The sequence below is a fragment of the Schistocerca gregaria genome, chromosome 9, assembly GCF_023897955.1.
Source record: "Schistocerca gregaria isolate iqSchGreg1 chromosome 9, iqSchGreg1.2, whole genome shotgun sequence".
Classification (NCBI taxonomy): domain Eukaryota; kingdom Metazoa; phylum Arthropoda; class Insecta; order Orthoptera; family Acrididae; genus Schistocerca; species Schistocerca gregaria.
Window position 1 is genome coordinate 15,851,706 of NC_064928.1, and position 72,089 is coordinate 15,923,794.

A 72,089-nucleotide genomic window follows, 5' to 3' on the forward strand; every position below is an offset into this window, starting at 1 on the left:
CAATTATAGTGTTTCATCAACACTCTGAAGGTCCACAGATTACAGAATGCCTTCACATGAGCTTCGGAAACTACTACTAGTCTTCCAGGGAACGATCAAAGCGTAGACAGTTTGAGACATTCCTCCCATGGAGAAAAGTACGCATCTTGCTTACTGTGTTCAATGCCGATGCAATTATTGTGTTTCATCAACACTCTGAAGGTCCACAGATTACAGAATGCCTTCACATGAGCTTCGGAATCTACTACTAGTGTTCCAGGGAACGATCAAAGCGTAGACAGTTTGAGACCTTCCTCCCATGGAGAAAAGTCAGCATGGTGCTTATTTTGTTCAATGCCGATGCAATTTTTGTGTTTCATCAAGACTCTGAAGGTCCACAGATCACAGAATGCATCCAGATGTGCTTTGGAAACTACTACTAGTCTTCCAGGGAACGATCAAAGTGTAGACAGTTTAAGACATTACTCCCATGGAGAAAAGTCCGCATGGTGCTTACTGTGTTCAATGCCGATGCAATTATTGAGTTTCATCAACACTCTGAAGGTCCACAGATTACAGAATGATTTCACATGAGCTTCGGAAACTACTACTAGTGTTCCAGGGAACGATCAAAGCGTAGACAGTTTGAGACATTCCTCCCATGGAGAAAAGTCAGCATGGTGCTTATTTTGTTCAATGCCGATGCAATTTTTGTGTGTCATCAAGACTCTGAAGGTCCACAGATTACAGAATGCATCCAGATGTGCTTTGGAAACTACTACTAGTCTTCCAGGGAACGATCAAAGTGTAGACAGTTTAAGACATTACTCCCATGGAGAAAAGTCCGCATGGTGCTTACTGTGTTCAATGCCGATGCAATTATTGGGTTTCATCAACACTCTGAAGGTCCACAGATTGCAGAATGCCTTCACATGAGCTTCGGAAACTACTACTAGTCTTCCAGGGAACGATCAAAGCGTAGACAGTTTGAGACATTCCTCCCATGGAGAAAATGGTGCTACATACAGCCATATAGACGACACAGACCCTTGCACTCCCATTATTCAGCAGACAAACACTACTCTCTATGTATCCGTTAGGGTGTCTTTCAGGTTTCGTGCATTCTGTATCGAGTCGTAGTTGGCCACAATGAAAGTGGCACGTATAACGTCGAAAATAGAATTCGGACACCGCTCTGAGTAAGACCAACGTGTTGTCCACTCTCTAGACTTCAATGAGGTTAAGCCGCGATACCTAAGACAGATCTGCACTCGATGACACCTCGATAACAGCCGGTCCCCACACTTACATCTTGCTCTCCTTACGTCAGTATACATCATATCAGTCTGTGACGCTGGCTTTGCAACATCTTGCGTGCCTTTAGGTTCGCCGCGACCAACACTTACCATGCACTGACCACTAAAAATGGAGGCGCCGTGGCTTGAACCCTGGACCTTTCACATGCGAAGCGAACGCTCTACCAACTGAGCTACGCCCCATGCACGACCAAGCTGCGCTATTCCCCATTCTTTGCGACTCAGATGCGCACGGACACGATTGTTGGTTGGTTTGTAGCGGTGAAGGGAGCAGAGTACAAGGGCGCGGACCCGTTCATATACACAAAAGTTCCAAGTAGTTTCGATGCTCTGGTATTACAAACGCAAATTCCGTCTGTTTTTAACGTCTTAAATTGAAAGAGCCGTCACAAATTGCTCCGTTTTCACTCCTTGTCGACAATCATACAGCACCTGAGGTAACAAACACATCTCGAGCCCCATTGTGCACTCCATTATTCATGCCAACTCAGTGCCTCGCTCTATACTACTGTGTACCAATCTTGTCGTCCAACTGCAAAACACTGGGCCACAACAAGTTTCCGCGTCTCCATTGCACTGCGGATACTACGAAACGCTCCCCAAACTTGGCACTAACCCACGCAGCCGACTTTTCCGACTTTCCACGACGCTCACGCTAGTGACAGCATTATTTATAGTTCGACGTCGCGCCAAAGCGAATGAGCACATTTCGCCTACGGCTTAGGCCGCCCTCCTAGTGTGGCTGCTCGGTGTCTGCAGGCAGCGAGGGTCTGCAAGCTTCCTGTGTTCGCACCTATATCACCTGTGCTTGCTTGTCAGAGACAGACTATCGCAAAACATACAACTCACTCCATGAATTGATTGCTACGGCATCTGTTATCAGCAGTCACAACTGGCAACACCAGTAGCAGACGACTGCACGCAAAGAATAGGAATGTGCAGTGGGATTTACGTGAACTCGGCGCAAGGCAGATCTTTCCGACATAGGCTTGAGAATCTTACGGGAACACTTGTACTGTTTCTAAATTAAGTGTAGGCTTGGGGGGAGGGTACTTCCTGCGCACTAATAACAGCACGCTTGTCAATTGTGGATGCTAATCAATCGCTTGTATCTTCCTAGACACATGTGCTGGCTGCGAATTATTCTCCTTGCATGGCAAGGTGCGCATGTATGTGTGTTAAAAATTATGGAGGCACTGGGTATTGATCCCAGTACCTCTCGCATACTAACCGAGCGCTCTACCTTCTGAGCTACGCCTGCCCCCCCCCTCCCCCTCCTCCCCGAAGACTAATGGTGCTACATACAGCCATATAGACGACACAGACCCTTGCACTCCCATTATTCAGCAGACAAACACTACTCTCTATGTATCCGTTAGGGTGTCTTTCAGGTTTCGTGCATTCTGTATCGAGTCGTAGTTGGCCACAATGAAAGTGGCACGTATAACGTCGAAAATAGAATTCGGACACCGCTCTGAGTAAGACCAACGTGTTGTCCACTCTCTAGACTTCAATGAGGTTAAGCCGCGATACCTAAGACAGATCTGCACTCGATGACACCTCGATAACAGCCGGTCCCCACACTTACATCTTGCTCTCCTTACGTCAGTATACATCATATCAGTCTGTGACGCTGGCTTTGCAACATCTTGCGTGCCTTTAGGTTCGCCGCGACCAAGACTTACCATGCACTGACCACAAAAAATGGAGGCGCCGTGGCTTTGAACCCTGGACCTTTCACATGCGAAGCGAACGCTCTACCAACTGAGCTACGCCCCATGCACGACCAAACTGCGCTATTCCCCATTCTTTGCGACTCAGATGCGCACGGACACGATGGTTGGTTGGTTTGTAGCGGTGAAGGGAGCAGAGTACAAAGGCGCGGACCCGTTCATATACACAAAAGTTCCAAGTAGTTTCGATGCTCTGGTATTACAAACGCAAATTCCGTCTGTTTTTAACGTCTTAAATTGAAAGAGCCGTCACGAATTGCTCCGTTTTCACTCCTTGTCGACAATCATACAGCACCTGAGGTAACAAACACATCTCGAGCCCCATTGTGCACTCCGTTATTCATGCCAACTCAGTGCCTCGCTCTTTACTACTGTGTACCAATCTTGTCGTCCAACTGCAAAACACTGGGCCACAACAAGTTTCCGCGTCTCCATTGCACTGCGGATACTACGAAACGCTCCCCAAACTTGGCACTCACCCACGCAGCCGACTTTTCCGACTTTCCACGACGCTCACGCTAGTGACAGCATTATTTATAGTTCGACGTCGCGCCAAAGCGAATGAACACATTTCGCCTACGGCTTAGGCCGCCCTCCTAGTGTGGCTGCTCGGTGTCTGCAGGCAGCGAGGGTCTGCAAGCTTCCTGTGTTCGCACCTATGTCACCTGTGCTTGCTTGTCAGAGACAGACTATCGCAAAACATACAACTCACTCCATGAATTGATTGCTACGGCATCTGTTATCAGCAGTCACAACTAGCAACACCAGTAGCAGACGACTGCACGCAAAGAATAGGAATGTGCAGTGGGATTTAAGTGAACTCGGCGCAAGGCAGATCTTTCCGACATAGGCTTGAGAATCTTACGGGAACACTTGTACTGTTTCTAAATTAAGTGTAGGCGTGGGAGGAGGGTGCTTCCTGCGCACTAATAACAGCACGCTTGTCAATTGTGGATGCTAATCAATCGCTTGTATCTTCCTAGACACATCTGCTGGCTGCGAATTATTCCACTTGCATGGCAAGGTGCGCATGTATGTGTGTTAAAAATTCTGGAGGCACTGGGTATTGATCCCAGTACCTCTCGCATACTATCCGAGCGCTCTACCATCTGAGCTACGCCCGCCCCCGAAGACTAATGGTGCTACATACAGCCATATAGACGACACAGACCCTTGCACTCCCATTATTCAGCAGACAAACACTACTCTCTATGTATCCGTTAAGGTGTCTTTCAGGTTTCGTGCACTCTGTATCGAATCGTAGTTGGCCACAATGAAAGTTGCACGTTTAACGTCGAAAATAGAATTCAGACACCGCTCTGAGTAAGACCAACGTGTTGTCCACTCTCTAGACTTCAATGAGGTTAAGCCGCGATACATAAGACAGATCTGCACTCGATGACACCTCGATAACAGCCGGTCCCCACACTTACATCTTGCTCTCCTTACGTCAGTATACATCATATCAGTCTGTGACGCTGGCTTTGCAACATCTTGCGTGCCTTTAGGTTCGCCGCGACCAACACTTACCATGCACTGACCACAAAAAATGGAGGCGCCGTGGCTTTGAACCCTGGACCTTTCACATGCGAAGCGAACGCTCTACCAACTGAGCTACGCCCCATGCACGACCAAACTGCGCTATTCCCCATTCTTTGCGACTCAGATGCGCACGGACACGATGGTTGGTTGGTTTGTAGCGGTGAAGGGAGCAGAGTACAAAGGCGCGGACCCGTTCATATACACAAAAGTTCCAAGTAGTTTCGATGCTCTGGTATTACAAACGCAAATTCCGTCTGTTTTTAACGTCTTAAATTGAAAGAGCCGTCACAAATTGCTCCGTTTTCACTCCTTGTCGACAATCATACAGCACCTGAGGTAACAAACACATCTCGAGCCCCATTGTGCACTCCATTATTCATGCCAACTCAGTGCCCCGCTCTTTACTACTGTGTACCAATCTTGTCGTCCAACTGCAAAACACTGGGCCACAACAAGTTTCCGCGTCTCCATTGCACTGCGGATACTACGAAACGCTCCCCAAACTTGGCACTCACCCACGCAGCCGACTTTTCCGACTTTCCACGACGCTCACGCTAGTGACAGCATTATTTATAGTTCGACGTCGCGCCAAAGCGAATGAACACATTTCGCCTACGGCTTAGGCCGCCCTCCTAGTGTGGCTGCTCGGTGTCTGCAGGCAGCGAGGGTCTGCAAGCTTCCTGTGTTCGCTCCTATGTCACCTGTGCTTGCTTGTCAGAGACAGACTATCGCAAAACATACAACTCACTCCATGAATTGATTGCTACGGCATCTGTTATCAGCAGTCACAACTAGCAACACCAGTAGCAGACGACTGCACGCAAAGAATAGGAATGTGCAGTGGGATTTAAGTGAACTCGGCGCAAGGCAGATCTTTCCGACATAGGCTTGAGAATCTTACGGGAACACTTGTACTGTTTCTAAATTAAGTGTAGGCTTGGGGGGAGGGTGCTTCCTGCGCACTAATAACAGCACGCTTGTCAATTGTGGATGCTAATCAATCGCTTGTATCTTCCTAGACACATCTGCTGGCTGCGAATTATTCCACTTGCATGGCAAGGTGCGCATGTATGTGTGTTAAAAATTCTGGAGGCACTGGGTATTGATCCCAGTACCTCTCGCATGCTAACCGAGCGCTCTACCATCTGAGCTACGCCCGCCCCCGAAGACTAATGGTGCTACATACAGCCATATAGACGACACAGACCCTTGCACTCCCATTATTCAGCAGACAAACACTACTCTCTATGTATCCATTAGGGTGTCTTTCAGGTTTCGTGAACTCTGTATCGAATCGTAGTTGGCCACAATGAAAGTTGCACGTTTAACGTCGAAAATAGAATTCAGACACCGCTCTGAGTAAGACCAACGTGTTGTCCACTCTCTAGACTTCAATGAGGTTAAGCCGTGATACCTAAGACAGATCTGCACTCGATGACACCTCGATAACAGCCGGTCCCCACACTTACATCTTGCTCTCCTTACGTCAGTATACATCATATCAGTCTGTGACGCTGGCTTTGCAACATCTTGCGTGCCTTTAGGTTCGCCGCGACCAACACTTACCATGCACTGACCACTAAAAATGGAGGCGCCATGGGTTGAACCCTGGACCTTTCACATGCAAAGCGAACGCTCTACCAACTGAGCTACGCCCCATGCACGACCAAACTGCGCTATTCCCCATTCTTTGCGACTCAGATGCGCACGGACACGATGGTTGGTTGGTTTGTAGCGGTGAAGGGAGCAGAGTACAAAGGCGCGGACCCGTTCATATACACAAAAGTTCCAAGTAGTTTCGATGCTCTGGTATTACAAACGCAAATTCCGTCTGTTTTTAACGTCTTAAATTGAAAGAGCCGTCACAAATTGCTCCGTTTTCACTCCTTGTCGACAATCATACAGCACCTGAGGTAACAAACACATCTCGAGCCCCATTGTGCACTCCATTATTCATGCCAACTCAGTGCCTCGCTCTTTACTACTGTGTACCAATCTTGTCGTCCAACTGCAAAACACTGGGCCACAACAAGTTTCCGCGTCTCCATTGCACTGCGGATACTACGAAACGCTATCCAAACTTGGCACTCACCCACGCAGCCGACTTTTCCGACTTTCCACGACGCTCACGCTAGTGACAGCATTATTTATATTTCGACGTCGCGCCAAAGCGAATGAGCACATTTCGCCTACGGCTTAGGCCGCCCTCCTAGTGTGGCTGCTCGGTGTCTGCAGGCAGCGAGGGTCTGCAAGCTTCCTGTGTTCGCACCTATGTCACCTGTGCTTGCTTGTCAGAGACAGGCTATCGCAAAACATACAACTCACTCCATGAATTGATTGCTACGGCATCTGTTATCAGCAGTCACAACTAGCAACACCAGTAGAAGCCGACTGCACGCAAAGAATAGGAATGTGCAGTGGGATTTACGTGAACTCGGCGCAAGGCAGATCTTTCCGACATAGGCTTGAGAATCTTACGGGAACACTTGTACTGTTTCTAAATTAAGTGTAGGCTTGGGGGGACGGTGCTTCCTGCGCACTAATAACAGCACGCTTGTCAATTGTGGATGCTAATCAATCGCTTGTATCTTCCTAGACACATCTGCTGGCTGCGAATTATTCCACTTGCATGGCAAGGTGCGCATGTATGTGTGTTAAAAAAATCTGGAGGCACTGGGTATTGATCCCAGTACCTCTCGCATACTAACCGAGCGCTCTACCAGCTGAGCTACGCCCACCCCCCGAAGACTAATGGTGCTACATACAGCCATATAGACGACACAGACCCTTGCACTCCCATTATTCAGCAGACAAACACTACTCTCTATGTATCCGTTAGGGTGTCTTTCAGGTTTCGTGCATTCTGTATCGAATCGTAGTTGGCCACAATGAAAGTGGCACGTATAACGTCGAAAATAGAATTCGGACACCGCTCTGAGTAAGACCAACGTGTTGTCCACTCTCTAGACTTCAATGAGGTTAAGCCGCGATACCTAAGACAGATCTGCACTCGATGACACCTCGATAACAGCCGGTCCCCACACTTACATCTTGCTCTCCTTACGTCAGTATACATCATATCAGTCTGTGACGCTGGCTTTGCAACATCTTGCGTGCCTTTAGGTTCGCCGCGACCAACACTTACCATGCACTGACCACAAAAAGTGGAGGCGCCGTGGCTTGAACCGTGGACCTTTCACATGCGAAGCGAACGCTCTACCAACTGAGCTACGCCCCATGCACTACCAAACTGCGCTATTCCCCATTCTTTGCGACTCAGATGCGCACGGACACGATGGTTGGTTGGTTTGTAGCGGTGAAGGGAGCAGAGTACAAAGGCGCGGACCCGTTCATATACACAAAAGTTCCAAGTAGTTTCGATGCTCTGGTATTACAAACGCAAATTCCGTCTGTTTTTAACGTCTTAAATTGAAAGAGCCGTCACAAATTGCTCCGTTTTCACTCCTTGTCGACAATCATACAGCACCTGAGGTAACAAACACATCTCGAGCCCCATTGTGCACTCCATTATTCATGCCAACTCAGTGCCTCGCTCTTTACTACTGTGTACCAATCTTGTTGTCCAACTGCAAAACACTGGGCCACAACAAGTTTCCGCGTCTCCATTGCACTGCGGATACTACGAAACGCTCCCCAAACTTGGCTCTCACCCACACAGCCGACTTTTCCGACTTTCCACGACGCTCACGCTAGTGACAGCATTATTTATAGTTCGACGTCGCGCCAAAGCGAATGAGCACATTTCGCCTACGGCTTAGGCTGCTCGGTGTCTGCAGGCAGCGAGGGTCTGCAAGCTTCCTGTGTTCGCACCTACGTCACCTGTGCTTGCTTGTCAGAGACAGGCTATCGCAAAACATACAACTCACTCCATGAATTGATTGCTACGGCATCTGTTATCAGCAGTCACAACTAGCAACACCAGTAGCAGCCGACTGCACGCAAAGAATAGGAATGTGCAGTGGGATTTACGTGAACTCGGCGCAAGGCAGATCTTTCCGACATAGGCTTGAGAATCTTACGGGAACACTTGTACTGTTTCTAAATTAAGTGTAGGCTTGGGGGGAGGGTGCTTCCTGCGCACTAATAACAGCACGCTTGTCAATTGTGGATGCTAATCAATCGCTTGTATCTTCCTAGACACATCTGCTGGCTGCGAATTATTCCACTTGCATGGCAAGGTGCGCATGTATGTGTGTTAAAAATTCTGGAGGCACTGGGTATTGATCCCAGTACCTCTCTCATACTAACCGAGCGCTCTACCATCTGAGCTACGCCCTCCCCCCGAAGGCTAATAGTGCTACATACAGCCATATAGACGACACAGACCCTTGCACTCCCATTATTCAGCAGACAAACACTACTCTCTATGTATCCGTTAGGGTGTCTTTCAGGTTTCGTGCATTCTGTATCGAATCGTAGTTGGCCACAATGAAAGTGGCACGTATAACGTCGAAAATAGAATTCGGACACCGCTCTGAGTAAGACCAACGTGTTGTCCACTCTCTAGACTTCAATGAGGTTAAGCCGCGATACCTAAGACAGATCTGCACTCGATGACACCTCGATAACAGCCGGTCCCCACACTTACATCTTGCTCTCCTTACGTCAGTATACATCATATCAGTCTGTGACGCTGGCTTTGCAACATCTTGCGTGCCTTTAGGTTCGCCGCGACCAACACTTACCATGCACTGACCACAAAAAATGGAGGCGCCGTGGCTTGAACCATGGACCTTTCACATGCGTAGCGAACGCTCTACCAACTGAGCTACGCCCCATGCACGACCAAACTGCGCTATTCCCCATTGTTTGCGACTCAGATGCGCACGGACACGATGGTTGGTTGGTTTGTAGCGGTGAAGGGAGCAGAGTACAAAGGCGCGGACCCGTTCATATACACAAAAGTTCCAAGTAGTTTCGATGCTCTGGTATTACAAACGCAAATTCCGTCTGTTTTTAACGTCTTAAATTGAAAGAGCCGTCACAAATTGCTCCGTTTTCACTCCTTGTCGACAATCATACAGCACCTGAGGTAACAAACACATCTCGAGCCCCATTGTGCACTCCATTATTCATGCCAACTCAGTGCCTCGCTCTTTACTACTGTGTACCAATCTTGTTGTCCAACTGCAAAACACTGGGCCACAACAAGTTTCCGCGTCTCCATTGCACTGCGGATACTACGAAACGCTCCCCAAACTTGGCACTCACCCACACAGCCGACTTTTCCGACTTTCCACGACGCTCACGCTAGTGACAGCATTATTTATAGTTCGACGTCGCGCCAAAGCGAATGAGCACATTTCGCCTACGGCTTAGGCTGCTCGGTGTCTGCAGGCAGCGAGGGTCTGCAAGCTTCCTGTGTTCGCACCTACGTCACCTGTGCTTGCTTGTCAGAGACAGGCTATCGCAAAACATACAACTCACTCCATGAATTGATTGCTACGGCATCTGTTATCAGCAGTCACAACTAGCAACACCAGTAGCAGCCGACTGCACGCAAAGAATAGGAATGTGCAGTGGGATTTACGTGAACTCGGCGCAAGGCAGATCTTTCCGACATAGGCTTGAGAATCTTACGGGAACACTTGTACTGTTTCTAAATTAAGTGTAGGCTTGGGGGGAGGGTGCTTCCTGCGCACTAATAACAGCACGCTTGTCAATTGTGGATGCTAATCAATCGCTTGTATCTTCCTAGACACATCTGCTGGCTGCGAATTATTCCACTTGCATGGCAAGGTGCGCATGTATGTGTGTTAAAAATTCTGGAAGCACTGGGTATTGATCCCAGTACCTCTCTCATACTAACCGAGCGCTCTACCATCTGAGCTACGCCCTCCCCCCGAAGGCTAATAGTGCTACATACAGCCATATAGACGACACAGACCCTTGCACTCCCATTATTCAGCAGACAAACACTACTCTCTTGTATCCGTTAGGGTGTCTTTCAGGTTTCGTGCATTCTGTATCGAATCGTAGTTGGCTACAATGAAAGTGGCACGTATAACGTCGAAAATAGAATTCGGACACCGCTCTGAGTAAGACCAACGTGTTGTCCACTCTCTAGACTTCAATGAGGTTAAGCCGCGATACCTAAGACAGATCTGCACTCGATGACACCTCGATAACAGCCGGTCCCCACACTTACATCTTGCTCTCCTTACGTCAGCATACATCATATCAGTCTGTGACGCTGGCTTTGCAACATCTTGCGTGCCTTTAGGTTCGCCGCGACCAACACTTACCATGCACTGACCACAAAAAATGGAGGCGCCGTGGCTTGAACCATGGACCTTTCACATGCGAAGCGAACGCTCTACCAACTGAGCTACGCCCCATGCACGACCAAACTGCGCTATTCCCCATTCTTTGCGACTCAGATGCGCACGGACACGATGGTTGGTTGGTTTGTAGCGGTGAAGGGAGCAGAGTACAAAGGCGCGGACCCGTTCATATACACAAAAGTTCCAAGTAGTTTCGATGCTCTGGTATTACAAACGCAAATTCCGTCTGTTTTTAACGTCTTAAATTGAAAGAGCCGTCACAAATTGCTCCGTTTTCACTCCTTGTCGACAATCATACAGCACCTGAGGTAACAAACACATCTCGAGCCCCATTGTGCACTCCATTATTCATGCCAACTCAGTGCCTCGCTCTTTACTACTGTGTACCAAACTTATCGTCCAACTGCAAAACACTGGGCCACAACAAGTTTCCGCGTCTCCATTGCACTGCGGATACTACGAAACGCTCCCCAAACTTGGCACTCACCCACGCAGCCGACTTTTCCGACTTTCCACGACGCTCACGCAACGCTCACGCTAGTGACAGCGTTATTTATAGTTCGACGTCGCGCCAAAGCGAATGAGCACATTTCGCCTACGGCTTAGGCCGCCCTCCTAGTGTGGCTGCTCGGTGTCTGCAGGCAGCGAGGGTCTGCAAGCTTCCTGTGTTCGCACCTATGTCACCTGTGCTTGCTTGTCAGAGACAGACTATCGCAAAACATACAACTCACTCCATGAATTGATTGCTACGGCATCTGTTATCAGCAGTCACAACTAGCAACACCAGTAGCAGCCGACTGCACGCAAAGAATAGGAATGTGCAGTGGGATTTACGTGAACTCGGCTCAAGGCAGATCTTTCCGACATAGGCTTGAGAATCTTACGGGAACACTTGTACTGTTTCTAAATTAAGTGTAGGCTTGGGGGGAGGGTGCTTCCTGCGCACTAATAACAGCACGCTTGTCAATTGTGGATGCTAATCAATCGCTTGTATCTTCCTAGACACATCTGCTGGCTGCGAATGATTCCACTTGCATGGCAAGGTGCGCATGTATGTGTGTTAAAAATTCTGGAGGCACTGGGTATTGATCCCAGAACCTTTCGCATACTAACCGAGCGCTCTACCATCTGAGCTACACTCGCCCCGCCTCTCCCCCCCCCCCCCCCCGAAGACTAATGGTGCTACATACAGCCATATTGACGACACAGACCCTTGCACTCCCATTATTCAGCAGACAAACACTACTCTCTATGTATCCGTTAGGGTGTCTTTCAGGTTTCGTGCATTCTGTATCGAATCGTAGTTGGCCACAATGAAAGTGGCACGTATAACGTCGAAAATAGAATTCGGACACCGCTCTGAGAAAGACCAACGTGTTGTCCACTCTCTAGACTTCAATGAGGTTAAGCCGCGATACCTAAGACAGATCTGCACTCGATGACACCTCGATAACAGCCGGTCGCCACACTTACATCTTGCTCTCCTTACGTCAGTATACATCATATCAGTCTGTGACGCTGGCTTTGCAACATCTTGCGTGCCTTTAGGTTCGCCGCGACCAACACTTACCATGCACTGACCACAAAAAATGGAGGCGCCGTGGCTTGAACCCTGGACCTTTCACATGCGAAGCGAACGCTCTACCAACTTTTTTTTTTTTTTTTTTTTTTTTTAACAACTAACCTATTACTGCAAAGGTGTGGGAAAGGAAGAAAGTAGGGGGGAAGAAACATAGAGAGTAGCGATAAAAAAATGAAATTTGTTGTGAACAGGAACTTTTTTTTTAGTTTATTGTATTGCATTTTTGTTTTCTTTATTTTTCTTTGTTTTTTTTGTATGTATGTTTTTATTTATTCATTTTTTTTTTGTATTATGGCAGTCGTTGCACCAGAATTCTAGGAGTCGCTTGCGCCGTCTGATTGGCGGAACATCCAAACGTGTCTTCTCAAAATTTTAGTGGGGATTCCGTGTGTAGTACGTTCAGAACATCATATCGGCAAAAAAGCATCAGCATCTCATGGCTTGGACGTTCCAGCTGGAAGGCGGGTCATGAAAGGCGCTCCGTAGAAAATTGGAAAAGAACTGCTTGTATCTGGGGTTGCGAACAAGTGCACAATGTCGATCGTTAAGGTACGTCCAATAACCTAGTTCTGATTTCTCATCGGGCCCAAAAAGGTAGCGGACTGTATGACCGCGTATCCAATTCACGGCATTAGTTTTTGTTGTGGGGTAATGAATCACATCCGGGAATAGAAGCGTCAGGAAAATAATCTGAGCAGGCGGCTGTCGGGTGAGGAAAGCCAGGATACGCTGCGCGAGCCTCCAGACGTCAGCAGACGGACCACATGAGAACCGATGAGCGTCCGTGTCCTCTACACCACAGTGAACACAGAGTGGTGTGTCGGCAAGGCGGATGCGGTGCAAACGAGACTGGTTGACCTGTTTGCCATTGACGGTGATATACCAGGTGGACTGAACGCTGGTGTCGAGGTAGCCAGCATGCACTGCTTTCCACACACGGCGCCATATGATCTGGGGAAACTTGTGTTCAATGGGGTTGGGGGTTTGACACATTTGTAAGGTGTCGTATACAGTCTTTGTCTGGAGTATACAGAGAAGGGGTAAGGAGTGCAGAATGTAACTGATTTCAAAGAAGAAGTACCGAAAGTGATAAAAGGGGGGTGGAATGTCGGATAACATGACCGGGGCTGACATGGAGACTGGTGCGTATTCACGCAAAAGCAGTCCGGTCAGGCTCGTCGGGCAGCGACGCCAGACTTTCAGTTGGGAGCTAACAAAAAGTGCGGTAACTCTGTCTGGCACATGGAATAAGCCCACTCCACCACGCTCCCGCGGGAGGGCAAGGGAGGAATATTGAACTTTAAATAACATCCCGGCACAGACAAAGGATCCCATCGCCATCAACATACGACGTGCGAGGGTAATCGGAACCGGGAACACTTGTGCCACATGGGGGATGCGTGAGGCGTGATAAACATTCACGTATTGCGCGCGCTGTATAATGTCGAGGGATCGAAGCCGGTGTTCCACAAGGCTAGCCCTGATCGTTTGTAGGAGACGTCGACCGTTGGTTGCCGCTGAGCGACGGAGGTCATTCATAAAATCAATGCCCAAACAGCGGACGCTGGTGGCCACACTTAGAGGAGCGACAGATCTTTCTGGTAGACCCTCACCAATGAGCAGAACCTTCGATTTGGAAATGTTAAGAGAACTGCCCGATGCCTCCCCATAAGTCGTCACCCAAGTCAGAGCAGCGCGAACATCGTCTTCATTGCGGAGGTAGAGGACTAGATCGTCAGCATAGGCTGTACAACAGAAGCGGTGCCCATGCAATGTCAGGCTCACCAGGCGTTGGCGAAGCCCCTGTAGGAGGGGCTCTAATGCCAAAGCATACAGTATCGTGGAAAGTGGGCATCCCTGTCGGACAGAGCGCTCGATCGCTAGAGGCGCGGTGAGGCGACCATTACAGAGTATTCTTGAAGTTGCGCCGCTCAAGAGCCGCATTACCACGGTGATTGTACGAACCGGAAAACCCATGTGTTGGAGGACCGATTTCAGAAAAGTATGGTCGACACGGTCGAAAGCTTGACGGAAGTCAAGCGATGCCAATGCGCCAGGTAAATGTCGCGAGCGCGCGAGCGCAATCATGTCCCTATAACGGCAAAGGGCCGTATGGATGTTGTTGTCACCGCCCAACGAAGTCTGATCAAGGGAGGTTACGGATCTTGCTGCCTTCTTGAGGCGTGAGGCCAACAAACGGGTGAAAATTTTCATGTCACTGTTGAGTAGAGTGATGGGCCGGTAATCACAGATCCGTGATCGCCCATGTGGCTTAGGGACCAGGATGATGACCCCATCAAGGAAGGTGGCTGGGATCATCGTTGTGGGTGACATCAATTCACGACAGATGGACGTCCAAGCAGGTAACAAAAGGTAGCTAAAATACTTGTAAAAGTCGAGGGGGAGGCCGTCAGGTCCAGGGGACTTGTTGGCAGCCCCCACCTTGATTGCATCTAGGACTTCATCAGAGGTCACTTGTTCCTGAAGTTCTTGAGCCACATCCTCTGGCATGGTGTTGACAGTCATTGCTGCCACTTCCTCAATTAAGGTCGGGGGATGAGGGACGGCAGCGAACAGTTGACGGAAATGAGAATAGAAAGCGTGACCAATGTCGCATTGCGTAGTGTGTCGTCGTCCTTCCGCATCTGTGAGATCGTGGATGAGGGTTCGACGACGACGTCGGCGTTCCCTGAGAAGGTGGTACATCGATGGCGTTTCATGAGGCATATGGTCACGGGTGCAGGATCTGACAAGAGTCCCTTCTAAGCGCCGTCGCGTGAGGGAAGTGATCTGCGCTTTAGCACGATGCACTATCATCTGACGATCAGGAGAGAAGGCCATCGAAGTGCAGTCACGAAGGACTGCATAATAAAAGTCCATGGTGCTCGCTTGCCAGGCTTTGAAGTCTTTGCCATATCCTATCAGCGCCCTGCGCAGAGCTGGTTTCGCGCATGATACCCACCACGATAAGGTGGATGCGTAGGCTGGGCGACGACGATGACAGAGGGCCCACGCATCCTCAACGATTCGTCGGCAGTCAGGGACAGTCAGGTGGGAAACGTTGAATTTCCACAAGCCGCGGCTGTGCCACACTTGTTGGCGGGCGAGGACGACATCGCAGATGTAGGCGTCATGGTCAGAGAAAGCCAGAGGCCATACTTCGGCATGTCGAGTGTCGGCAGCAAGGGAACGTGTGAGGTATATACGATCGAGACGACTAGATGAATGCGCCGTATAATATGTGAAACCTGCACGGGTGCCATGCACCTTTGTCCATGTGTCAACAAGCTGGAGTCTGTCGATGATGACGGAGAGGGCCGCACAAGGGGAATGATGCGGTAATTGATCTTCAGGCCTTTGCGTGGAGTTGAAATCGCCACCGAGGACCATATCATCTAGGGGACCCTCAAACAGCGGCGTTACCTCGTCAGCAAAGAAAGTGTGTCGATCACGACGTCGACTGGAGCCGGACGGCGCATATACATTGAGGATACGGACGCCGAACAGCGTGAGAGCCATACCCCTAGCATTAGCAAGGTACACTACATCTTCAGCAGGGAGTCCAGAACGGAGGAGGATGGCAACTCCACTACCGTTGTCAGAAGCATGGGAGATGTGTGCCACGTAGCCAGTGGGGGCATGGAAATCGGCGACAAACACTTCTTGGAAGAGGGCAATGTCGACATCAGCAGCATAAATGGTCTCACGGAGCATTGCCAGTTTATGGGGGGCCCGAATGGTGGCCAGATTCATCGTCGCTATGCGGTAATGTTGGGGGCGTGCTCCCACCATTGGCACAGATGTTCCGGCAGAGATGTCTGGCTGGCGTGTAACATCTGACGTAGTCACCGTTGTCGTAATCACTGGCTGGAAGGTGGGTCAGGCACCTCCATGGGGCACTGCCTGATGGGAGGACCACCATCTCGAACTGCTCCTTCGTCGATATCATCAGCCCAGGAGACTGGAACAGACGGTGAGCGACTGTCACACTCCTCGAGGGCGAGTTGTAGCGTCGCTGCTGTAGTGGGGTCCAGGGAGGCACCCTCCTTGGAATCCGTCATATTCGTGTGAGATCGTTCTTCAGATGGACATCAGGAGCAGCCTCTCCTGTCGTCAGAACGCTCGAAGGGAGATCACTGTCGTGTATCAGCTCCACTGCCTGTGATGCCACATGAAGAAGTGTGTCGTCAGATGGCGTTTGACTCCTCTTCTTCCGTTTTCTGGGCGACCATTGCTTTCGGAGGTGCTGTTCTGAATCAGAATGTGGATGTTCGATGTCCGAGGTCGCGCCAGTCTGAAGAAAGGCAGAGGTAGGCACCGCATTCGCGTCGATGTCCATCGAGCTCTGGAGAGTTGGTGGTGTCGTAGCCGTCAGAGGAGATGGTGCCGGTGAGGCCATGGCAGCACCGTCATTTCCAGTGGGTAGTGCCGGGTGGAGAAGAGGTGCTTCCTGAAGTGACGCATCGGGGCTGCGTACGGCTGTGGCGTAGCTATCTGGTAAAAAAGCGGCCGTCACTTTGGGAGCTGAGTCACTGGTCGGGACCTGGAGCAAACGTCGGCGGAGACATTCTGACCGAACATGGCCCTCCTGTCCGCAACCGGCACAAGTCCGCGGCTGGCCATCATACATAACGATGGCTCGCACGCCACCTATCAGCAGATAGGATGGTACATGTTTGGAGAGTTCGATTTTGATTTGGCGGACACCATTCAACACGTTGTATGTCGTGAATGTCTGCCATTTCTCCGCGATGTGCCCCACAACATTGCCATAGGGTCGGAAAGCTTCGACGACCACATCTTGCGGCACTTCGAAAGGGAGCTCAAAAACCCGGATTGTTCGAAGTCCGAAACCAGCGTGATCGACCGTCACCTCTCCAATATGCCCGTCAGAATGTTTGAACTTGAGTCCGCGTGCGTGTTGTCGAACTACGTTAGCACACGCTTCCTCCGTCGTCATCTTAATATAGACGATGCTGCTAGTGATAGAGAAATGAATACCTATCACTTCCTGAGGGTCCAGACGTAGCTCTTCGCGAATGAATTGCTCAATTTCAAAAGCGCGTGGTCTAGCATGTTCGGCTTGGAATGTTACTTTAACTGTCGCTCGGCGGTAACAGTGCGCCATGAGGTGCAATAGAAATGGACGCTACACAACACGAAATACCGCGACGCGGAAGTAAACAAACTACGGTGCGCTGTCCGGCGCGCGGAGCCGGTCCGCACGCGACCACGGCCGAAAGCCGACTGACGACCAACTGAGCTACGCCCCATGCACGACCAAACTGCGCTATTCCCCATTCTTTGCGACTCAGATGCGCACGGACACGATGGTTGGTTGGTTTGTAGCGGTGAAGGGAGCAGAGTACAAAGGCGCGGACCCGTTCATATACACAAAAGTTCCAAGTAGTTTCGATGCTCTGGTATTACAAACGCAAAATCCGTCTGTTTTTAACGTCTTAAATTGAAAGAGCCGTCACAAATTGCTCCGTTTTCACTCCTTGTCGACAATCATACAGCACCTGAGGTAACAAACACATCTCGAGCCCCATTGTGCACTCCATTATTCATGCCAACTCAGTGCCTCGCTCTTTACTACTGTGTACCAATCTTGTCGTCCAACTGAAAAACACTGGGCCACAACAAGTTTCCGCGTCTCCATTGCACTGCGGATACTACGAAACGCTCCCCAAACTTGGCACACACCCACGCAGTCGACTTTTCCGAATTTCCACGACGCTCACGCAACGCTCACGCTAGTGACAGCATTATTTATAGTCTAGAGAGTGGACAACACGTTGGTCTTACTCAGAGCGGTGTCCGAATTCTATTTTCGACGTTATACGTGCCACTTTCATTGTGGCCAACTACGATTCGATACAGAATGCACGAAACCTGAAAGACACCCTAACGGATACATAGAGAGTAGTGTTTGTCTGCTGAATAATGGGAGTGCAAGGGTCTGTGTCGTCTATATGGCTGTATGTAGCACTATTAGTCTTCGGGGGGAGGGCGTAGCTCTAATGGCAGAGCGCTCGGTTAGTATGCGAGAGGTACTGGGATCAATACCCAGTGCCTCCATAATTTTTAACACACATACATGCGCACCTTGCCATGCAAGTGGAATAATTCGCAGCCAGCAGATGTGTCTAGGAAGATACAAGCGATTGATTAGCATCCACAATTGACAAGCGTGCTGTTATTAGTGCGCAGGAAGCACCCTCCTCCCACGCCTACACTTAATTTAGAAACAGTACAAGTGTTCCCGTAAGATTCTCAAGCCTATGTCGGAAAGATCTGCCTTGCGCCGAGTTCACGTAAATCCCACTGCACATTCCTATTCTTAGCGTGCAGTCGGCTGCTACTGGTGTTGCTAGTTGTGACTGCTGATAACAGATGCCGTAGCAATCAATTCATGGAGTGAGTTGTACGTTTTGCGATAGTCTGTCTCTGACAAGCAAGCACAGGTGACATAGGTGCGAACACAGGAAGCTTGCAGACCCTCGCTGCCTGCAGACACCGAGCAGCCACACTAGGAGGGCGGCCTAAGCCGTAGGCGAAATGTGCTCATTCGCTTTGGCGCGACGTCGGACTATAAATAATGCTGTCACTAGCGTGAGCGTCGTGGAAAGTCGGAAAAGTCGGCTGCGTGGGTGAGTGCCAAGTTTGGGGAGCGTTTCGTTGTATCCGCAGTGCAATGGAGACGCGGAAACTTGTTGTGGCCCAGTGTTTTGCAGTTGGACGACAAGATTGGTACACAGTAGTAAAGAGCGAGGCACTGAGTTGGCATGAATAATGGAGTGCACAATGGGGCTCGAGATGTGTTTGTTACCTCAGGTGCTGTATGATTGTCGACAAGGAGTGAAAACGGAGCAATTTGTGGCGGCTCTTTCAATTTAAGACGTTAAAAACAGACGGAATTTGCGTTTGTAATACCAGAGCATCGAAACTACTTGGAACTTTTGTGTATATGAACGGGTCCGCGCCTTTGTACTCTGCTCCCTTCACCGCTACAAACCAACCAACCATCGTGTCCGTGCGCATCTGAGTCGCAAAGAATGGGGAATAGCGCAGTTTGGACGTGCATGGGGCGTAGCTCAGTTAGTAGAGCGTTCGCTTCGCATGTGAAAGGTCCAGGGTTCAAGCCACGGCGCCTCAATTTTTTGTGGTCAGTGCATGGTAAGTGTTGGTCGCGGCGAACCTAAAGGCACGCAAGATGTTGCAAAGCCAGCGTCACAGACTGATATGATGTATACTGACGTAAGGAGAGCAAGATGTAAGTGTGGGGACCGGCTGTTATCGAGGTGTCATCGAGTGCAGATCTGTCTTAGGTATCGCGGCTTAACCTCATTGAAGTCTAGAGGGTGGACAACACGTTGGTCTTACTCAGAGCGGTGTCCGAATTCTATTTTCGACGTTATACGTGCCACTTTCATTGTGGCCAACTACGATTCGATACAGAATGCACGAAACCTGAAAGACACCCTAACGGATACATAGAGAGTAGTGTTTGTCAGCTGAATAATGGGAGTGCAAGGGTCTGTGTCGTCTATATGGCTGTATGTAGCACCATTAGTCTTCTGGGGGAGGGCGTAGCTCAGATGGTAGAGCGCTTGGTTAGTATGCGAGAGGGACTGGGATCAATACCCAGTGCCTCCAGAATTTTTAACACACATACATGCGCACCTTGCCATGCAAGTGGAATAATTCGCAGCCAGCAGATTTGTCTAGGAAGATACAAGCGATTGATTAGCATCCACAATTGACAAGCGTGCTATTATTAGTGAGCAGGAAGCACCCTCCTCCCACGCCTACACTTAATTTAGAAACAGTACAAGTGTTCCCGTAAGATTCTCAAGCCTATGTCGGAAAGATCTGCCTTGCGCCGAGTTCACGTAAATCCCACTGCACATTCCTATTCTTAGCGTGCAGTCGGCTGCTACTGGTGTTGCTAGTTGTGACTGCTGATAACAGATGCCGTAGCAATCAATTCATGGAGTGAGTTGTATGTTTTGCGATAGTCTGTCTCTGACAAGCAAGCACAGGTGACATAGGTGCGAACACAGGAAGCTTGCAGACCCTCGCTGCCTGCAGACACCGAGCAGCCACACTAGGAGGGCGGCCTAAGCCGTAGGCGAAATGTGCTCATTCGCTTTGGCGCGACGTCGGACTATAAATAATGCTGTCACCAGCGTGAGCGTTGCGTGAGCGTCGTGGTAAGTCGGAAAAGTCGGCTGCGAGGGTGAGTGCCAAGTTTGGGGAGCGTTTAGTAGTATCCGCAGTGCAATGGAGACGCGGAAACTTGTTGTGGCCCAGTGTTTTGCAGTTGGACGACAAGATTGGTACACAGTAGTAAAGAGCGAGGCACTGAGTTGGCATGAATAATGGAGTGCACAATGGGGCTCGGGATGTGTTTGTTACCTCAGGTGCTGTATGATTGTCGACAAGGAGTGAAACCGGAGCAATTTGTGACGGCTCTTTCAATTTAAGACGTTAAAAACAGACGGAATATGCGTTTGTAATACCAGAGCATCGAAACTACTTGGAACTTTTGTGTATATGAACGGGTCCGCGCCTTTATACTCTGCTCCCTTCACCGCTACAAACCGACCAACCATCGTGTCCGTGCGCATCTGAGTCCCAAAGAATGGGGAATAGCGCAGTTTGGTCGTGCATGGGGCGTAGCTCAGTTGGTAGAGCGTTCGCTTCGCATGTGAAACGTCCAGGGTTCAAGCCACGGCGCCTCCATTTTTTGTGGTCAGTGCATGGTAAGTGTTGGTCGCGGCGAACCTAAAGGCACGCAAGATGTTGCAAAGCCAGCGTCACAGACTGATATGATGTATACTGACGTAAGGAGAGCAAGATGTAAGTGTGGGGACCGGCTGTTATCGAGGTGTCATCGAGTGCAGATCTGTCTTAGGTATCGCGGCTTAACCTCATTGAAGTCTAGAGAGTGGACAACACGTTAATCTTACTCAGAGCGGTGTCCGAATTCTATTTTCGACGTTATACGTGCCACTTTCATTGTGGCCAACTACGATTCGATACAGAATGCACGAAACCTGAAAGACACCCTAACGGATACATAGAGAGTAGTGTTTGTCTGCTGAATAATGGGAGTGCAAGGGTCTGTGTCGTCTATATGGCTGTATGTAGCACTATTAGTCTTCGGGGGGAGGGCGTAGCTCTAATGGCAGAGCGCTCGGTTAGTATGCGAGAGGTACTGGGATCAATACCCAGTGCCTCCATAATTTTTAACACACATACATGCGCACCTTGCCATGCAAGTGGAATAATTCGCAGCCAGCAGATGTGTCTAGGAAGATACAAGCGATTGATTAGCATCCACAATTGACAAGCGTGCTGTTATTAGTGCGCAGGAAGCACCCTCCTCCCACGCCTACACTTAATTTAGAAACAGTACAAGTGTTCCCGTAAGATTCTCAAGCCTATGTCGGAAAGATCTGCCTTGCGCCGAGTTCACGTAAATCCCACTGCACATTCCTATTCTTAGCGTGCAGTCGGCTGCTACTGGTGTTGCTAGTTGTGACTGCTGATAACAGATGCCGTAGCAATCAATTCATGGAGTGAGTTGTACGTTTTGCGATAGTCTGTCTCTGACAAGCAAGCACAGGTGACATAGGTGCGAACACAGGAAGCTTGCAGACCCTCGCTGCCTGCAGACACCGAGCAGCCACACTAGGAGGGCGGCCTAAGCCGTAGGCGAAATGTGCTCATTCGCTTTGGCGCGACGTCGGACTATAAATAATGCTGTCACTAGCGTGAGCGTCGTGGAAAGTCGGAAAAGTCGGCTGCGTGGGTGAGTGCCAAGTTTGGGGAGCGTTTCGTTGTATCCGCAGTGCAATGGAGACGCGGAAACTTGTTGTGGCCCAGTGTTTTGCAGTTGGACGACAAGATTGGTACACAGTAGTAAAGAGCGAGGCACTGAGTTGGCATGAATAATGGAGTGCACAATGGGGCTCGAGATGTGTTTGTTACCTCAGGTGCTGTATGATTGTCGACAAGGAGTGAAAACGGAGCAATTTGTGGCGGCTCTTTCAATTTAAGACGTTAAAAACAGACGGAATTTGCGTTTGTAATACCAGAGCATCGAAACTACTTGGAACTTTTGTGTATATGAACGGGTCCGCGCCTTTGTACTCTGCTCCCTTCACCGCTACAAACCAACCAACCATCGTGTCCGTGCGCATCTGAGTCGCAAAGAATGGGGAATAGCGCAGTTTGGACGTGCATGGGGCGTAGCTCAGTTAGTAGAGCGTTCGCTTCGCATGTGAAAGGTCCAGGGTTCAAGCCACGGCGCCTCCATTTTTTGTGGTCAGTGCATGGTAAGTGTTGGTCGCGGCGAACCTAAAGGCACGCAAGATGTTGCAAAGCCAGCGTCACAGACTGATATGATGTATACTGACGTAAGGAGAGCAAGATGTAAGTGTGGGGACCGGCTGTTATCGAGGTGTCATCGAGTGCAGATCTGTCTTAGGTATCGCGGCTTAACCTCATTGAAGTCTAGAGGGTGGACAACACGTTGGTCTTACTCAGAGCGGTGTCCGAATTCTATTTTCGACGTTATACGTGCCACTTTCATTGTGGCCAACTACGATTCGATACAGAATGCACGAAACCTGAAAGACACCCTAACGGATACATAGAGAGTAGTGTTTGTCAGCTGAATAATGGGAGTGCAAGGGTCTGTGTCGTCTATATGGCTGTATGTAGCACCATTAGTCTTCGGGGGGAGGGCGTAGCTCAGATGGTAGAGCGCTCGGTTAGTATGCGAGAGGGACTGGGATCAATACCCAGTGCCTCCAGAATTTTTAACACACATACATGCGCACCTTGCCATGCAAGTGGAATAATTCGCAGCCAGCAGATTTGTCTAGGAAGATACAAGCGATTGATTAGCATCCACAATTGACAAGCGTGCTATTATTAGTGAGCAGGAAGCACCCTCCTCACACGCCTACACTTAATTTAGAAACAGTACAAGTGTTCCCGTAAGATTCTCAAGCCTATGTCGGAAAGATCTGCCTTGCGCCGAGTTCACGTAAATCCCACTGCACATTCCTATTCTTAGCGTGCAGTCGGCTGCTACTGGTGTTGCTAGTTGTGACTGCTGATAACAGATGCCGTAGCAATCAATTCATGGAGTGAGTTGTATGTTTTGCGATAGTCTGTCTCTGACAAGCAAGCACAGGTGACATAGGTGCGAACACAGGAAGCTTGCAGACCCTCGCTGCCTGCAGACACCGAGCAGCCACACTAGGAGGGCGGCCTAAGCCGTAGGCGAAATGTGCTCATTCGCTTTGGCGCGACGTCGGACTATAAATAATGCTGTCACCAGCGTGAGCGTTGCGTGAGCGTCGTGGAAAGTCGGAAAAGTCGACTGCGTGGGTGAGTGCCAAGTTTGGGGAGCGTTTAGTAGTATCCGCAGTGCAATGGAGACGCGGAAACTTGTTGTGGCCCAGTGTTTTGCAGTTGGACGACAAGATTGGTACACAGTAGTAAAGAGCGAGGCACTGAGTTGGCATGAATAATGGAGTGCACAATGGGGCTCGGGATGTGTTTGTTACCTCAGGTGCTGTATGATTGTCGACAAGGAGTGAAACCGGAGCAATTTGTGACGGCTCTTTCAATTTAAGACGTTAAAAACAGACGGAATATGCGTTTGTAATACCAGAGCATCGAAACTACTTGGAACTTTTGTGTATATGAACGGGTCCGCGCCTTTATACTCTGCTCCCTTCACCGCTACAAACCAACCAACCATCGTGTCCGTGCGCATCTGAGTCCCAAAGAATGGGGAATAGCGCAGTTTGGTCGTGCATGGGGCGTAGCTCAGTTGGTAGAGCGTTCGCTTCGCATGTGAAAGGTCCAGGGTTCAAGCCACGGCGCCTCCATTTTTTGTGGTCAGTGCATGGTAAGTGTTGGTCGCGGCGAACCTAAAGGCACGCAAGATGTTGCAAAGCCAGCGTCACAGACTGATATGATGTATACTGACGTAAGGAGAGCAAGATGTAAGTGTGGGGACCGGCTGTTATCGAGGTGTCATCGAGTGCAGATCTGTCTTAGGTATCGCGGCTTAACCTCATTGAAGTCTAGAGAGTGGACAACACGTTAACCTTACTCAGAGCGGTGTCCGAATTCTATTTTCGACGTTATACGTGCCACTTTCATTGTGGCCAACTACGATTCGATACAGAATGCACGAAACCTGAAAGACACCCTAACGGATACATAGAGAGTAGTGTTTGTCTGCTGAATAATGGGAGTGCAAGGGTCTGTGTCGTCTATATGGCTGTATGTAGCACCATTAGTCTTCGGGGGGGCGGGCGTAGCTGAGATGGTAGAGCGCTCGGTTAGTATGCGAGAGGTAATGGGATCAATACCCAGTGCCTCCAGATTTTTTAACACACATACATGCGCACCTTGCCATGCAAGTGGAATAATTCGCAGCCAGCAGATGTGTCTAGGAAGATACAAGCGATTGATTAGCATCCACAATTGACAAGCGTGCTGTTATTAGTGAGCAGGAAGCACCCTCCTCACACGCCTACACTTAATTTAGAAACAGTACAAGTGTTCCCGTAAGATTCTCAAGCCTATGTCGGAAAGATCTGCCTTGCGCCGAGTTCACGTAAATCCCACTGCACATTCCTATTCTTAGCGTGCAGTCGGCTGCTACTGGTGTTGCTAGTTGTGACTGCTGATAACAGATGCCGTAGCAATCAATTCATGGAGTGAGTTGTATGTTTTGCGATAGTCTGTCTCTGACAAGCAAGCACAGGTGACATAGGTGCGAACACAGGAAGCTTGCAGACCCTCGCTGCCTGCAGACACCGAGCAGCCACACTAGGAGGGCGGCCTAAGCCGTAGGCGAAATGTGCTCATTCGCTTTGGCGCGACGTCGGACTATAAATAATGCTGTCACTAGCGTGAGCGTCGTGGAAAGTCGGAAAAGTCGGCTGCGTGGGTGAGTGCCAAGTTTGGGGAGCGTTTCGTTGTATCCGCAGTGCAATGGAGACGCGGAAACTTGTTGTGGCCCAGTGTTTTGCAGTTGGACGACAAGATTGGTACACAGTAGTAAAGAGCGAGGCACTGAGTTGGCATGAATAATGGAGTGCACAATGGGGCTCGAGATGTGTTTGTTACCTCAGGTGCTGTATGATTGTCGACAAGGAGTGAAAACGGAGCAATTTGTGGCGGCTCTTTCAATTTAAGACGTTAAAAACAGACGGAATTTGCGTTTGTAATACCAGAGCATCGAAACTACTTGGAACTTTTGTGTATATGAACGGGTCCGCGCCTTTGTACTCTGCTCCCTTCACCGCTACAAACCAACCAACCATCGTGTCCGTGCGCATCTGAGTCGCAAAGAATGGGGAATAGCGCAGTTTGGTCGTGCATGGGGCGTAGCTCAGTTAGTAGAGCGTTCGCTTCGCATGTGAAAGGTCCAGGGTTCAAGCCACGGCGCCTCCATTTTTTGTGGTCAGTGCATGGTAAGTGTTGGTCGCGGCGAACCTAAAGGCACGCAAGATGTTGCAAAGCCAGCGTCACAGACTGATATGATGTATACTGACGTAAGGAGAGCAAGATGTAAGTGTGGGGACCGGCTGTTATCGAGGTGTCATCGAGTGCAGATCTGTCTTAGGTATCGCGGCTTAACCTCATTGAAGTCTAGAGGGTGGACAACACGTTGGTCTTACTCAGAGCGGTGTCCGAATTCTATTTTCGACGTTATACGTGCCACTTTCATTGTGGCCAACTACGATTCGATACAGAATGCACGAAACCTGAAAGACACCCTAACGGATACATAGAGAGTAGTGTTTGTCTGCTGAATAATGGGAGTGCAAGGGTCTGTGTCGTCTATATGGCTGTATGTAGCACCATTAGTCTTCGGGGGGGCGGGCGTAGCTCAGATGGTAGAGCGCTCGGTTAGTATGTGAGAGGTACTGGGATCAATACCCAGTGCCTCCAGATTTTTTAACACACATACATGCGCACCTTGCCATGCAAGTGGAATAATTCGCAGCCAGCAGATGTGTCTAGGAAGATACAAGCGATTGATTAGCATCCACAATTGACAAGCGTGCTGTTATTAGTGCGCAGGAAGCACCCTCCTCACACGCCTACACTTAATTTAGAAACAGTACAAGTGTTCCCGTAAGATTCTCAAGCCTATGTGGGAAAGATCTGCCTTGCGCCGAGTTCACGTAAATCCCACTGCACATTCCTATTCTTAGCGTGCAGTCGGCTGCTACTGGTGTTGCTAGTTGTGACTGCTGATAACAGATGCCGTAGCAATCAATTCATGGAGTGAGTTGTATGTTTTGCGATAGTCTGTCTCTGACAAGCAAGCACAGGTGACATAGGTGCGAACACAGGAAGCTTGCAGACCCTCGCTGCCTGCAGACACCGAGCAGCCACACTAGGAGGGCGGCCTAAGCCGTAGGCGAAATGTGCTCATTCGCTTTGGCGCGACGTCGGACTATAAATAATGCTGTCACTAGCGTGAGCGTCGTGGAAAGTCGGAAAAGTCGGCTGCGTGGGTGAGTGCCAAGTTTGGGGAGCGTTTCGTAGTATCCGCAGTGCAATGGAGACGCGGAAACTTGTTGTGGCCCAGTGTTTTGCAGTTGGACGACAAGATTGGTACACAGTAGTAAAGAGCGAGGCACTGAGTTGGCATGAATAATGGAGTGCACAATGGGGCTCGAGATGTGTTTGTTACCTCAGGTGCTGTATGATTGTCGACAAGGAGTGAAAACGGAGCAATTTGTGGCGGCTCTTTCAATTTAAGACGTTAAAAACAGACGGAATTTGCGTTTGTAATACCAGAGCATCGAAACTACTTGGAACTTTTGTGTATATGAACGGGTCCGCGCCTTTGTACTCTGCTCCCTTCACCGCTACAAACCAACCAACCATCGTGTCCGTGCGCATCTGAGTCGCAAAGAATGGGGAATAGCGCAGTTTGGTCGTGCATGGGGCGTAGCTCAGTTAGTAGAGCGTTCGCTTCGCATGTGAAAGGTCCAGGGTTCAAGCCACGGCGCCTCCATTTTTTGTGGTCAGTGCATGGTAAGTGTTGGTCGCGGCGAACCTAAAGGCACGCAAGATGTTGCAAAGCCAGCGTCACAGACTGATATGATGTATACTGACGTAAGGAGAGCAAGATGTAAGTGTGGGGACCGGCTGTTATCGAGGTGTCATCGAGTGCAGATCTGTCTTAGGTATCGCGGCTTAACCTCATTGAAGTCTAGAGGGTGGACAACACGTTGGTCTTACTCAGAGCGGTGTCCGAATTCTATTTTCGACGTTATACGTGCCACTTTCATTGTGGCCAACTACGATTCGATACAGAATGCACGAAACCTGAAAGACACCCTAACGGATACATAGAGAGCAGTGTTTGTCTGCTGAATAATGGGAGTGCAAGGGTCTGTGTCGTCTATATGGCTGTATGTAGCACCATTAGTCTTCGGGGGGGCGGGCGTAGCTCAGATGGTAGAGCGCTCGGTTAGTATGCGAGAGGTACTGGGATCAATACCCAGTGCCTCCAGATTTTTTAACACACATACATGCGCACCTTGCCATGCAAGTGGAATAATTCGCAGCCAGCAGATGTGTCTAGGAAGATACAAGCGATTGATTAGCATCCACAATTGACAAGCGTTCTGTTATTAGTGCGCAGGAAGCACCCTCCTCACACGCCTACACTTAATTTAGAAACAGTACAAGTGTTCCCGTAAGATTCTCAAGCCTATGTCGGAAAGATCTGCCTTGCGCCGAGTTCACGTAAATCCCACTGCACATTCCTATTCTTAGCGTGCAGTCGGCTGCTACTGGTGTTGCTAGTTGTGACTGCTGATAACAGATGCCGTAGCAATCAATTCATGGAGTGAGTTGTATGTTTTGCGATAGTCTGTCTCTGACAAGCAAGCACAGGTGACATAGGTGCGAACACAGGAAGCTTGCAGACCCTCGCTGCCTGCAGACACCGAGCAGCCACACTAGGAGGGCGGCCTAAGCCGTAGGCGAAATGTGCTCATTCGCTTTGGCGCGACGTCGGACTATAAATAATGCTGTCACTAGCGTGAGCGTCGTGGAAAGTCGGAAAAGTCGGCTGCGTGGGTGAGTGCCAAGTTTGGGGAGCGTTTCGTAGTATCCGCAGTGCAATGGAGACGCGGAAACTTGTTGTGGCCCAGTGTTTTGCAGTTGGACGACAAGATTGGTACACAGTAGTAAAGAGCGAGGCACTGAGTTGGCATGAATAATGGAGTGCACAATGGGGCTCGAGATGTGTTTGTTACCTCAGGTGCTGTATGATTGTCGACAAGGAGTGAAAACGGAGCAATTTGTGGCGGCTCTTTCAATTTAAGACGTTAAAAACAGACGGAATTTGCGTTTGTAATACCAGAGCATCGAAACTACTTGGAACTTTTGTGTATATGAACGGGTCCGCGCCTTTGTACTCTGCTCCCTTCACCGCTACAAACCAACCAACCATCGTGTCCGTGCGCATCTGAGTCGCAAAGAATGGGGAATAGCGCAGTTTGGTCGTGCATGGGGCGTAGCTCAGTTAGTAGAGCGTTCGCTTCGCATGTGAAAGGTCCAGGGTTCAAGCCACGGCGCCTCCATTTTTTGTGGTCAGTGCATGGTAAGTGTTGGTCGCGGCGAACCTAAAGGCACGCAAGATGTTGCAAAGCCAGCGTCACAGACTGATATGATGTATACTGACGTAAGGAGAGCAAGATGTAAGTGTGGGGACCGGCTGTTATCGAGGTGTCATCGAGTGCAGATCTGTCTTAGGTATCGCGGCTTAACCTCATTGAAGTCTAGAGGGTGGACAACACGTTGGTCTTACTCAGAGCGGTGTCCGAATTCTATTTTCGACGTTATACGTGCCACTTTCATTGTGGCCAACTACGATTCGATACAGAATGCACGAAACCTGAAAGACACCCTAACGGATACATAGAGAGCAGTGTTTGTCTGCTGAATAATGGAAGTGCAAGGGTCTGTGTCGTCTATATGGCTGTATGTAGCACTGTTAGTCTTCGGGGGGCGGGCGTAGCTCAGATGGTAGAGCGCTCGGTTAGTATGCGAGAGGTACTGGGATCAATACCCAGTGCCTCCAGAGTTTTTAACACACATACATGCGCACCTTGCCATGCAAGTGGAATAATTCGCAGCCAGCACATGTGTCTAGGAAGATACAAGCGATTGATTAGCATCCACAATTGACAAGCGTGCTGTTATTAGTGCGCAGGAAGCACCCTCCTCCCACGCCTACACTTAATTTAGAAACAGTACAAGTGTTCCCGTAAGATTCTCAGGCCTATGTCGGAAAGATCTGCCTTGCGCCGAGTTCACGTAAATGCCACTGCACATTCCTATTCTTTGCGTGCAGTCGGCTGCTACTGGTGTTGCTAGTTGTGACTGCTGATAACAGATGCCGTAGCAATCAATTCATGGAGTGAGTTGTATGTTTTGCGATAGTCTGTCTCTGACAAGCAAGCACAGGTGACATAGGTGCGAACACAGGAAGCTTGCAGACCCTCGCTGCCTGCAGACACCGAGCAGCCACACTAGGAGGGCGGCCTAAGCCGTAGGCGAAATGTGCTCATTCGCTTTGGCGCGACGTCGAACTATAAATAATGCTGTCACTAGCGTGAGCGTTGCGTGAGCGTCGTGGAAAGTCGGAAAAGTCGGCTGCGTGGGTGAGTGCCAAGTTTGGGGAGCGTTTCGTAGTATCCGCAGTGCAATGGAGACGCGGAAACTTGTTGTGGCCCAGTGTTTTGCAGTTGGACGACAAGATTGGTACACAGTAGTAAAGAGCGAGGCACTGAGTTGGCATGAATAATGGAGTGCACAATGGGGCTCGAGATGTGTTTGTTACCTCAGGTGCTGTATGATTGTCGACAAGGAGTGAAAACGGAGCAATTTGTGGCGGCTCTTTCAATTTAAGACGTTAAAAACAGATGGAATTTGCGTTTGTAATACCAGAGCATCGAAACTACTTGGAACTTTTGTGTATATGAACGGGTCCGCGCCTTTGTACTCTGCTCCCTTCACCGCTACAAACCAACCAACCATCGTGTCCGTGCGCATCTGAGTCACAAAGAATGGGGAATAGCGCAGTTTGGTCGTGCATGGGGCGTAGCTCAGCTAGTAGAGCGTTCGCTTCGCATGTGAAAGGTCCAGGGTTCAAGCCACGGCGCCTCCATTTTTTGTGGTCAGTGCATGGTAAGTGTTGGTCGCGGCGAACCTAAAGGCACGCAAGATGTTGCAAAGCCAGCGTCACAGACTGATATGATGTATACTGACGTAAGGAGAGCAAGATGTAAGTGTGGGGACCGGCTGTTATCGAGGTGTCATCGAGTGCAGATCTGTCTTAGGTATCGCGGCTTAACCTCATTGAAGTCTAGAGGGTGGACAACACGTTGGTCTTACTCAGAGCGGTGTCCGAATTCTATTTTCGACGTTATACGTGCCACTTTCATTGTGGCCAACTACGATTCGATACAGAATGCACGAAACCTGAAAGACACCCTAACGGATACATAGAGAGCAGTGTTTGTCTGCTGAATAATGGGAGTGCAAGGGTCTGTGTCGTCTATATGGCTGTATGTAGCACTGTTAGTCTTCGGGGGGCGGGCGTAGCTCAGATGGTAGAGCGCTCGGTTAGTATGCGAGAGGTACTGGGATCAATACCCAGTGCCTCCAGAGTTTTTAACACACATACATGCGCACCTTGCCATGCAAGTGGAATAATTCGCAGCCAGCACATGTGTCTAGGAAGATACAAGCGATTGATTAGCATCCACAATTGACAAGCGTGCTGTTATTAGTGCGCAGGAAGCACCCTCCTCCCACGCCTACACTTAATTTAGAAACAGTACAAGTGTTCCCGTAAGATTCTCAGGCCTATGTCGGAAAGATCTGCCTTGCGCCGAGTTCACGTAAATGCCACTGCACATTCCTATTCTTTGCGTGCAGTCGGCTGCTACTGGTGTTGCTAGTTGTGACTGCTGATAACAGATGCCGTAGCAATCAATTCATGGAGTGAGTTGTATGTTTTGCGATAGTCTGTCTCTGAAAAGCAAGCACAGGTGACATAGGTGCGAACACAGGAAGCTTGCAGACCCTCGCTGCCTGCAGACACCGAGCAGCCACACTAGGAGGGCGGCCTAAGCCGTAGGCGAAATGTGCTCATTCGCTTTGGCGCGACGTCGGACTATAAATAATGCTGTCACTAGCGTGAGCGTCGTGGAAAGTCGGAAAAGTCGGCTGCGTGGGTGAGTGCCAAGTTTGGGGAGCGTTTCGTTGTATCCGCAGTGCAATGGAGACGCGGAAACTTGTTGTGGCCCAGTGTTTTGCAGTTGGACGACAAGATTGGTACACAGTAGTAAAGAGCGAGGCACTGAGTTGGCATGAATAATGGAGTGCACAATGGGGCTCGAGATGTGTTTGTTACCTCAGGTGCTGTATGATTGTCGACAAGGAGTGAAAACGGAGCAATTTGTGGCGGCTCTTTCAATTTAAGACGTTAAAAACAGACGGAATTTGCGTTTGTAATACCAGAGCATCGAAACTACTTGGAACTTTTGTGTATATGAACGGGTCCGCGCCTTTGTACTCTGCTCCCTTCACCGCTACAAACCAACCAACCATCGTGTCCGTGCGCATCTGAGTCGCAAAGAATGGGGAATAGCGCAGTTTGGTCGTGCTTGGGGCGTAGCTCAGTTGGTAGAGCGTTCGCTTCGCATGTGAAAGGTCCAGGGTTCAAGCCACGGCGCCTCCATTTTTTGTGGTCAGTGCATGGTAAGTGTTGGTCGCGGCGAACCTAAAGGCACGCAAGATGTTGCAAAGCCAGCGTCACAGACTGATATGATGTATACTGACGTAAGGAGAGCAAGATGTAAGTGTGGGGACCGGCTGTTATCGAGGTGTCATCGAGTGCAGATCTGTCTTAGGTATCGCGGCTTAACCTCATTGAAGTCTAGAGGGTGGACAACACGTTGGTCTTACTCAGAGCGGTGTCCGAATTCTATTTTCGACGCTATACGTGCCACTTTCATTGTGGCCAACTACGATTCGATACAGAATGCACGAAACCTGAAAGACACCCTAACGGATACATAGAGAGTAGTGTTTGTCTGCTGAATAATGGGAGTGCAAGGGTCTGTGTCGTCTATATGGCGGGCGTAGCTCAGATGGTAGAGCGCTCGGTTAGTATGCGAGAGGGACTGGGATCAATACCCAGTGTCTCCAGAATTTTTAACACACATACATGCGCACCTTGCCATGCAAGTGGAATAATTCGCAGCCAGCAGATGTGTCTAGGAAGATACAAGCGATTGATTAGCATCCACAATTGACAAGCGTGCTGTTATTAGTGCGCAGGAAGCACCTTCCTCACACGCCTACACTTAATTTAGAAACAGTACAAGTGTTCCCGTAAGATTCTCAAGCCTATGTCGGAAAGATCTGCCTTGCGCCGAGTTCACGTAAATCCCACTGCACATTCCTATTCTTTGCGTGCAGTCGGCTGCTACTGGTGTTGCTAGTTGTGACTGCTGATAACAGACGCCGTAGCAATCAATTCATGGAGTGAGTTGTATGTTTTGCGATAGTCTGTCTCTGAGAAGCAAGCACAGGTGACATAGGTGCGAACACAGGAAGCTTGCAGACCCTCGCTGCCTGCAGACACCGAGCAGCCACACTAGGAGGGCGGCCTAAGCCGTAGGCGAAATGTGCTCATTCGCTTTGGCGCGACGTCGGACTATAAATAATGCTGTCACTAGCGTGAGCGTTGCGTGGGCGTCGTGGAAAGTCGGAAAAGTCGACTGCGTGGGTGAGTGCCAAGTTTGGGGAGCGTTTCGTAGTATCCGCAGTGCAATGCAGACGCGGAAACTTGTTGTGGCCCAGTGTTTTGCAGTTGGACGACAAGATTGGTACACAGTAGTAAAGAGCGAGGCACTGAGTTAGCATGAATAATGGAGTGCACAATGGGGCTCGAGATGTGTTTGTTACCTCAGGTGCTGTATGATTGTCGACAAGGAGTGAAAACGGAGCAATTTGTGACGGCTCTTTCAATTTAAGACGTTAAAAACAGACGGAATTTGCGTTTGTAATACCAGAGCATCGAAACTACTTGGAACTTTTGTGTATATGAACGGGTCCGCGCCTTTGTACTCTGCTCCCTTCACCGCTACAAACCAACCAACAATCGTGTCCGTGCGCATCTGAGTCGCAAAGAATGGGGAATAGCGCAGTTTGGTCGTGCATGGGGCGTAGCTCAGTTGGTAGAGCGTTCGCTTCGCATGTGAAAGGTCCAGGGTTCAAGCCACGGCGCCTCCATTTTTTGTGGTCAGTGCATGGTAAGTGTTGGTCGCAGCGAACCTAAAGGCACGCAAGATGTTGCAAAGCCAGCGTCACAGACTGATATGATGTATACTGACGTAAGGAGAGCAAGATGTTAGTGTGGGGACCGGCTGTTATCGAGGTGTCATCGAGTGCATATCTGTCTTAGGTATCGCGGCTTAACCTCATTGAAGTCTAGAGAGTGGACAACACGTTGGTCTTACTCAGAGCGGTGTCCGAATTCTATTTTCGACGTTATACGTGCCACTTTCATTGTGGCCAACTACGATTCGATACAGAATGCACGAAACCTGAAAGACACCCTAACGGATACATAGAGAGTAGTGTTTGTCTGCTGAATAATGGGAGTGCAAGGGTCTGTGTCGTCTATATGGCTGTATGTAGCACCATTAGTCTTCGGGGGGCGGGCGTAGCTCAGATGGGCATGGGGCGTAGCTCAGTTGGTAGAGCGTCTGCTTGGCATGTGAAAGGTCCAGGGTTCAAGCCGCGGCGGCTCCATTTTGCCTCCAGAAATTTATTCGCGAGTCAGCCGCCGAGCGGGACGGACGTGTGGCGGAGCTGGACGTCTGGCTGTAGTAAACACAGGCTGAGTCGCTGCGTTTGAGGTTAGTGGTGCTGCTAAGCCGCTATTCGTGTTGCACTTGTATTCATGAAGTTCTAGAATGAATAGGTCGAATTATTTGAGGAAAGACACAATCAAGTTTACTTTCGATCGAAATTTCGTTCGACCTAAAGCATTTGAAATTAAAGCGTGGTTTATCGAAAAAGTATTGATTAACGGTGATGATGTTGTCGGAGTTTATCTCTCGTTTGTGACAAATGCTGTGTATCTGAAGATGAAAAGTCCAGAATTATGTAGTTCCATTGTGGATCGTTGCGGAGGTAGCGTGAAGTTTAATCATTCTGATGGGAATGTGAGTGACGTTGCTGTTAGTCATGCTGGGTACGGGATTCGTACGATCAGAGTGTTTGAGCTCCCTTTTGAAATTCCGCCCGAAGAACTTAATGTTGCCCTTCGGCCTTATGGCAGAATTATTTCCAATGTGGCAGAAAGGTGGTCTGAAGCTCATATGTTTCCTGTCTTGAACGGCGTAAGGCAAATTAAGATTGAATTACAGAAGCATGTCCCCTCTTATCTTAATATTTGTGGGTATCGTGCTTTGATTATCTATGATGGGCAACCGCGGACTTGCGCTTTATGCAATTCCACGGAACACATTCGTGCAGAATGTTCACGGAGGCGTGTCCCGCAGTTACCGCGTGACGAGATGCCGAGTTCCGGCCCTGTTGTTGGTATGAAGTTGTCATACGCTGCCGCTGCTGACTTCCGCAGCCGAGGCGAGTCGGTGCCGCCTGTGCGCGGGGAGCCTGCTGCCTCGCGGGCGGTTGTCGATGATACTCCGGCTTCAAGCTCTAGATTTGCGGATGGTCTGCCGATCAGCTCCGCGCCCCTCGAATCTATGCCGACGCCAACTTTTTCCTACTCTCCCACTGTGGTTGCTCGTTCTTCCGCGGACTCGGCCGAAGATCCCCAAATACCCGCAACGGAGGTTTCCTTGCGTCGTCAGGATTCCCACCAACGTGAGGATATTGCCACTAGCTTCCGAGGAGTGGACGCTCCAGGCATCCACTCTGCGGGAACTATGAACGAAGATAGCAATCTGGACATTGGTTTCACGTTGGCGCCCACAGAAGACACTTGCGTCAAGGAAACCACAACGAGGGATAGTGTAGAATTGGAGACTGGGTTGCTACCAGTGGGAGCCATGGAAAAAGATGCGCCTCCTTCTGCCGTTGTGGAATGCGATACGCAGACTTTTGTCCGAAAAAAGGAACAGGCGACGTCAGACGTATCATCCGGTACTTCTCCTGACAGGTCGCAAACTTCATCTCCTGCTAGATCGCCGAAGAGATCTTCGAAGAAAGGCAAGAAGAGGAGATTGGCACACAAAGCAGCAGAGAGTTTAGCTCCTGCATTGCGGGAAAAGTTAAAACATTTAAGGGATAATGAACGACTACGAGAACAATGCCCAGTAGCACGAGTTAACGAGTGTACTGAAGCGGAGATGAGTCGTGCCGATGCAGATGATCTTCAACAACAACCTCGCGCACCGCTTGGCGTCGCACGTTTGCAGACCGGCACTACTATGGATTTAGACCGAACTGTCTCAGGAAAAGGACTTGATTGGGCCGATGCCCAAGAAGATCGCACCGACCACGGAATGGAGATGGACCTGACACATGCTAGTGGCATTTAATTTTTTTTTTAATGTCTATTTTTCTTTCTGACAGACAGAATGGAATGGTACAGACGTGACTCTGCATGGGGTATACTTCATTAGCCAATTTCTTTTACCTGCACCTATGCCAACGGAACTGACATATAATGTGACCACGATCAATATAAATCGGATTCGCAGTGAAACTTAAGTCGCTTCTTTAAAAGATTTCCTTTACCAGTCGGATACTGATATAGCCCTCCTCCAGGAATTTAATGTCCACAACTTTTATGTCCCAGGTTTTCAAGAGATTTTAAATATTGCACCGGAAGCCACATGTGGGACTGCGATCCTTGTCAAAGATGGTATTGATGTGAAGGATATCTGTCTGTTAGAAAATGGGAGGGGCATCAGTTGTAAAATTTTTACTACTACTGTTTTAAATGTATATGTCCCCTCTGGTAACAACGCTAGAGATGATAGGGCTAATTTTTTTAAGAACGATATGGTCTATTTACTTAAGGGGAATCCGGCGGAAGCTTTAATCGGTGGTGACTTTAATTGTGTACTTCACAAAAAGGATCAGCGACCAAATTTTAACTTCTCCAGGGAACTGGCGGCTTTGGTGACAAACATGAAGTGGACAGACGTGTGGGAAAGCAAATACCCCACGTTAGTCAAATTTACGTACATCAGTAGTCGCTCGCAAAGCAGAATAGACAGAATATACGTCACAGCAAACCTGGAAAATAAAATGAGTGGTATCGAAGTAATTCCCACTACCTTTTCGGACCATCTCGCAGTGAAATGCAGCATTCGGTTTCAGAAGCAAGGAACGTATTGGGGTCGCCCCTTATGGAAGCTGAATACCCATATGTTGTTCGAGGGTGCCCTATCAAGAACAGTAGCGGAGGTATGGCAGGCTGCTCTACGTATGCGCCATAAATACAGCTCTCGCCTTGCGTGGTGGACCTCATGTGCTAAAAAGAAATTGAGATCATCCCTAATAGCTTACGGGAGGGAGCGAGCGATGTGGTCTCGCAATACCGTTGAATTTTACTATACATGCTTAAGGGAACTATCAGCTCAGCAGATGACTGATGAGGTTTTCATTGAAATAAAGAAGATCAAGGCTCACCTCATAAGTCTCAAGCGACAACAGCTGGAGGGTTTAAAAATTAAATCTCGTGTCCCGACAACGGTGGAGGACGAAAACGCATCGCTGTACCACTTACTCGAACATGAAAGAAATAGAAGAAGAGCGTTTATTGCTTGTCTTAGAGTGGGCGATAACCGGGTGCTGACGGAACACTCTGACATTTTAAATGCAGTTTATGGATTTTATCGTACGTTATATACTGATACCCGGTATAATCTAGACTGTGCGAACGATTTGCTACGAACTACAGGTATCGACAACGTTATCAATGACGAGGACAATGTGTCCCTTACCACTGCGATCACATGTGAGGAGGTGTTTGATATACTTAAATATTCGTCTACCCGTAAGTCCCCAGGGCCTGATGGCTTGCCTGTAGAGTTTTATTGTCAATTTTGGCCTCTCATCGGTAATCAATTCACAGAAGTGATAAATGAAGTGTTGCAAGGTGTTACTGTTCCACGCGAGTTCAAAGAAAGCGTAACTGTGCTAATACCAAAGGGAAGGAACGCGGCAGTTAAAGATCTCAATCAATTGAGACCAATATGTTTGATGAACTCGGATTATAAAATAATTGCACGTGTACTGAAGGAAAGACTGAGACCTCTAATGGAGAAGATCATAGGTGACCACCAAACCTGTCTCTCGGGGCGGAATATTTTTAAAACTGTTTGTGAATATAGGGATGTCTCTGCAATTTTTGCAACGTCATCCTCACCAGGAGGCCTTGCCTTTATCGACTTCTCAAAGGCTTTTGACAGGGTCAACCACTTATTTTTGTTCAGAACGTTGACCTATGTGGGTTTTAGTCAACATTTTGTGCAAGTTTTAATTAACAATGTTGAAGGCATCCAAACACAAGTGTCTGTAAATGGGCATTTCACTCCACCCATTGAAATTCGCAACGGCGTCCCGCAGGGAAGTCCTTTGTCAATGCTCCTGTATGTTGTTGCACTGGAGCCTTTACTAAGGAGACTCGATGTCGATCTTGAGGGCATCACGATATCTGGCGTTAACAACGTCACCAATGCATATGCTGATGACGTTGGAGTGGTTATTCGTAGTAACGAAGATTTAGAGAAATTAACTACGAATATTCAGATCTTTTGTGAAGCTACAGGCGCTAGGGTTAACGAGGGGAAGAGTTCGTTTTTAAATCTTAAAGGTCTTCAAGATGTCCGTTTGGAATGGGCACGCTCCGTCGATCGTCACACCGCTCTGGGTGTCACCTTTTACCGATGTCCGCTTCAGACCATGACCTACAATTGGAAGAAAGTACTGGATACAATCAGAGGAGCCACAATACTCAATCAGACCAGACATCTGAACATTAAACAACGAATCAGAATAATTAATTGGTCCATTTTATCAAAAGCTATATATATAGGTCAAATATTGCCAGTTTCGAAACCCATTGCCAAACGTATAATGAGTATCATTTGCCGATTTATATGGACAGGGAATATTTTTAGAGTAGCAGTCGGTACAGTTACGTTACCTTCCGCTGAAGGTGGCCTAGGTTTAACAGATATATGGCGGAAGACTACGGCGTTATATATAAAGAGGACCCTACAAATTATCGAAAAACATCCACATAGTATTACAGCCAGGCTGTATCGACTCCTACAGCCAGAAAATTTACGTCCACCCATAAATATAGGCGGAATTAATTATAAATTGAAATATATTCGCCAGTTCTTTTTAGAGATTAGCTACATGGACAGTATTGTCACGAATCCACAATCAAGGAATTGCAGGAAATTAATGGAACTCTTAACAACGAAAGAACATGTCAACAAAATGGAGTGCAGATATCCCGACAAAGACTGGAAAAGAATTTGGAAAAATATTAGTAATCGTGAACTGTCTTCCGACATTCAGGCAACCTGGTACCGAGTTGTTAATAACGTAGTTTCCACTAACGAAAAGTTGCACTCCATTGGTCTTAGTGACACGATTGTGTGCATCCGATGTGACGCAGTTGACACATTGATCCACCGCTTTCTCTGTGGCGGATACGCCGAAATATGGAGGGGACTCCAACGGCGGGTAGCCTTTATCACCAGAACTGTTAGTACTGAGATCAATGTTGAAAAATTACTCTTCCCCGATGGTGTTTTCTTCCCTGTCCAGAAAACCAATGCTGTGTTGTGGTTGTTTGGCAATTATGTACATTACGTTATATCTGAACACGGCAATGACCGTGTTTTAGAATACGAACTATACGAACGAGCAAAATATTATCAGATATGTACGCGCAGGGACCACAAAAAAACTTTTGGTAACATGTTACACATTCTGTTTCAGAGACAAGGGATTGGATAAACATCTTAATAGCCCTCGTCTACGAAAAATGTAGTCACAGGCCAAAGTAGGGGATCGCTGTTGAGGGTGAAGTACGGTGGGGACTTCGTGTGCCCCAGGGCCGCTACGGTAGCCGTGAAGGCCTCGGACAGAACCCCGAAACGGCACTGCGACTTCACACTTACTGCTGGATGAACCCCATATCTCCAGCAACTACATTCATCTATGATGATTTTCCAGGATCTCGGTAATATCGGAAGGTGGTTTCGTTGCACACAATGCAGTGGAAGCTTCTTGCACATGTTCCTCAGTTACAATCTTTCTATTTTTGTTTAATTTTTTTCAGTATGAAGCAAGAGTGACAATTTAATAATTCCCAAGAAGCCTTAATTTTTCAATTTTCAGTTCTACGGAGGAGAAGCCTCACATGGCGAAGAAGCCAAACATCATTTCATTTCCCTAACTGTCACAGTAAATTTGAAAAAAAAATCAGTCGATATAGCATAGAAGCTCGCCGAAGAAGGCATAAAAGGAGAGCGAATGGATGGGCTGTGTGGGGAGAAGGGAGGCCAAAAAAAAAAAAAAAAAAAAAAAAAAAAAAAAAAAAAAAGTGGTAGAGCACTGGTGTAGTAAACCAGGGGTGGTAAGTTCCATCCTCAGAGGAGGAAGACGAATAAAAAAAAAAAAAAAAAAAAAAAAAAAAAAAAAAAAAAAAAAAAAAAGATGGTTTAGCGCTCGGTTAGTATGCGAGAGGTACTGGGATCAATACCCAGTGCCTCCAGAATTTTTAACACACATACATGCGCACCTTGCCATGCAAGTGGAATAATTCGCAGCCAGCAGATGTGTCTAGGAAGATACAAGCGATTGATTAGCATCCACAATTGACAAGCGTGCTGTTATTAGTGCGCAGGAAGCACCCTCCTCCCACGCCTACACTTAATTTAGAAACAGTACAAGTGTTCCCGTAAGATTCTCAAGCCTATGTCGGAAAGATCTGCCTTGCGCCGAGTTCACGTAAATCCCACTGCACATTCCTATTCTTTGCGTGCAGTCGGCTGCTACTGGTGTTGCTAGTTGTGACTGCTGATAACAGATGCCGTAGCAATCAATTCATGGAGTGAGTTGTATGTTTTGCGATAGTCTGTCTCTGACAAGCAAGCACAGGTGACATGGGTGCGAACACAGGAAGCTTGCAGACCCTCGCTGCCTGCAGACACCGAGCAGCCACACTAGGAGGGCGGCCTAAGCCGTAGGCGAAATGTGCTCATTCGCTTTGGCGCGACGTCGGACTATAAATAATGCTGTCACTAGCGTGAGCGTTGCGTGGGCGTCGTGGAAAGTCGGAAAAGTCGGCTGCGTGGGTGAGTGCCAAGTTTGGGGAGCGTTTCGTAGTATCCGCAGTGCAATGGAGACGCGGAAACTTGTTGTGGCCCAGTGTTTTGCAGTTGGACGACAAGATTGGTACACAGTAGTAAAGAGCGAGGCACTGAGTTGGCATGAATAATGGAGTGCACAATGGGGCTCGAGATGTGTTTGTTACCTCAGGTGCTGTATGATTGTCGACAAGGAGTGAAAACGGAGCAATTTGTGACGGCTCTTTCAATTTAAGACGTTAAAAACAGACGGAATTTGCGTTTGTAATACCAGAGCATCGAAACTACTTGGAACTTTTGTGTATATGAACGGGTCCGCGCCTTTGTACTCTGCTCCCTTCACCGCTACAAACCAACCAACAATCGTGTCCGTGCGCATCTGAGTCGCAAAGAATGGGGAATAGCGCAGTTTGGTCGTGCATGGGGCGTAGCTCAGTTGGTAGAGCGTTCGCTTCGCATGTGAAAGGTCCAGGGTTCAAGCCACGGCGCCTCAATTTTTTGTGGTCAGTGCATGGTAAGTGTTGGTCGCGGCGAACCTAAAGGCACGCAAGATGTTGCAAAGCCAGCGTCACAGACTGATATGATGTATACTGACGTAAGGAGAGCAAGATGTAAGTGTGGGGACCGGCTGTTATCGAGGTGTCATCGAGTGCAGATCTGTCTTAGGTATCGCGGCTTAACCTCATTGAAGTCTAGAGAGTGGACAACACGTTGGTCTTACACAGAGCGGTGTCCGAATTCTATTTTCGACGTTATACGTGCCACTTTCATTGTGGCCAACTACGATTCGATACAGAATGCACGAAACCTGAAAGACACCCTAACGGATACATAGAGAGTAGTGTTTGTCTGCTGAATAATGGGAGTGCAAGGGTCTGTGTCGTCTATATGGCTGTATGTAGCACCATTAGTCTTCGGAGGGCGGGCGTAGCTCAGATGGTTTAGCGCTCGGTTAGTATGCGAGAGGTACTGGGATCAATACCCAGTGCCTCCAGAATTTTTAACACACATACATGCGCACCTTGCCATGCAAGTGGAATAATTCGCAGCCAGCAGATGTGTCTAGGAAGATACAAGCGATTGATTAGCATCCACAATTGACAAGCGTGCTGTTATTAGTGCGCAGGAAGCACCCTCCTCCCACGCCTACACTTAATTTAGAAACAGTACAAGTGTTCCCGTAAGATTCTCAAGCCTATGTCGGAAAGATCTGCCTTGCGCCGAGTTCACGTAAATCCCACTGCACATTCCTATTCTTTGCGTGCAGTCGGCTGCTACTGGTGTTGCTAGTTGTGACTGCTGATAACAGATGCCGTAGCAATCAATTCATGGAGTGAGTTGTATGTTTTGCGATAGTCTGTCTCTGACAAGCAAGCACAGGTGACATAGGTGCGAACACAGGAAGCTTGCAGACCCTCGCTGCCTGCAGACACCGAGCAGCCACACTAGGAGGGCGGCCTAAGCCGTAGGCGAAATGTGCTCATTCGCTTTGGCGCGACGTCGGACTATAAATAATGCTGTCACTAGCGTGAGCGTTGCGTGGGCGTCGTGGAAAGTCGGAAAAGTCGGCTGCGTGGGTGAGTGCCAAGTTTGGGGAGCGTTTCGTAGTATCCGCAGTGCAATGGAGACGCGGAAACTTGTTGTGGCCCAGTGTTTTGCAGTTGGACGACAAGATTGGTACACAGTAGTAAAGAGCGAGGCACTGAGTTGGCATGAATAATGGAGTGCACAATGGGGCTCGAGATGTGTTTGTTACCTCAGGTGCTGTATGATTGTCGACAAGGAGTGAAAACGGAGCAATTTGTGACGGCTCTTTCAATTTAAGACGTTAAAAACAGACGGAATTTGCGTTTGTAATACCAGAGCATCGAAACTACTTGGAACTTTTGTGTATATGAACGGGTCCGCGCCTTTGTACTCTGCTCCCTTCACCGCTACAAACCAACCAACAATCGTGTCCGTGCGCATCTGAGTCGCAAAGAATGGGGAATAGCGCAGTTTGGTCGTGCATGGGGCGTAGCTCAGTTGGTAGAGCGTTCGCTTCGCATGTGAAAGGTCCAGGGTTCAAGCCACGGCGCCTCAATTTTTTGTGGTCAGTGCATGGTAAGTGTTGGTCGCGGCGAACCTAAAGGCACGCAAGATGTTGCAAAGCCAGCGTCACAGACTGATATGATGTATACTGACGTAAGGAGAGCAAGATGTAAGTGTGGGGACCGGCTGTTATCGAGGTGTCATCGAGTGCAGATCTGTCTTAGGTATCGCGGCTTAACCTCATTGAAGTCTAGAGAGTGGACAACACGTTGGTCTTACACAGAGCGGTGTCCGAATTCTATTTTCGACGTTATACGTGCCACTTTCATTGTGGCCAACTACGATTCGATACAGAATGCACGAAACCTGAAAGACACCCTAACGGATACATAGAGAGTAGTGTTTGTCTGCTGAATAATGGGAGTGCAAGGGTCTGTGTCGTCTATATGGCTGTATGTAGCACCATTAGTCTTCGGAGGGCGGGCGTAGCTCAGATGGTTTAGCGCTCGGTTAGTATGCGAGAGGTACTGGGATCAATACCCAGTGCCTCCAGAATTTTTAACACACATACATGCGCACCTTGCCATGCAAGTGGAATAATTCGCAGCCAGCAGATGTGTCTAGGAAGATACAAGCGATTGATTAGCATCCACAATTGACAAGCGTGCTGTTATTAGTGCGCAGGAAGCACCCTCCTCCCACGCCTACACTTAATTTAGAAACAGTACAAGTGTTCCCGTAAGATTCTCAAGCCTATGTCGGAAAGATCTGCCTTGCGCCGAGTTCACGTAAATCCCACTGCACATTCCTATTCTTTGCGTGCAGTCGGCTGCTACTGGTGTTGCTAGTTGTGACTGCTGATAACAGATGCCGTAGCAATCAATTCATGGAGTGAGTTGTATGTTTTGCGATAGTCTGTCTCTGACAAGCAAGCACAGGTGACATAGGTGCGAACACAGGAAGCTTGCAGACCCTCGCTGCCTGCAGACACCGAGCAGCCACACTAGGAGGGCGGCCTAAGCCGTAGGCGAAATGTGTTCATTCGCTTTGGCGCGACGTCGAACTATAAATAATGCTGTCACTAGCGTGAGCGTCGTGGAAAGTCGGAAAAGTCGGCTGCGTGGGTGAGTGCCAAGTTTGGGGAGCGTTTCGTAGTATCCGCAGTGCAATGGAGACGCGGAAACTTGTTGTGGCCCAGTGTTTTGCAGTTGGACGACAAGATTGGTACACAGTAGTAAAGAGCGAGGCACTGAGTTGGCATGAATAATGGAGTGCACAATGGGGCTCGAGATGTGTTTGTTACCTCAGGTGCTGTATGATTGTCGACAAGGAGTGAAAACGGAGCAATTTGTGACGGCTCTTTCAATTTAAGACGTTAAAAACAGACGGAATTTGCGTTTGTAATACCAGAGCATCGAAACTACTTGGAACTTTTGTGTATATGAACGGGTCCGCGCCTTTGTACTCTGCTCCCTTCACCGCTACAAACCAACCAACAATCGTGTCCGTGCGCATCTGAGTCGCAAAGAATGGGGAATAGCGCAGTTTGGTCGTGCATGGGGCGTAGCTCAGTTGGTAGAGCGTTCGCTTCGCATGTGAAAGGTCCAGGGTTCAAGCCACGGCGCCTCCATTTTTTGTGGTCAGTGCTTGGTAAGTGTTGGTCGCAGCGAACCTAAAGGCACGCAAGATGTTGCAAAGCCAGCGTCACAGACTGATATGATGTATACTGACGTAAGGAGAGCAAGATGTAAGTGTGGGGACCGGCTGTTATCGAGGTGTCATCAAGTGCATATCTGTCTTAGGTATCGCGGCTTAACCTCATTGAAGTCTAGAGAGTGGACAACACGTTGGTCTTACTCAGAGCGGTGTCCGAATTCTATTTTCGACGTTATACGTGCCACTTTCATTGTGGCCAACTACGATTCGATACAGAATGCACGAAACCTGAAAGACACCCTAACGGATACATAGAGAGTAGTGTTTGTCTGCTGAATAATGGGAGTGCAAGGGTCTGTGTCGTCTATATGGCTGTATGTAGCACCGTTAGTCTTCGGGGGGCGGGCGTAGCTCAGATGGTTTAGCGCTCGGTTAGTATGCGAGAGGTACTGGGATCAATACCCAGTGCCTCCAGAATTTTTAACACACATACATGCGCACCTTGCCATGCAAGTGGAATAATTCGCAGCCAGCAGATGTGTCTAGGAAGATACAAGCGATTGATTAGCATCCACAATTGACAAGCGTGCTGTTATTAGTGCGCAGGAAGCACCCTCCTCCCACGCCTACACTTAATTTAGAAACAGTACAAGTGTTCCCGTAAGATTCTCAAGCCTATGTCGGAAAGATCTGCCTTGCGCCGAGTTCACGTAAATCCCACTGCACATTCCTATTCTTTGCGTGCAGTCGGCTGCTACTGGTGTTGCTAGTTGTGACTGCTGATAACAGATGCCGTAGCAATCAATTCATGGAGTGAGTTGTATGTTTTGCGATAGTCTGTCTCTGACAAGCAAGCACAGGTGACATAGGTGCGAACACAGGAAGCTTGCAGACCCTCGCTGCCTGCAGACACCGAGCAGCCACACTAGGAGGGCGGCCTAAGCCGTAGGCGAAATGTGCTCATTCGCTTTGGCGCGACGTGAACTATAAATAATGCTGTCACTAGCGTGAGCGTCGTGGAAAGTCGGAAAAGTCGGCTGCGTGGGTGAGTGCCAAGTTTGGGGAGCGTTTCGTAGTATCCGCAGTGCAATGGAGACGCGGAAACTTGTTGTGGCCCAGTGTTTTGCAGTTGGACGACAAGATTGGTACACAGTAGTAAAGAGCGAGGCACTGAGTTGGCATGAATAATGGAGTGCACAATGGGGCTCGAGATGTGTTTGTTACCTCAGGTGCTGTATGATTGTCGACAAGGAGTGAAAACGGAGCAATTTGTGACGGCTCTTTCAATTTAAGACGTTAAAAACAGACGGAATTTGCGTTTGTAATACCAGAGCATCGAAACTACTTGGAACTTTTGTGTATATGAACGGGTCCGCGCCTTTGTACTCTGCTCCCTTCACCGCTACAAACCAACCAACAATCGTGTCCGTGCGCATCTGAGTCGCAAAGAATGGGGAATAGCGCAGTTTGGTCGTGCATGGGGCGTAGCTCAGTTGGTAGAGCGTTCGCTTCGCATGTGAAAGGTCCAGGGTTCAAGCCACGGCGCCTCCATTTTTTGTGGTCAGTGTATGGTAAGTGTTGGTCGCAGCGAACCTAAAGGCACGCAAGATGTTGCAAAGCCAGCGTCACAGACTGATATGATGTATACTGACGTAAGGAGAGCAAGATGTAAGTGTGGGGACCGGCTGTTATCGAGGTGTCATCGAGTGCATATCTGTCTTAGGTATCGCGGCTTAACCTCATTGAAGTCTAGAGAGTGGACAACACGTTGGTCTTACTCAGAGCGGTGTCCGAATTCTATTTTCGACGTTATACGTGCCACTTTCATTGTGGCCAACTACGATTCGATACAGAATGCACGAAACCTGAAAGACACCCTAACGGATACATAGAGAGTAGTGTTTGTCTGCTGAATAATGGGAGTGCAAGTGTCTGTGTCGTCTATATGGCTGTATGTAGCACCATTAGTCTTCGGGGGGCGGGCGTAGCTCAGATGGTTTAGCGCTCGGTTAGTATGCGAGAGGTACTGGGATCAATACCCAGTGCCTCCAGAATTTTTAACACACATACATGCGCACCATGCCATGCAAGTGGAATAATTCGCAGCCAGCAGATGTGTCTAGGAAGATACAAGCGATTGATTAGCATCCACAATTGACAAGCGTGCTGTTATTAGTGCGCAGGAAGCACCCTCCTCCCACGCCTACACTTAATTTAGAAACAGTACAAGTGTTCCCGTAAAATTCTCAAGCCTATGTCGGAAAGATCTGCCTTGCGCCGAGTTCACGTAAATCCCACTGCACATTCCTATTCTTTGCGTGCAGTCGGCTGCTACTGGTGTTGCTATTTGTGACTGCTGATAACAGATGCCGTAGCAATTAATTCATGGAGTGAGTTGTATGTTTTGCGATAGTCTGTCTCTGACAAGCAAGCACAGGTGACATAGGTGCGAACACAGGAAGCTTGCAGATCCTCGCTGCCTGCAGACACCGAGCAGCCACACTAGGAGGGCGGCCTAAGCCGTAGGCGAAATGTGCTCATTCGCTTTGGCGCGACGTCGAACTATAAATAATGCTGTCACTAGCGTGAGCGTTGCGTGAGCGTCGTGGAAAGTCGGAAAAGTCGGCTGCGTGGGTGAGTGCCAAGTTTGGGGAGCGTTTCGTAGTATCCGCAGTGCAATGGAGACGCGGAAACTTGTTGTGGCCCAGTGTTTTGCAGTTGGACGACAAGATTGGTACACAGTAGTAAAGAGCGAGGCACTGAGTTGGCATGAATAATGGAGTGCACAATGGGGCTCGAGATGTGTTTGTTACCTCAGGTGCTGTATGATTGTCGACAAGGAGTGAAAACGGAGCAATTTGTGACGGCTCTTTCAATTTAAGACGTTAAAAACAGACGGAATTTGCGTTTGTAATACCAGAGCATCGAAACTACTTGGAACTTTTGTGTATATGAACGGGTCCGCGCCTTTGTACTCTGCTCCCTTCACCGCTACAAACCAACCAACAATCGTGTCCGTGCGCATCTGAGTCGCAAAGAATGGGGAATAGCGCAGTTTGGTCGTGCATGGGGCGTAGCTCAGTTGGTAGAGCGTTCGCTTCGCATGTGAAAGGTCCAGGGTTCAAGCCACGGCGCCTCCATTTTTTGTGGTCAGTGCATGGTAAGTGTTGGTCGCGGCGAACCTAAAGGCACGCAAGATGTTGCAAAGCCAGCGTCACAGACTGATATGATGTATACTGACGTAAGGAGAGCAAGATGTAAGTGTGGGGACCGGCTGTTATCGAGGTGTCATCGAGTGCATATCTGTCTTAGGTATCGCGGCTTAACCTCATTGAAGTCTAGAGAGTGGACAACACGTTGGTCTTACTCAGAGCGGTGTCCGAATTCTATTTTCGACGTTATACGTGCCACTTTCATTGTGGCCAACTACGATTCGATACAGAATGCACGAAACCTGAAAGACACCCTAACGGATACATAGAGAGTAGTGTTTGTCTGCTGAATAATGGGAGTGCAAGTGTCTGTGTCGTCTATATGGCTGTATGTAGCACCATTAGTCTTCGGGGGGCGGGCGTAGCTCAGATGGTTTAGCGCTCGGTTAGTATGCGAGAGGTACTGGGATCAATACCCAGTGCCTCCAGAATTTTTAACACACATACATGCGCACCATGCCATGCAAGTGGAATAATTCGCAGCCAGCAGATGTGTCTAGGAAGATACAAGCGATTGATTAGCATCCACAATTGACAAGCGTGCTGTTATTAGTGCGCAGGAAGCACCCTCCTCCCACGCCTACACTTAATTTAGAAACAGTACAAGTGTTCCCGTAAAATTCTCAAGCCTATGTCGGAAAGATCTGCCTTGCGCCGAGTTCACGTAAATCCCACTGCACATTCCTATTCGTTGCGTGCAGTCGGCTGCTACTGGTGTTGCTATTTGTGACTGCTGATAACAGATGCCGTAGCAATCAATTCATGGAGTGAGTTGTATGTTTTGCGATAGTCTGTCTCTGACAAGCAAGCACAGGTGACATAGGTGCGAACACAGGAAGCTTGCAGATCCTCGCTGCCTGCAGACACCGAGCAGCCACACTAGGAGGGCGGCCTAAGCCGTAGGCGAAATGTGCTCATTCGCTTTGGCGCGACGTCGAACTATAAATAATGCTGTCACTAGCGTGAGCGTTGCGTGAGCGTCGTGGAAAGTCGGAAAAGTCGGCTGCGTGGGTGAGTGCCAAGTTTGGGGAGCGTTTCGTAGTATCCGCAGTGCAATGGAGACGCGGAAACTTGTTGTGGCCCAGTGTTTTGCAGTTGGACGACAAGATTGGTACACAGTAGTAAAGAGCGAGGCACTGAGTTGGCATGAATAATGGAGTGCACAATGGGGCTCGAGATGTGTTTGTTACCTCAGGTGCTGTATGATTGTCGACAAGGAGTGAAAACGGAGCAATTTGTGACGGCTCTTTCAATTTAAGACGTTAAAAACAGACGGAATTTGCGTTTGTAATACCAGAGCATCGAAACTACTTGGAACTTTTGTGTATATGAACGGGTCCGCGCCTTTGTACTCTGCTCCCTTCACCGCTACAAACCAACCAACAATCGTGTCCGTGCGCATCTGAGTCGCAAAGAATGGGGAATAGCGCAGTTTGGTCGTGCATGGGGCGTAGCTCAGTTGGTAGAGCGTTCGCTTCGCATGTGAAAGGTCCAGGGTTCAAGCCACGGCGCCTCCATTTTTTGTGGTCAGTGCATGGTAAGTGTTGGTCGCGGCGAACCTAAAGGCACGCAAGATGTTGCAAAGCCAGCGTCACAGACTGATATGATGTATACTGACGTAAGGAGAGCAAGATGTAAGTGTGGGGACCGGCTGTTATCGAGGTGTCATCGAGTGCATATCTGTCTTAGGTATCGCGGCTTAACCTCATTGAAGTCTAGAGAGTGGACAACACGTTGGTCTTACTCAGAGCGGTGTCCGAATTCTATTTTCGACGTTATACGTGCCACTTTCATTGTGGCCAACTACGATTCGATACAGAATGCACGAAACCTGAAAGACACCCTAACGGATACATAGAGAGTAGTGTTTGTCTGCTGAATAATGGGAGTGCAAGTGTCTGTGTCGTCTATATGGCTGTATGTAGCACCATTAGTCTTCGGGGGGCGGGCGTAGCTCAGATGGTTTAGCGCTCGGTTAGTATGCGAGAGGTACTGGGATCAATACCCAGTGCCTCCAGAATTTTTAACACACATACATGCGCACCATGCCATGCAAGTGGAATAATTCGCAGCCAGCAGATGTGTCTAGGAAGATACAAGCGATTGATTAGCATCCACAATTGACAAGCGTGCTGTTATTAGTGCGCAGGAAGCACCCTCCTCCCACGCCTACACTTAATTTAGAAACAGTACAAGTGTTCCCGTAAAATTCTCAAGCCTATGTCGGAAAGATCTGCCTTGCGCCGAGTTCACGTAAATCCCACTGCACATTCCTATTCGTTGCGTGCAGTCGGCTGCTACTGGTGTTGCTATTTGTGACTGCTGATAACAGATGCCGTAGCAATCAATTCATGGAGTGAGTTGTATGTTTTGCGATAGTCTGTCTCTGACAAGCAAGCACAGGTGACATAGGTGCGAACACAGGAAGCTTGCAGATCCTCGCTGCCTGCAGACACCGAGCAGCCACACTAGGAGGGCGGCCTAAGCCGTAGGCGAAATGTGCTCATTCGCTTTGGCGCGACGTCGAACTATAAATAATGCTGTCACTAGCGTGAGCGTCGTGGAAAGTCGGAAAAGTCGGCTGCGTGGGTGAGTGCCAAGTTTGGGGAGCGTTTCGTAGTATCCGCAGTGCAATGGAGACGCGGAAACTTGTTGTGGCCCAGTATTTTGCAGTTGGACGACAAGATTGGTACACAGTAGTAAAGAGCGAGGCACTGAGTTGGCATGAATAATGGAGTGCACAATGGGGCTCGAGATGTGTTTGTTACCTCAGGTGCTGTATGATTGTCGACAAGGAGTGAAAACGGAGCAATTTGTGACGGCTCTTTCAATTTAAGACGTTAAAAACAGACGGAATTTGCGTTTGTAATACCAGAGCATCGAAACTACTTGGAACTTTTGTGTATATGAACGGGTCCGCGCCTTTGTACTCTGCTCCCTTCACCGCTACAAACCAACCAACAATCGTGTCCGTGCGCATCTGAGTCGCAAAGAATGGGGAATAGCGCAGTTTGGTCGTGCATGGGGCGTAGCTCAGTTGGTAGAGCGTTCGCTTCGCATGTGAAAGGTCCAGGGTTCAAGCCACGGCGCCTCCATTTTTTGTGGTCAGTGCATGGTAAGTGTTGGTCGCAGCGAACCTAAAGGCACGCAAGATGTTGCAAAGCCAGCGTCACAGACTGATATGATGTATACTGACGTAAGGAGAGCAAGATGTTAGTGTGGGGACCGGCTGTTATCGAAGTGTCATCGAGTGCATATCTGTCTTAGGTATCGCGGCTTAACCTCATTGAAGTCTAGAGAGTGGACAACACGTTGGTCTTACTCAGAGCGGTGTCCGAATTCTATTTTCGACGTTATACGTGCCACTTTCATTGTGGCCAACTACGATTCGATACAGAATGCACGAAACCTGAAAGACACCCTAACGGATACATAGAGAGTAGTGTTTGTCTGCTGAATAATGGGAGTGCAAGGGTCTGTGTCGTCTATATGGCTGTATGTAGCACCATTAGTCTTCGGGGGGCGGGCGTAGCTCAGATGGTTTAGCGCTCGGTTAGTATGCGAGAGGTACTGGGATCAATACCCAGTGCCTCCAGAATTTTTAACACACATACATGCGCACCTTGCCATGCAAGTGGAATAATTCGCAGCCAGCAGATGTGTCTAGGAAGATACAAGCGATTGATTAGCATCCACAATTGACAAGCGTGCTGTTATTAGTGCGCAGGAAGCACCCTCCTCCCACGCCTACACTTAATTTAGAAACAGTACAAGTGTTCCCGTAAGATTCTCAAGCCTATGTCGGAAAGATCTGCCTTGCGCCGAGTTCACGTAAATCCCACTGCACATTCCTATTCTTTGCGTGCAGTCGGCTGCCACTGGTGTTGCTAGTTGTGACTGCTGATAACAGATGCCGTAGCAATCAATTCATGGAGTGAGTTGTATGTTTTGCGATAGTCTGTCTCTGACAAGCAAGCACAGGTGACATAGGTGCGAACACAGGAAGCTTGCAGATCCTCGCTGCCTGCAGACACCGAGCAGCCACACTAGGAGGGCGGCCTAAGCCGTAGGCGAAATGTGCTCATTCGCTTTGGCGCGACGTCGAACTATAAATAATGCTGTCACTAGCGTGAGCGTTGCGTGAGCGTCGTGGAAAGTCGGAAAAGTCGGCTGCGTGGGTGAGTGCCAAGTTTGGGGAGCGTTTCGTAGTATCCGCAGTGCAATGGAGACGCGGAAACTTGTTGTGGCCCAGTGTTTTGCAGTTGGACGACAAGATTGGTACACAGTAGTAAAGAGCGAGGCACTGAGTTGGCATGAATAATGGAGTGCACAATGGGGCTCGAGATGTGTTTGTTACCTCAGGTGCTGTATGATTGTCGACAAGGAGTGAAAACGGAGCAATTTGTGACGGCTCTTTCAATTTAAGACGTTAAAAACAGACGGAATTTGCGTTTGTAATACCAGAGCATCGAAACTACTTGGAACTTTTGTGTATATGAACGGGTCCGCGCCTTTGTACTCTGCTCCCTTCACCGCTACAAACCAACCAACAATCGTGTCCGTGCGCATCTGAGTCGCAAAGAATGGGGAATAGCGCAGTTTGGTCGTGCATGGGGCGTAGCTCAGTTGGTAGAGCGTTCGCTTCGCATGTGAAAGGTCCAGGGTTCAAGCCACGGCGCCTCCATTTTTTGTGGTCAGTGCATGGTAAGTGTTGGTCGCAGCGAACCTAAAGGCACGCAAGATGTTGCAAAGCCAGCGTCACAGACTGATATGATGTATACTGACGTAAGGAGAGCAAGATGTTAGTGTGGGGACCGGCTGTTATCGAGGTGTCATCGAGTGCATATCTGTCTTAGGTATCGCGGCTTAACCTCATTGAAGTCTAGAGAGTGGACAACACGTTGGTCTTACTCAGAGCGGTGTCCGAATTCTATTTTCGACTTTATACGTGCCACTTTCATTGTGGCCAACTACGATTCGATACAGAATGCACGAAACCTGAAAGACACCCTAACGGATACACAGAGAGTAGTGTTTGTCTGCTGAATAATGGGAGTGCAAGGGTCTGTGTCGTCTATATGGCTGTATGTAGCACCATTAGTCTTCGGGGGGCGCGCGTAGCTCAGATGGTTTAGCGCTCGGTTAGTATGCGAGAGGTACTGGGATCAATACCCAGTGCCTCCAGAATTTTTAACACACATACATGCGCACCTTGCCATGCAAGTGGAATAATTCGCAGCCAGCAGATGTGTCTAGGAAGATACAAGCGATTGATTAGCATCCACAATTGACAAGCGTGCTGTTATTAGTGCGCAGGAAGCACCCTCCTCCCACGCCTACACTTAATTTAGAAACAGTACAAGTGTTCCCGTAAGATTCTCAAGCCTATGTCGGAAAGATCTGCCTTGCGCCGAGTTCACGTAAATCCCACTGCACATTCCTATTCTTTGCGTGCAGTCGGCTGCCACTGGTGTTGCTAGTTGTGACTGCTGATAACAGATGCCGTAGCAATCAATTCATGGAGTGAGTTGTATGTTTTGCGATAGTCTGTCTCTGACAAGCAAGCACAGGTGACATAGGTGCGAACACAGGAAGCTTGCAGATCCTCGCTGCCTGCAGACACCGAGCAGCCACACTAGGAGGGCGGCCTAAGCCGTAGGCGAAATGTGCTCATTCGCTTTGGCGCGACGTCGAACTATAAATAATGCTGTCACTAGCGTGAGAGTTGCGTGAGCGTCGTGGAAAGTCGGAAAAGTCGGCTGCGTGGGTGAGTGCCAAGTTTGGGGAGCGTTTCGTAGTATCCGCAGTGCAATGGAGACGCGGAAACTTGTTGTGGCCCAGTGTTTTGCAGTTGGACGACAAGATTGGTACACAGTAGTAAAGAGCGAGGCACTGAGTTGGCATGAATAATGGAGTGCACAATGGGGCTCGAGATGTGTTTGTTACCTCAGGTGCTGTATGATTGTCGACAAGGAGTGAAAACGGAGCAATTTGTGACGGCTCTTTCAATTTAAGACGTTAAAAACAGACGGAATTTGCGTTTGTAATACCAGAGCATCGAAACTACTTGGAACTTTTGTGTATATGAACGGGTCCGCGCCTTTGTACTCTGCTCCCTTCACCGCTACAAACCAACCAACAATCGTGTCCGTGCGCATCTGAGTCGCAAAGAATGGGGAATAGCGCAGTTTGGTCGTGCATGGGGCGTAGCTCAGTTGGTAAAGCGTTCGCTTCGCATGTGAAAGGTCCAGGGTTCAAGCCACGGCGCCTCCATTTTTTGTGGTCAGTGCATGGTAAGTGTTGGTCGCGGCGAACCTAAAGGCACGCAAGATGTTGCAAAGCCAGCGTCACAGACTGATATGATGTATACTGACGTAAGGAGAGCAAGATGTAAGTGTGGGGACCGGCTGTTATCGAGGTGTCATCGAGTGCAGATCTGTCTTAGGTATCGCGGCTTAACCTCATTGAAGTCTAGAGAGTGGACAACAAGTTGGTCTTACTCAGAGCGGTGTCCGAATTCTATTTTCGACGTTATACGTGCCACTTTCATTGTGGCCAACTACGATTCGATACAGAATGCACGAAACCTGAAAGACACCCTAACGGATACATAGAGAGTAGTGTTTGTCTGCTGAATAATGGGAGTGCAAGGGTCTGTGTCGTCTATATGGCTGTATGTAGAACGTTTAGTCTTCGGGGGGCGGGCGTAGCTCAGATGGTACAGCGCTCTATTAGTATGCGAGAGGTACTGGGATCAATACCCAGTGCCTCCAGAATTTTTAACACACATACATGCGCACCTTGCCATGCAAGTGGAATAATTCGCAGCCAGCAGATGTGTCTAGGAAGATACAAGCGATTGATTAGCATCCACAATTGACAAGCGTGCTGTTATTAGTGCGCAGGAAGCACCCTCCTCCCACGCCTACACTTAATTTAGAAACAGTACAAGTGTTCCCGTAAGATTCTCAAGCCTATGCCGGAAAGATCTGCCTTGCGCCGAGTTCACGTAAATCCCACTGCACATTCCTATTCTTTGCGTGCAGTCGGCTGCTACTGGTGTTGCTAGTTGTGACTGCTGATAACAGATGCCGTAGCAATCAATTCATGGAGTGAGTTGTATGTTTTGCGATAGTCTGTCTCTGACAAGCAAGCACAGGTGACATAGGTGCGAACACAGGAAGCTTGCAGACCCTCGCTGCCTGCAGACACCGAGCAGCCACACTAGGAGGGCGGCCTAAGCCGTAGGCGAAATGTGCTCATTCGCTTTGGCGCGACGTCGAACTATAAATAATGCTGTCACTAGCGTGAGCGTTGCGTGAGCGTCGTGGAAAGTCGGAAAAGTCGGCTGCGTGGGTGAGTGCCAAGTTTGGGGAGCGTTTCGTAGTATCCGCAGTGCAATGGAGACGCGGAAACTTGTTGTGGCCCAGTGTTTTGCAGTTGGACGACAAGATTGGTACACAGTAGTAAAGAGCGAGGCACTGAGTTGGCATGAATAATGGAGTGCACAATGGGGCTCGAGATGTGTTTGTTACCTCAGGTGCTGTATGATTGTCGACAAGGAGTGAAAACGGAGCAATTTGTGACGGCTCTTTCAATTTAAGACGTTAAAAACAGACGGAATTTGCGTTTGTAATACCAGAGCATCGAAACTACTTGGAACTTTTGTGTATATGAACGGGTCCGCGCCTTTGTACTCTGCTCCCTTCACCGCTACAAACCAACCAACAATCGTGTCCGTGCGCATCTGAGTCGCAAAGAATGGGGAATAGCGCAGTTTGGTCGTGCATGGGGCGTAGCTCAGTTGGTAGAGCGTTCGCTTCGCATGTGAAAGGTCCAGGGTTCAAGCCACGGCGCCTCCATTTTTTGTGGTCAGTGCATGGTAAGTGTTGGTCGCAGCGAACCTAAAGGCACGCAAGATGTTGCAAAGCCAGCGTCACAGACTGATATGATGTATACTGACGTAAGGAGAGCAAGATGTTAGTGTGGGGACCGGCTGTTATCGAGGTGTCATCGAGTGCATATCTGTCTTAGGTATCGCGGCTTAACCTCATTGAAGTCTAGAGAGTGGACAACACGTTGGTCTTACTCAGAGCGGTGTCCGAATTCTATTTTCGACTTTATACGTGCCACTTTCATTGTGGCCAACTACGATTCGATACAGAATGCACGAAACCTGAAAGACACCCTAACGGATACACAGAGAGTAGTGTTTGTCTGCTGAATAATGGGAGTGCAAGGGTCTGTGTCGTCTATATGGCTGTATGTAGCACCATTAGTCTTCGGGGGGCGCGCGTAGCTCAGATGGTTTAGCGCTCGGTTAGTATGCGAGAGGTACTGGGATCAATACCCAGTGCCTCCAGAATTTTTAACACACATACATGCGCACCTTGCCATGCAAGTGGAATAATTCGCAGCCAGCAGATGTGTCTAGGAAGATACAAGCGATTGATTAGCATCCACAATTGACAAGCGTGCTGTTATTAGTGCGCAGGAAGCACCCTCCTCCCACGCCTACACTTAATTTAGAAACAGTACAAGTGTTCCCGTAAGATTCTCAAGCCTATGTCGGAAAGATCTGCCTTGCGCCGAGTTCACGTAAATCCCACTGCACATTCCTATTCTTTGCGTGCAGTCGGCTGCCACTGGTGTTGCTAGTTGTGACTGCTGATAACAGATGCCGTAGCAATCAATTCATGGAGTGAGTTGTATGTTTTGCGATAGTCTGTCTCTGACAAGCAAGCACAGGTGACATAGGTGCGAACACAGGAAGCTTGCAGATCCTCGCTGCCTGCAGACACCGAGCAGCCACACTAGGAGGGCGGCCTAAGCCGTAGGCGAAATGTGCTCATTCGCTTTGGCGCGACGTCGAACTATAAATAATGCTGTCACTAGCGTGAGAGTTGCGTGAGCGTCGTGGAAAGTCGGAAAAGTCGGCTGCGTGGGTGAGTGCCAAGTTTGGGGAGCGTTTCGTAGTATCCGCAGTGCAATGGAGACGCGGAAACTTGTTGTGGCCCAGTGTTTTGCAGTTGGACGACAAGATTGGTACACAGTAGTAAAGAGCGAGGCACTGAGTTGGCATGAATAATGGAGTGCACAATGGGGCTCGAGATGTGTTTGTTACCTCAGGTGCTGTATGATTGTCGACAAGGAGTGAAAACGGAGCAATTTGTGACGGCTCTTTCAATTTAAGACGTTAAAAACAGACGGAATTTGCGTTTGTAATACCAGAGCATCGAAACTACTTGGAACTTTTGTGTATATGAACGGGTCCGCGCCTTTGTACTCTGCTCCCTTCACCGCTACAAACCAACCAACAATCGTGTCCGTGCGCATCTGAGTCGCAAAGAATGGGGAATAGCGCAGTTTGGTCGTGCATGGGGCGTAGCTCAGTTGGTAAAGCGTTCGCTTCGCATGTGAAAGGTCCAGGGTTCAAGCCACGGCGCCTCCATTTTTTGTGGTCAGTGCATGGTAAGTGTTGGTCGCGGCGAACCTAAAGGCACGCAAGATGTTGCAAAGCCAGCGTCACAGACTGATATGATGTATACTGACGTAAGGAGAGCAAGATGTAAGTGTGGGGACCGGCTGTTATCGAGGTGTCATCGAGTGCAGATCTGTCTTAGGTATCGCGGCTTAACCTCATTGAAGTCTAGAGAGTGGACAACAAGTTGGTCTTACTCAGAGCGGTGTCCGAATTCTATTTTCGACGTTATACGTGCCACTTTCATTGTGGCCAACTACGATTCGATACAGAATGCACGAAACCTGAAAGACACCCTAACGGATACATAGAGAGTAGTGTTTGTCTGCTGAATAATGGGAGTGCAAGGGTCTGTGTCGTCTATATGGCTGTATGTAGAACGTTTAGTCTTCGGGGGGCGGGCGTAGCTCAGATGGTACAGCGCTCTATTAGTATGCGAGAGGTACTGGGATCAATACCCAGTGCCTCCAGAATTTTTAACACACATACATGCGCACCTTGCCATGCAAGTGGAATAATTCGCAGCCAGCAGATGTGTCTAGGAAGATACAAGCGATTGATTAGCATCCACAATTGACAAGCGTGCTGTTATTAGTGCGCAGGAAGCACCCTCCTCCCACGCCTACACTTAATTTAGAAACAGTACAAGTGTTCCCGTAAGATTCTCAAGCCTATGCCGGAAAGATCTGCCTTGCGCCGAGTTCACGTAAATCCCACTGCACATTCCTATTCTTTGCGTGCAGTCGGCTGCTACTGGTGTTGCTAGTTGTGACTGCTGATAACAGATGCCGTAGCAATCAATTCATGGAGTGAGTTGTATGTTTTGCGATAGTCTGTCTCTGACAAGCAAGCACAGGTGACATAGGTGCGAACACAGGAAGCTTGCAGACCCTCGCTGCCTGCAGACACCGAGCAGCCACACTAGGAGGGCGGCCTAAGCCGTAGGCGAAATGTGCTCATTCGCTTTGGCGCGACGTCGAACTATAAATAATGCTGTCACTAGCGTGAGCGTTGCGTGAGCGTCGTGGAAAGTCGGAAAAGTCGGCTGCGTGGGTGAGTGCCAAGTTTGGGGAGCGTTTCGTAGTATCCGCAGTGCAATGGAGACGCGGAAACTTGTTGTGGCCCAGTGTTTTGCAGTTGGACGACAAGATTGGTACACAGTAGTAAAGAGCGAGGCACTGAGTTGGCATGAATAATGGAGTGCACAATGGGGCTCGAGATGTGTTTGTTACCTCAGGTGCTGTATGATTGTCGACAAGGAGTGAAAACGGAGCAATTTGTGACGGCTCTTTCAATTTAAGACGTTAAAAACAGACGGAATTTGCGTTTGTAATACCAGAGCATCGAAACTACTTGGAACTTTTGTGTATATGAACGGGTCCGCGCCTTTGTACTCTGCTCCCTTCACCGCTACAAACCAACCAACAATCGTGTCCGTGCGCATCTGAGTCGCAAAGAATGGGGAATAGCGCAGTTTGGTCGTGCATGGGGCGTAGCTCAGTTGGTAGAGCGTTCGCTTCGCATGTGAAAGGTCCAGGGTTCAAGCCACGGCGCCTCCATTTTTTGTGGTCAGTGCATGGTAAGTGTTGGTCGCAGCGAACCTAAAGGCACGCAAGATGTTGCAAAGCCAGCGTCACAGACTGATATGATGTATACTGACGTAAGGAGAGCAAGATGTAAGTGTGGGGACCGGCTGTTATCGAGGTGTCATCGAGTGCATATCTGTCTTAGGTATCGCGGCTTAACCTCATTGAAGTCTAGAGAGTGGACAACACGTTGGTCTTACTCAGAGCGGTGTCCGAATTCTATTTTCGACGTTATACGTGCCACTTTCATTGTGGCCAACTACGATTCGATACAGAATGCACGAAACCTGAAAGACACCCTAACGGATACATAGAGAGCAGTGTTTGTCTGCTGAATAATGGGAGTGCAAGGGTCTGTGTCGTCTATATGGCTGTATGTAGCACCATTACTCTTCGGGGGGCGGGCGTAGCTCAGATGGTAGAGCGCTCGGTTAGTATGCGAGAGGTACTGGGATCAATACCCAGTGCCTCCAGAATTTTTAACACACATACATGCGCACCTTGCCATGCAAGTGGAATAATTCGCAGCCAGCAGATGTGTCTAGGAAGATACAAGCGATTGATTAGCATCCACAATTGACAAGCGTGCTGTTATTAGTGCGCAGGAAGCACCCTCCTCCCACGCCTACACTTAATTTAGAAACAGTACAAGTGTTCCCGTAAGATTCTCAAGCCTATGTCGGAAAGATCTGCCTTGCGCCGAGTTCACGTAAATCCCACTGCACATTCCTATTCTTTGCGTGCAGTCGGCTGCTACTGGTGTTGCTAGTTGTGACTGCTGATAACAGATGCCGTAGCAATCAATTCATGGAGTGAGTTGTATGTTTTGCGATAGTCTGTCTCTGACAAGCAAGCACAGGTGACATAGGTGCGAACACAGGAAGCTTGCAGACCCTCGCTGCCTGCAGACACCGAGCAGCCACACTAGGAGGGCGGCCTAAGCCGTAGGCGAAATGTGCTCATTCGCTTTGGCGCGACGTCGAACTATAAATAATGCTGTCACTAGCGTGAGCGTTGCGTGAGCGTCGTGGAAAGTCGGAAAAGTCGGCTGCGTGGGTGAGTGCCAAGTTTGGGGAGCGTTTCGTAGTATCCGCAGTGCAATGGAGACGCGGAAACTTGTTGTGGCCCAGTGTTTTGCAGTTGGACGACAAGATTGGTACACAGTAGTAAAGAGCGAGGCACTGAGTTGGCATGAATAATGGAGTGCACAATGGGGCTCGAGATGTGTTTGTTACCTCAGGTGCTGTATGATTGTCGACAAGGAGTGAAAACGGAGCAATTTGTGACGGCTCTTTCAATTTAAGACGTTAAAAACAGACGGAATTTGCGTTTGTAATACCAGAGCATCGAAACTACTTGGAACTTTTGTGTATATGAACGGGTCCGCGCCTTTGTACTCTGCTCCCTTCACCGCTACAAACCAACCAACAATCGTGTCCGTGCGCATCTGAGTCGCAAAGAATGGGGAATAGCGCAGTTTGGTCGTGCATGGGGCGTAGCTCAGTTGGTAGAGCGTTCGCTTCGCATGTGAAAGGTCCAGGGTTCAAGCCACGGCGCCTCCATTTTTTGTGGTCAGTGCATGGTAAGTGTTGGTCGCAGCGAACCTAAAGGCACGCAAGATGTTGCAAAGCCAGCGTCACAGACTGATATGATGTATACTGACGTAAGGAGAGCAAGATGTAAGTGTGGGGACCGGCTGTTATCGAGGTGTCATCGAGTGCATATCTGTCTTAGGTATCGCGGCTTAACCTCATTGAAGTCTAGAGAGTGGACAACACGTTGGTCTTACTCAGAGCGGTGTCCGAATTCTATTTTCGACGTTATACGTGCCACTTTCATTGTGGCCAACTACGATTCGATACAGAATGCACGAAACCTGAAAGACACCCTAACGGATACATAGAGAGTAGTGTTTGTCTGCTGAATAATGGGAGTGCAAGGGTCTGTGTCGTCTATATGGCTGTATGTAGCACCATTACTCTTCGGGGGGCGGGCGTAGCTCAGATGGTAGAGCGCTCGGTTAGTATGCGAGAGGTACTGGGATCAATACCCAGTGCCTCCAGAATTTTTAACACACATACATGCGCACCTTGCCATGCAAGTGGAATAATTCGCAGCCAGCAGATGTGTCTAGGAAGATACAAGCGATTGATTAGCATCCACAATTGACAAGCGTGCTGTTATTAGTGCGCAGGAAGCACCCTCCTCCCACGCCTACACTTAATTTAGAAACAGTACAAGTGTTCCCGTAAGATTCTCAAGCCTATGTCGGAAAGATCTGCCTTGCGCCGAGTTCACGTAAATCCCACTGCACATTCCTATTCTTTGTGTGCAGTCGGCTGCTACTGGTGTTGCTAGTTGTGACTGCTGATAACAGATGCCGTAGCAATCAATTCATGGAGTGAGTTGTATGTTTTGCGATAGTCTGTCTCTGACAAGCAAGCACAGGTGACATAGGTGCGAACACAGGAAGCTTGCAGACCCTCGCTGCCTGCAGACACCGAGCAGCCACACTAGGAGGGCGGCCTAAGCCGTAGGCGAAATGTGCTCATTCGCTTTGGCGCGACGTCGAACTATAAATAATGCTGTCACTAGCGTGAGCGTTGCGTGAGCGTCGTGGAAAGTCGGAAAAGTCGGCTGCGTGGGTGAGTGCCAAGTTTGGGGAGCGTTTCGTAGTATCCGCAGTGCAATGGAGACGCGGAAACTTGTTGTGGCCCAGTGTTTTGCAGTTGGACGACAAGATTGGTACACAGTAGTAAAGAGCGAGGCACTGAGTTGGCATGAATAATGGAGTGCACAATGGGGCTCGAGATGTGTTTGTTACCTTAGGTGCTGTATGATTGTCGACAAGGAGTGAAAACGGAGCAATTTGTGACGGCTCTTTCAATTTAAGACGTTAAAAACAGACGGAATTTGCGTTTGTAATACCAGAGCATCGAAACTACTTGGAACTTTTGTGTATATGAACGGGTCCGCGCCTTTGTACTCTGCTCCCTTCACCGCTACAAACCAACCAACAATCGTGTCCGTGCGCATCTGAGTCGCAAAGAATGGGGAATAGCGCAGTTTGGTCGTGCATGGGGCGTAGCTCAGTTGGTAGAGCGTTCGCTTCGCATGTGAAAGGTCCAGGGTTCAAGCCACGGCGCCTCCATTTTTTGTGGTCAGTGCATGGTAAGTGTTGGTCGCAGCGAACCTAAAGGCACGCAAGATGTTGCAAAGCCAGCGTCACAGACTGATATGATGTATACTGACGTAAGGAGAGCAAGATGTAAGTGTGGGGACCGGCTGTTATCGAGGTGTCATCGAGTGCATATCTGTCTTAGGTATCGCGGCTTAACCTCATTGAAGTCTAGAGAGTGGACAACACGTTGGTCTTACTCAGAGCGGTGTCCGAATTCTATTTTCGACGTTATACGTGCCACTTTCATTGTGGCCAACTACGATTCGATACAGAATGCACGAAACCTGAAAGACACCCTAACGGATACATAGAGAGTAGTGTTTGTCTGCTGAATAATGGGAGTGCAAGGGTCTGTGTCGTCTATATGGCTGTATGTAGCACCATTAGTCTTCGGGGGGGCGGGCGTAGCTCAGATGGTTTAGCGCTCGGTTAGTATGCGAGAGGTACTGGGATCAATACCCAGTGCCTCCAGAATTTTTAACACACATACATGCGCACCTTGCCATGCAAGTGGAATATTTCGCAGCCAGCAGATGTGTCTAGGAAGATACAAGCGATTGATTAGCATCCACAATTGACAAGCGTGCTGTTATTAGTGCGCAGGAAGCACCCTCCTCCCACGCCTACACTTAATTTAGAAACAGTACAAGTGTTCCCGTAAGATTCTCAAGCCTATGTCGGAAAGATCTGCCTTGCGCCGAGTTCACGTAAATCCCACTGCACATTCCTATTCTTTGCGTGCAGTCGGCTGCTACTGGTGTTGCTAGTTGTGACTGCTGATAACAGATGCCGTAGCAATCAATTCATGGAGTGAGTTGTATGTTTTGCGATAGTCTGTCTCTGACAAGCAAGCACAGGTGACATAGGTGCGAACACAGGAAGCTTGCAGACCCTCGCTGCCTGCAGACACCGAGCAGCCACACTAGGAGGGCGGCCTAAGCCGTAGGCGAAATGTGCTCATTCGCTTTGGCGCGACGTCGAACTATAAATAATGCTGTCACTAGCGTGAGCGTCGTGGAAAGTCGGAAAAGTCGGCTGCGTGGGTGAGTGCCAAGTTTGGGGAGCGTTTCGTAGTATCCGCAGTGCAATGGAGACGCGGAAACTTGTTGTGGCCCAGTGTTTTGCAGTTGGACGACAAGATTGGTACACAGTAGTAAAGAGCGAGGCACTGAGTTGGCATGAATAATGGAGTGCACAATGGGGCTCGAGATGTGTTTGTTACCTCAGGTGCTGTATGATTGTCGACAAGGAGTGAAAACGGAGCAATTTGTGACGGCTCTTTCAATTTAAGACGTTAAAAACAGACGGAATTTGCGTTTGTAATACCAGAGCATCGAAACTACTTGGAACTTTTGTGTATATGAACGGGTCCGCGCCTTTGTACTCTGCTCCTTTCACCGCTACAAACCAACCAACAATCGTGTCCGTGCGCATCTGAGTCGCAAAGAATGGGGAATAGCGCAGCTTGGTCGTGCATGGGGCGTAGCTCAGTTGGTAGAGCGTTCGCTTCGCATTTGAAAGGTCCAGGGTTCAAGCCACGGCGCCTCCATTTTTTGTGGTCAGTGCATGGTAAGTGTTGGTCGCAGCGAACCTAAAGGCACGCAAGATGTTGCAAAGCCAGCGTCACAGACTGATATGATGTATACTGACGTAAGGAGAGCAAGATGTAAGTGTGGGGACCGGCTGTTATCGAGGTGTCATCGAGTGCAGATCTGTCTTAGGTATCGCGGCTTAACCTCATTGAAGTCTAGAGAGTGGACAACAAGTTGGTCTTACTCAGAGCGGTGTCCGAATTCTATTTTCGACGTTATACGTGCCACTTTCATTGTGGCCAACTACGATTCGATACAGAATGCACGAAACCTGAAAGACACCCTAACGGATACATAGAGAGTAGTGTTTGTCTGCTGAATAATGGGAGTGCAAGGGTCTGTGTCGTCTATATGGCTGTATGTAGCACCATTAGTCTTCGGGGGGCGGGCGTAGCTCAGATGGTTTAGCGCTCGGTTAGTATGCGAGAGGTACTGGGATCAATACCCAGTGCCTCCAGAATTTTTAACACACATACATGCGCACCTTGCCATGCAAGTGGAATAATTCGAGCCAGCACATGTGTCTAGGAAGATACAAGCGATTGATTAGCATCCACAATTGACAAGCGTGCTGTTATTAGTGCGCAGGAAGCACCCTCCTCCCACGCCTACACTTAATTTAGAAACAATACAAGTGTTATCGTAAGATTCTCAAGCCTATGTCGGAAAGATCTGCCTTGCGCCGAGTTCACGTAAATCCCACTGCACATTCCTATTCTTTGCGTGCAGTCGGCTGCTACTGGTGTTGCTAGTTGTGACTGCTGATAACAGATGCCGTAGCAATCAATTCATGGAGTGAGTTGTATGTTTTGCGATAGTCTGTCTCTGACAAGCAAGCACAGGTGACATAGGTGCGAACACAGGAAGCTTGCAGACCCTCGCTGCCTGCAGACACCGAGCAGCCACACTAGGAGGGCGGCCTAAGCCGTAGGCGAAATGTGCTCATTCGCTTTGGCGCGACGTCGAACTATAAATAATGCTGTCACTAGCGTGAGCGTTGCGTGAGCGTCGTGGAAAGTCGGAAAAGTCGGCTGCGTGGGTGAGTGCCAAGTTTGGGGAGCGTTTCGTAGTATCCGCAGTGCAATGGAGACGCGGAAACTTGTTGTGGCCCAGTGTTTTGCAGTTGGACGACAAGATTGGCACACAGTAGTAAAGAGCGAGGCACTGAGTTGGCATGAATAATGGAGTGCACAATGGGGCTCGAGATGTGTTTGTTACCTCAGGTGCTGTATGATTGTCGACAAGGAGTGAAAACGGAGCAATTTGTGACGGCTCTTTCAATTTAAGACGTTAAAAACAGACGGAATTTGCGTTTGTAATACCAGAGCATCGAAACTACTTGGAACTTTTGTGTATATGAACGGGTCCGCGCCTTTGTACTCTGCTCCCTTCACCGCTACAAACCAACCAACCATCGTGTCCGTGCGCATCTGAGTCGCAAAGAATGGGGAATAGCGCAGTTTGGTCGTGCATGGGGCGTAGCTCAGTTGGTAGAGCGTTCGCTTCGCATGTGAAAGGTCCAGGGTTCAAGCCACGGCGCCTCCATTTTTTGTGGTCAGTGCATGGTAAGTGTTGGTCGCAGCGAACCTAAAGGCACGCAAGATGTTGCAAAGCCAGCGTCACAGACTGATATGATGTATACTGACGTAAGGAGAGCAAGATGTTAGTGTGGGGACCGGCTGTTATCGAGGTGTCATCGAGTGCATATCTGTCTTAGGTATCGCGGCTTAACCTCATTGAAGTCTAGAGAGTGGACAACACGTTGGTCTTACTCAGAGCGGTGTCCGAATTCTATTTTCGACGTTATACGTGCCACTTTCATTGTGGCCAACTACGATTCGATACAGAATGCACGAAACCTGAAAGACACCCTAACGGATACATAGAGAGCAGTGTTTGTCTGCTGAATAATGGGAGTGCAAGGGTCTGTGTCGTCTATATGGCTGTATGTAGCACCATTAGTCTTCGGGTGGCGGGCGTAGCTCAGATGGTTTAGCGCTCGGTTAGTATGCGAGAGGTACTGGGATCAATACCCAGTGCCTCCAGAATTTTTAACACACATACATGCGCACCTTGCCATGCAAGTGGAATAATTCGCAGCCAGCAGATGTGTCTAGGAAGATACAAGCGATTGATTAGCATCCACAATTGACAAGCGTGCTGTTATTAGTGCGCAGGAAGCACCCTCCTCCCACGCCTACACTTAATTTAGAAACAGTACAAGTGTTCCCGTAAGATTCTCAAGCCTATGTCGGAAAGATCTGCCTTGCGCCGAGTTCACGTAAATCCCACTGCACATTCCTATTCTTTGCGTGCAGTCGGCTGCTACTGGTGTTGCTAGTTGTGACTGCTGATAACAGATGCCGTAGCAATCAATTCATGGAGTGAGTTGTATGTTTTGCGATAGTCTGTCTCTGACAAGCAAGCACAGGTGACATAGGTGCGAACACAGGAAGCTTGCAGACCCTCGCTGCCTGCAGACACCGAGCAGCCACACTAGGAGGGCGGCCTAAGCCGTAGGCGAAATGTGCTCATTCGCTTTGGCGCGACGTCGAACTATAAATAATGCTGTCACTAGCGTGAGCGTTGCGTGAGCGTCGTGGAAAGTCGGAAAAGTCGGCTGCGTGGGTGAGTGCCAAGTTTGGGGAGCGTTTCGTAGTATCCGCAGTGCAATGGAGACGCGGAAACTTGTTGTGGCCCAGTGTTTTGCAGTTGGACGACAAGATTGGTACACAGTAGTAAAGAGCGAGGCACTGAGTTGGCATGAATAATGGAGTGCACAATGGGGCTCGAGATGTGTTTGTTACCTCAGGTGCTGTATGATTGTCGACAAGGAGTGAAAACGGAGCAATTTGTGACGGCTCTTTCAATTTAAGACGTTAAAAACAGACGGAATTTGCGTTTGTAATACCAGAGCATCGAAACTACTTGGAACTTTTGTGTATATGAACGGGTCCGCGCCTTTGTACTCTGCTCCTTTCACCGCTACAAACCAACCAACAATCGTGTCCGTGCGCATCTGAGTCGCAAAGAATGGGGAATAGCGCAGCTTGGTCGTGCATGGGGCGTAGCTCAGTTGGTAGAGCGTTCGCTTCGCATTTGAAAGGTCCAGGGTTCAAGCCACGGCGCCTCCATTTTTTGTGGTCAGTGCATGGTAAGTTTTGGTCGCAGCGAACCTAAAGGCACGCAAGATGTTGCAAAGCCAGCGTCACAGACTGATATGATGTATACTGACGTAAGGAGAGCAAGATGTAAGTGTGGGGACCGGCTGTTATCGAGGTGTCATCGAGTGCATATCTGTCTTAGGTATCGCGGCTTAACCTCATTGAAGTCTAGAGAGTGGACAACACGTTGGTCTTACTCAGAGCGGTGTCCGAATTCTATTTTCGACGTTATACGTGCCACTTTCATTGTGGCCAACTACGATTCGATACAGAATGCACGAAACCTGAAAGACACCCTAACGGATACATAGAGAGTAGTGTTTGTCTGCTGAATAATGGGAGTGCAAGGGTCTGTGTCGTCTATATGGCTGTATGTAGCACCATTAGTCTTCGGGGGGCGGGCGTAGCTCAGATGGTTTAGCGCTCGGTTAGTATGCGAGAGGTACTGGGATCAATACCCAGTGCCTCCAGAATTTTTAACACACATACATGCGCACCTTGCCATGCAAGTGGAATAATTCGAGCCAGCACATGTGTCTAGGAAGATACAAGCGATTGATTAGCATCCACAATTGACAAGCGTGCTGTTATTAGTGCGCAGGAAGCACCCTCCTCCCACGCCTACACTTAATTTAGAAACAATACAAGTGTTATCGTAAGATTCTCAAGCCTATGTCGGAAAGATCTGCCTTGCGCCGAGTTCACGTAAATCCCACTGCACATTCCTATTCTTTGCGTGCAGTCGGCTGCTACTGGTGTTGCTAGTTGTGACTGCTGATAACAGATGCCGTAGCAATCAATTCATGGAGTGAGTTGTATGTTTTGCGATAGTCTGTCTCTGACAAGCAAGCACAGGTGACATAGGTGCGAACACAGGAAGCTTGCAGACCCTCGCTGCCTGCAGACACCGAGCAGCCACACTAGGAGGGCGGCCTAAGCCGTAGGCGAAATGTGCTCATTCGCTTTGGCGCGACGTCGAACTATAAATAATGCTGTCACTAGCGTGAGCGTCGTGGAAAGTCGGAAAAGTCGGCTGCGTGGGTGAGTGCCAAGTTTGGGGAGCGTTTCGTAGTATCCGCAGTGCAATGGAGACGCGGAAACTTGTTGTGGCCCAGTGTTTTGCAGTTGGACGACAAGATTGGCACACAGTAGTAAAGAGCGAGGCACTGAGTTGGCATGAATAATGGAGTGCACAATGGGGCTCGAGATGTGTTTGTTACCTCAGGTGCTGTATGATTGTCGACAAGGAGTGAAAACGGAGCAATTTGTGACGGCTCTTTCAATTTAAGACGTTAAAAACAGACGGAATTTGCGTTTGTAATACCAGAGCATCGAAACTACTTGGAACTTTTGTGTATATGAACGGGTCCGCGCCTTTGTACTCTGCTCCCTTCACCGCTACAAACCAACCAACAATCGTGTCCGTGCGCATCTGAGTCGCAAAGAATGGGGAATAGCGCAGTTTGGTCGTGCATGGGGCGTAGCTCAGTTGGTAGAGCGTTCGCTTCGCATGTGAAAGGTCCAGGGTTCAAGCCACGGCGCCTCCATTTTTTGTGGTCAGTGCATGGTAAGTGTTGGTCGCAGCGAACCTAAAGGCACGCAAGATGTTGCAAAGCCAGCGTCACAGACTGATATGATGTATACTGACGTAAGGAGAGCAAGATGTAAGTGTGGGGACCGGCTGTTATCGAGGTGTCATCGAGTGCATATCTGTCTTAGGTATCGCGGCTTAACCTCATTGAAGTCTAGAGAGTGGACAACACGTTGGTCTTACTCAGAGCGGTGTCCGAATTCTATTTTCGACGTTATACGTGCCACTTTCATTGTGGCCAACTACGATTCGATACAGAATGCACGAAACCTGAAAGACACCCTAACGGATACATAGAGAGTAGTGTTTGTCTGCTGAATAATGGGAGTGCAAGGGTCTGTGTCGTCTATATGGCTGTATGTAGCACCATTAGTCTTCGGGGGGGCGGGCGTAGCTCAGATGGTTTAGCGCTCGGTTAGTATGCGAGAGGTACTGGGATCAATACCCAGTGCCTCCAGAATTTTTAACACACATACATGCGCACCTTGCCATGCAAGTGGAATATTTCGCAGCCAGCAGATGTGTCTAGGAAGATACAAGCGATTGATTAGCATCCACAATTGACAAGCGTGCTGTTATTAGTGCGCAGGAAGCACCCTCCTCCCACGCCTACACTTAATTTAGAAACAGTACAAGTGTTCCCGTAAGATTCTCAAGCCTATGTCGGAAAGATCTGCCTTGCGCCGAGTTCACGTAAATCCCACTGCACATTCCTATTCTTTGCGTGCAGTCGGCTGCTACTGGTGTTGCTAGTTGTGACTGCTGATAACAGATGCCGTAGCAATCAATTCATGGAGTGAGTTGTATGTTTTGCGATAGTCTGTCTCTGACAAGCAAGCACAGGTGACATAGGTGCGAACACAGGAAGCTTGCAGACCCTCGCTGCCTGCAGACACCGAGCAGCCACACTAGGAGGGCGGCCTAAGCCGTAGGCGAAATGTGCTCATTCGCTTTGGCGCGACGTCGAACTATAAATAATGCTGTCACTAGCGTGAGCGTCGTGGAAAGTCGGAAAAGTCGGCTGCGTGGGTGAGTGCCAAGTTTGGGGAGCGTTTCGTAGTATCCGCAGTGCAATGGAGACGCGGAAACTTGTTGTGGCCCAGTGTTTTGCAGTTGGACGACAAGATTGGTACACAGTAGTAAAGAGCGAGGCACTGAGTTGGCATGAATAATGGAGTGCACAATGGGGCTCGAGATGTGTTTGTTACCTCAGGTGCTGTATGATTGTCGACAAGGAGTGAAAACGGAGCAATTTGTGACGGCTCTTTCAATTTAAGACGTTAAAAACAGACGGAATTTGCGTTTGTAATACCAGAGCATCGAAACTACTTGGAACTTTTGTGTATATGAACGGGTCCGCGCCTTTGTACTCTGCTCCTTTCACCGCTACAAACCAACCAACAATCGTGTCCGTGCGCATCTGAGTCGCAAAGAATGGGGAATAGCGCAGCTTGGTCGTGCATGGGGCGTAGCTCAGTTGGTAGAGCGTTCGCTTCGCATTTGAAAGGTCCAGGGTTCAAGCCACGGCGCCTCCATTTTTTGTGGTCAGTGCATGGTAAGTTTTGGTCGCAGCGAACCTAAAGGCACGCAAGATGTTGCAAAGCCAGCGTCACAGACTGATATGATGTATACTGACGTAAGGAGAGCAAGATGTAAGTGTGGGGACCGGCTGTTATCGAGGTGTCATCGAGTGCATATCTGTCTTAGGTATCGCGGCTTAACCTCATTGAAGTCTAGAGAGTGGACAACACGTTGGTCTTACTCAGAGCGGTGTCCGAATTCTATTTTCGACGTTATACGTGCCACTTTCATTGTGGCCAACTACGATTCGATACAGAATGCACGAAACCTGAAAGACACCCTAACGGATACATAGAGAGTAGTGTTTGTCTGCTGAATAATGGGAGTGCAAGGGTCTGTGTCGTCTATATGGCTGTATGTAGCACCATTAGTCTTCGGGGGGCGGGCGTAGCTCAGATGGTTTAGCGCTCGGTTAGTATGCGAGAGGTACTGGGATCAATACCCAGTGCCTCCAGAATTTTTAACACACATACATGCGCACCTTGCCATGCAAGTGGAATAATTCGAGCCAGCACATGTGTCTAGGAAGATACAAGCGATTGATTAGCATCCACAATTGACAAGCGTGCTGTTATTAGTGCGCAGGAAGCACCCTCCTCCCACGCCTACACTTAATTTAGAAACAATACAAGTGTTATCGTAAGATTCTCAAGCCTATGTCGGAAAGATCTGCCTTGCGCCGAGTTCACGTAAATCCCACTGCACATTCCTATTCTTTGCGTGCAGTCGGCTGCTACTGGTGTTGCTAGTTGTGACTGCTGATAACAGATGCCGTAGCAATCAATTCATGGAGTGAGTTGTATGTTTTGCGATAGTCTGTCTCTGACAAGCAAGCACAGGTGACATAGGTGCGAACACAGGAAGCTTGCAGACCCTCGCTGCCTGCAGACACCGAGCAGCCACACTAGGAGGGCGGCCTAAGCCGTAGGCGAAATGTGCTCATTCGCTTTGGCGCGACGTCGAACTATAAATAATGCTGTCACTAGCGTGAGCGTTGCGTGAGCGTCGTGGAAAGTCGGAAAAGTCGGCTGCGTGGGTGAGTGCCAAGTTTGGGGAGCGTTTCGTAGTATCCGCAGTGCAATGGAGACGCGGAAACTTGTTGTGGCCCAGTGTTTTGCAGTTGGACGACAAGATTGGCACACAGTAGTAAAGAGCGAGGCACTGAGTTGGCATGAATAATGGAGTGCACAATGGGGCTCGAGATGTGTTTGTTACCTCAGGTGCTGTATGATTGTCGACAAGGAGTGAAAACGGAGCAATTTGTGACGGCTCTTTCAATTTAAGACGTTAAAAACAGACGGAATTTGCGTTTGTAATACCAGAGCATCGAAACTACTTGGAACTTTTGTGTATATGAACGGGTCCGCGCCTTTGTACTCTGCTCCCTTCACCGCTACAAACCAACCAACCATCGTGTCCGTGCGCATCTGAGTCGCAAAGAATGGGGAATAGCGCAGTTTGGTCGTGCATGGGGCGTAGCTCAGTTGGTAGAGCGTTCGCTTCGCATGTGAAAGGTCCAGGGTTCAAGCCACGGCGCCTCCATTTTTTGTGGTCAGTGCATGGTAAGTGTTGGTCGCAGCGAACCTAAAGGCACGCAAGATGTTGCAAAGCCAGCGTCACAGACTGATATGATGTATACTGACGTAAGGAGAGCAAGATGTTAGTGTGGGGACCGGCTGTTATCGAGGTGTCATCGAGTGCATATCTGTCTTAGGTATCGCGGCTTAACCTCATTGAAGTCTAGAGAGTGGACAACACGTTGGTCTTACTCAGAGCGGTGTCCGAATTCTATTTTCGACGTTATACGTGCCACTTTCATTGTGGCCAACTACGATTCGATACAGAATGCACGAAACCTGAAAGACACCCTAACGGATACATAGAGAGCAGTGTTTGTCTGCTGAATAATGGGAGTGCAAGGGTCTGTGTCGTCTATATGGCTGTATGTAGCACCATTAGTCTTCGGGGGGCGGGCGTAGCTCAGATGGTTTAGCGCTCGGTTAGTATGCGAGAGGTACTGGGATCAATACCCAGTGCCTCCAGAATTTTTAACACACATACATGCGCACCTTGCCATGCAAGTGGAATAATTCGCAG

General features: G+C 49.0%; 3 non-coding genes across 3 annotated transcripts; all 3 read left to right on the forward strand.

Annotated features, from left to right (window-relative positions):
• Nucleotides 1-19,543: 19,543 nt before the first annotated feature.
• Trnaa-cgc (transfer RNA alanine (anticodon CGC)) lies at nt 19,544-19,616 on the forward strand. Its single transcript has one exon. It is a non-coding gene; the product is annotated as a tRNA-Ala (tRNA).
• Nucleotides 19,617-41,338: 21,722 nt separating this feature from the next.
• On the forward strand, nt 41,339-41,411 carry Trnaa-cgc (transfer RNA alanine (anticodon CGC)). The gene has a single exon. It is a non-coding gene; the product is annotated as a tRNA-Ala (tRNA).
• A 1,516-nt stretch (nt 41,412-42,927) lies between these two features.
• Trnaa-cgc (transfer RNA alanine (anticodon CGC)) lies at nt 42,928-43,000 on the forward strand. Its single transcript has one exon. It is a non-coding gene; the product is annotated as a tRNA-Ala (tRNA).
• Nucleotides 43,001-72,089: the final 29,089 nt, after the last annotated feature.